The sequence below is a fragment of the Parambassis ranga genome, chromosome 15 (assembly GCF_900634625.1).
Source record: "Parambassis ranga chromosome 15, fParRan2.1, whole genome shotgun sequence".
In the NCBI taxonomy this organism is placed as follows: domain Eukaryota; kingdom Metazoa; phylum Chordata; class Actinopteri; family Ambassidae; genus Parambassis; species Parambassis ranga.
Genome location: NC_041035.1, coordinates 2,018,603 through 2,087,534, shown reverse-complemented (window position 1 = coordinate 2,087,534; position 68,932 = coordinate 2,018,603). Strand labels below are relative to the sequence as shown.

At 41.1% G+C, this 68,932-nt stretch overlaps 2 protein-coding genes across 5 annotated transcripts; one reads left to right on the top strand and one right to left on the bottom strand.

The window, feature by feature from the left end:
• The first annotated feature begins 17,454 nt into the window (after positions 1-17,454).
• On the top strand, positions 17,455-45,663 carry vrk2 (VRK serine/threonine kinase 2). Of its 4 annotated transcripts, none has more exons than XM_028422760.1 (14): positions 17,455-17,683; positions 18,097-18,231; positions 18,552-18,607; positions 20,285-20,354; positions 21,173-21,260; positions 22,273-22,381; positions 22,563-22,655; positions 22,834-22,966; positions 29,010-29,130; positions 29,539-29,597; positions 30,449-30,621; positions 33,485-33,628; positions 34,684-34,866; positions 45,499-45,663. In XM_028422760.1, the coding sequence occupies exons 2-14, from the start codon at positions 18,102-18,104 to the stop codon at positions 45,508-45,510; spliced, it is 1,371 nt and encodes a 456-aa protein (XP_028278561.1). In that variant the 5' UTR covers positions 17,455-17,683; positions 18,097-18,101; the 3' UTR covers positions 45,511-45,663. The 4 variants fall into 4 exon arrangements, with proteins under 4 accessions (XP_028278561.1, XP_028278560.1, XP_028278558.1 ...); XM_028422759.1 differs by lacking the exon at positions 45,499-45,663 and adding an exon at positions 35,049-36,445 and having other exon boundaries at positions 17,455-17,635; XM_028422757.1 differs by lacking the exon at positions 45,499-45,663 and adding an exon at positions 35,049-36,445.
• Positions 35,378-56,836, bottom strand: fancl (FA complementation group L). Its single transcript, XM_028422761.1, has 14 exons — positions 56,535-56,836; positions 55,994-56,052; positions 55,856-55,916; positions 55,326-55,382; positions 54,936-55,033; positions 48,463-48,559; positions 45,805-45,873; positions 40,767-40,917; positions 40,525-40,608; positions 39,186-39,231; positions 38,072-38,153; positions 37,208-37,324; positions 35,830-35,901; positions 35,378-35,508 (listed from the first exon to the last, which is right to left on the bottom strand). The coding sequence occupies exons 1-14, from the start codon at positions 56,619-56,621 to the stop codon at positions 35,473-35,475; spliced, it is 1,116 nt and encodes a 371-aa protein (XP_028278562.1). The 5' UTR covers positions 56,622-56,836; the 3' UTR covers positions 35,378-35,472.
• Positions 56,837-68,932: the final 12,096 nt, after the last annotated feature.

Genomic DNA, 68,932 nt, shown 5'->3' with positions numbered 1-68,932 from the left:
TCCTGAATCATGATCTTGTAGAAGCACCTGTTCACCTACGTTTGTCGTCTTGCTGTGTGAGCCGCTTTCTCTTGGGAAAACACCCACTGGTTTAATTCAGAATTTATTGTTTATCAATGATAACACACTATCCAAGCTCAGATTTAGCAGGCCCAAGCCATGATACTACCACCACCATGCTTCACAGATTGGATAAGGTTATTCTGTGGGAATCCAGTGTTATCACTTCTCATTTCAACTAAATATTCCCACTCTGGTCTCATCTGTCCACTACACACAGTGTTCTTTTTGGAGAGCAGTGTCAGGCTTAAAAGGTTGTTTGGTATTCTCCTGATTCATGAACATTAACATTAGGCCTTTAGCAGCTTAGAGGTAAACCTGGGGTCCTTAGTTAACCTCATGGGCTACATGGCTTGCTTTCAGAGTGATCCTTGTTAGCCAACCACTCCTGAAGAAGGAACTTACAGTTCCCACATTTATCTTTCTGTAAAGTTTGCACAAGCCAAACTTTTGTAACCTTTTCCAGCCTGATGAGCAACAACAACTCTTTCTAAGATCCTTACAAATCTCCTTTAATGATACCATGACTGCACTTCCTCATACACATGTTGTGAAGACCAGACTTAAGATACATTATTGTTTATTTATAAGTAAAACAGGGCACTCACTCATCTTCAAATTGACTGCTAACCCTTGAGGTTCACATACTTTTGTCACTCACATATATGTAATATTGGATGGATAACTGTCCTGAATAAATGACAAAATATGATATATCTCAGAAGTTGTGGTAGAATGTGCTGATCATTTCGGTCATATTCATGCAGTAAAGGGTTAACAAACTTTCAAGCTCCACTGTGTATCTGCTCTCTATCAATGTCTAACCATATTTATTACTCTTACAGTTAAACTAGATACCTTTAAGAGTATTTTGTAAATTGGTTTAAATCACCCTTCATTCATTTTGCTCCCCAAGTCATTCTTCTTCCTGTGTGCATACTGTGCTCACTTCAATCTGGTTCTGGTGTCACCATGTTGAGCATGACTATTTAACTGTAAAGATTTGGTATTCATGCAGCGTGCTGCAGGATGGCAGCACACTCATAAAAGCTCAGCCTGAGTCCATCACCAAACAAACGGGAGCTGCGTGTTTTCCTGATTTATTAGAGCAGCCCTCCCTTCTTGTTCTCCTTCTCCTCCTCCTCTTAATCTTTCATTATTGTCTTTTCCCCTCTCTCTCTCTCTCTCTCTCTCTCTCCCGCCTCGCATGTTACAATGTGAGGGCATCCACTCTCCTGCTGCTGTCATTGTGATTGTGCGGGCATTGTGCGGTAGTGCAAACATGACAAGCCGAGTGTGTCACATGACGTCCTTAATGACAATCTGTCTGTGATCTCACATTTCTCCCCTTAGCTTCTCCTGTTGATGAAGCATGATGCTTTTCCTATTGTTGCCCTTAATGGAGGCTTAACGTCTCCACTCACAGATCAATAAGACTTTATGAATTATTTGCTCCGCGGCTGTTTTGATTTATTTATTTATTTTTTCTTGTGTGTGTGTGTGAGGAGGGAGTCTACAGTTTCTCATTAGCATGCTGTCTTTATTAGCTAGGGCCACCAAGTGTTGTGTACTTCTGTGTGTCCTTGTGTGAACATGAAGCGCATGCTTTAAGGTGTGGTGTGTGTGTGTGTCTGTGTGTAAGATGTGGTGTAATTAATCTGCTGGCCCTCAGCTCTGATTAAGCTCAGATTCTTCCACACAGCTGAACACTCTCCACCTCCCGTCCTTTTGGCTTCTGCTCATCAACGCCGCGCGAAAAAAAACACACAGTCTAATGTGATGATTTATGTTTTTGTGTGTCAGGAAAAAAATACAAAAGAATCACAAAAGGAAACACAAAAGATGCGTGTCGGTGTTATATCAGACTATTTTTCCAGTTGATTTTAAGACTTCATTCAGAAAATGGTCCTTTTTCTTGTGACTTCAATGCCGCGAATTATGAAAATCTCGTCAGAAAAATGAATTATAATTGATTTTTCTTTGCATATATATATGAAATTGTGTATACAATCAGCGGCATAAAAGAAAGCCTATTTATTCACCTCTGCTGCTATGCATACTCAATAAAAAAACAGCAGAAATATAATTCCTCTATTTCATGGATGTTGCCCTTTAGGTGAAGTGAGAAGTCAATAAGAGCCATTGTACAGATCTAATAAAAAGCTGCTTTATGTGTGTGTGTGTGTGTGTTTAAGTGCACCACACATGAACACACACAGGCTCCTCTTCCCTCGGCGTAATCTGCAATAATTGTAGCCGTAATAATCTTGCAAACAGAGGAAAAGGTCAAGTCTGGGAGGTGAATATGGGACGTGTGTGTATGTGTGTGTGTATGTGTGTGTGTGTGAGTGTGTGTGTGATTGAGAAGTAGAGGGGAGAAAAACAAAGATGAGAAGAATAAAAGGAAAATGGAAACAGAAAAGAAGTAAACGTACGTTGCCGCCTTTCACCACTAGTCCCTGCTGTTGCATCAAGGATGAGTGATGGTCTCCCGTCATTGGATTGGACGGCGCACACTTTTTCTTCCCTTATCCTGCTTTTATTCCCGCCTTTCCTCAGAGCCCCAAGGTCTCTCAGGTGGTGCTGGATTCCTGTCTAACTATACGTAGACAAGCTTGCGTTGCTGACAGACGTATTGTTCCATCGCAGGAATGGGAAAACAGCACAGCGTGATTTTCCAATAAGCACCATTTCCTATGGAGAACAAAGGTGACAGTACGTTTAATGTGCAGTGTTACATAATGTTTACAGTGCGCTCGGTATGTTCTCATTGAGGCACTGATGAGAAGGGATGGAGTGGTTGGATAAAATCTTATTTCCATCATGACTCAGTGATACACACTAATACAGAAAAAAACAATACCAAACATGCAGGTGTGTGTGTGTGCGTGTGTGACTCATTATTTTGCTCACCTGAAATTTGCATATATTAGCAGTTAAAATAGCCGGATCCCATAATGTAGCTGTAAATGAAAATTAAAAAATGACAATTTTAGTATTTGTTAATGTATTTGTAAAAAACTGAATTCATCATGTGCACAAAAATAATAAATTTTTTAATTGCTAATTATTTCAGTGCATCTTAATGTACTGTATCTTTTTGATGAAGTTGAAGTTGAAACTGCTTAAAGCTCAATATTAGTTTTAGATGTTTGCAAACATACAAACTGCCTTGAAATGATTTGATCGTTGTTTTCAAAAACACACAATGTATCTTTGTGGCCACTTTTATAGCAAAATGTAGCTTAAACACAAAGCAAAGACAAATCTGTCGTTTCCTAGCTTATGCTTTCAAATTATTTCCTGATGTTTTGTAATTTGCATAATCATTTACCAATGAATCTACAACTGCTGTATGTTACACCGTGATTGGGATTATGCAGCATTTACAGATACAAATATAGATGTATTCATTCTTATTATTGCTGCTTACATCTTCAGTATACTGTTATGAAAAAGTGTCAGGCTGCTGCTCAACAATTATGTTTTGCCATATGGCCAAAAAACAACCCGTATGACCTATAACTTATCAATATAGCTTATAAATATATCATACCGTACTAAAATCGTCCCAGTACAAATGCATTCTTTTTTGTGTCTCTTGCAACACCAGTGGAAACAGACACTAGCAGGAAAACAAAAACAACTGGGAGAGCTGTGTACTTTTATAGTTTTATTCTCGTGTTTCTTAAGATGAGTCAAAATTTGTCTCATTAGAAATGTTTTGACGAATTCTCAAGTAGTGTTGTTGTCTTCTCAGACGCTGACAGTGCTCTGAGACTCGGCACTCTTTCCATTGTGTCAAGTTATTTCCCCACAGAGCTACAGATAAATGGGTCATCACAGATTAGCAGCAGGGATAGATTCTTTAAGTCTCCAGATATGAATGCTGACAGGGGTGAATATTCAGAAATACATTTTTTTAAAACTGCACACAGTGTTCAGTGGCTGCTGCCAAAAACAATGTTATATATATATATATATATATATATATATATATATATATATATATATATATATATATATATTTTGGAAGGACAGGGTGATCTCTCTCTTTATGGGCTGCTCCACCATTAAATCCAAGTCATTTAGTGAAGCTGGAGTCTGTCATGCAGATAGCATTGTCTCCCTGCTGAACTAACAGCATTTGGATGTCACTGACGCATGATGCAATCCATTTTCACCCTGATTATTATTTGGAGCTGAGATCAGAGGAGGGGAGGGGGAAGAAGAGAAGTTTGGATCACCTGTACTTGCATGAATAATAGTTGAAAACCTTTGGCTGGAATGTAGAGGCTGCGGGATCGTTCTACCTGTTTGGAGCTGAAGCATGTGCTGACAGATGATTAGGGCTGGTTAATACACTCTTCTCTGAGGGGGCTTGTCTCATAAACTGGACACAAACAGAATCCCTTTTCATAGAGATTATCTCAAACTGACACATTGCAGATGTGTGTCCTCATATTTGGTAATTTGTATTCTCTGATGATCTTTTCATGATTCAAAAATATAAGAAAATACCCATAACACACTGGTTTTTTTATGAAGATTATTCCTTATTTAGGATGGCTGGGTTCACCTGGTAAAAAGCATCTGGGGCAGAAATCAACTGGGGTACCCCCAATCTACCAAGTCCACTTAAGGTCCTGCATGGGCTTTTAAAGGCAAATTTATGATCAAGCATTACAAATTAGCTTTGGCATACATACTTGTCCATATAAGCATATATAATACATAAATATACTTCAGGGGGTCTTTATGTGGACAAAATAAATGTTTTTTTTGTTGATGTTATTGAAGGGGCTTATGAGAAAAAAAATTAAATCCATATGTTTCTACTGCCTCACAGCAAAAAGGTTCCTGGTTCGATTCGAACGGGGCCTTTCTGTGTCTGAGTGGGTTCTCTCTGGGTACCTTGGCTTCCTCCCACATCCTAAAGACCTGCTGAGGTTAACTGGTCACTCTAAATTGGCCGTAGGTGTGCTTGTGTGTGTGAATGTTTGTTTGTCTGTGTGTTTCCCTGTGATGGACTGGTGACCTGTCCAGGGTGCACCCCTCTCACCCGAAGTTAGCTGGGATAGGCTCCAGCCCCCCGTGACCCTGCACTGCAGAATGAAGCGGGTTAATAGATGATGGATGGATGTTTCTACAGGATCTAGAGATGTTATGAGCCAAAACCTGTTTCCTATTATTACATTTTCTCTGACTCCTGCCCTGCCTACTGCGGATTACCCAACCCACAGTAGCAATTTCTTCGCCCACCGCCCCAAAAGCATGCAACAAGTGCTTAGTTCCTGTGGTCTTAATACACCTAATGCAACTTCAGCATTTTTTTCACTAATAAATTGTAAAATGCAGTGTAGATAAATGAAAGAATAATATGCAATTAGAGACCGAACAATTGGATTCCAAGCTTTACTTTTTGTATACATTTATAAGCAAACATCCATGAATGAAATCTTACACGCTCTTCAATTAGTATTAAGATGTGGGAAAATTAGCTTTTGCTGTATTCAATTATAAAACTATAGAACTTCCACGTTGTGAGTCTGTTTTTGGACTGTAAATGAGGACAACTTCATTACCGCTGTGAACCTTTCACCTGTCATGCGCCTATCATGTACACTATTGCGCCTGCACACACACGCGCACACACACGCACACACACACACACACACACTCTATTAAGACCAAATACAAAAGCCTCTTCTCACACTGTCATGTGACTCAACTTCCAAACCAGAATCAGACAAAGTAAACTTCTGTAGCTGGGATGGAAAAGAAAAAGGAAAAGTCATGCAAGGCAAATATCACACTGCGCTGATTCACCATGTGACCAAACACCGAGCCCAAGTTGAGACTAATGAAGTCTTTAATTTGGTTATAGTTTATTAATGTCAGAGACACTCCGCCATTAATCATATTATAACGCCCCTGAGTGTGCATGCACTTGCACTAATGTGTGTATAAAGTCTGGTTTGTGTGTGTCTCTTTGCCAACGTTTCAGCATATGCCTGTGTTTGCATGGACCCTTGCATATATATGTATGTGTGTGTGTGTGAGAGAGAGAGAAAGGGAGAGACAGAGAGAGAGAGAGAAAAGTGTGCAGCTCTTCACCAGCAATAATATCGCATACATTTTAAAGGACCGTCATTATCGCCGTGGGTTACCCCGCGGCCCCCCATCACAAACCCCACAAAACATTTTCATTCCATACTCATTAATATGCAAACTTATTCAAATGAGATTGTAATTAAGCATCTACTGAGTGGGAACCCTTTTCATGATAATTTATGATAAACTCCTCGCCACCTTTGATTGAGATTGATTTTTGGCGCAGGCAAGCCGACCTGAATACAAAGCTACACCTGAGAGACCTGGAGGGAGAATAACACTTTTAAAACAGCAAACTTATTTCATGGCTGATTGTGCCACAATCATCTTGGAAGAGTAACAAAGATCTATTTGAATAATGCATTCCCACTGTGCACAGCTCAAAAAAGAAAAAAGAAGAAAAAAAATTGGACATATCTGTTCTTGGCATCAAGGTGACAAAGTAATATGAGTGAATGTGTGTGTGTGTTTGTATTTTTAATGGGAGGTAAACCAAGCGGTTTAAGCATTGTTTTATTGGATGAAACAGAAGCTGAAACATTACAGAAATATTTGTATTGGTCTGTTGTTTTTGTTATGAAATTTTGATCCTTATACTTATAGGACATTACTTTTTATTATTACATATGTATGACCGAGTATGTATAGCACAAATGTAAAATGCTAAATTAGTCATAATGTTCTTATAAAGTGGGGGCAATCAAGATCTATAATAACAAGATCCTATGCTTCCCATAATGCTCTTCAGGTGGCAGATTTGTTAGCATATTTTAAACTCAGTATGCAGAAGGTACCTGCAGTATTAAACTGCTCGATGCGAGGACAGATATATGTTTTTTTTAATAGCAAGTCTAACATGTAATATCAGCTGACAAACTGAAGAAGAGAACATTTACCGAGCGAGGACTGATGCCTGGCATTTACAGACTATCCAAGGTTCCGTTATGTCTATTTGTTGGTTTGCAATGTCAGTCTTGGTTCTATCGATATCATATCTAATGTACTGCATCCGATAATGTATTTTTTTTTAAAGAGACAGTCCAGTGTGGTGTATTACACTGATCAGCAAAGTTTATGAATAACATGCTGGCCATGCTAAGCCTTACTACGCATTTCACACTTCACGTCACTTTAGTTTCTACTGACTTGCATCAACACACTGTCGTGGTGGTAGAAGGGGACTATGGGGTTAATGTTATGACTGTGTGTTCTAAGACAAACCAAGATTTTTTTTTTTTTTACCAAGCCCCTGACTGTATTTTGCATGTCTTTCCAGTATGCCTCACCCCAGAAGTGAAACTATGAGTAAAGACGAACTTCAGCTGCAAGTTACAATGAAACACTTAATGGTGTTTAAAGTAGAGACTTGGAAATCTCGCGGGATCAGGCGGGAGTAACATTGCCTCGGGCGGGAACAGGCGGGCATGCATAAAGGTACCGGGTCCCGTCCGGTCTATGGTCCCGTCTCGCTAGGACTAGGCTGTTGTAGCCTAGTGACAGAGTGGACATGGAGGACGGTGAGGACCCAGTAGCTGTGGTCCAAGCTGCTCACTGTGTGTTACACTGATCAGCAGAGGGAGCGCTGTGTGATCAATAAAAGCTTTATTCTATTCTTCATATCTAATCGTTTTACATTTTAAAACCTAAATCCTGCAGTGTTTTACACAGGCCAAAAAATATTTATAAATTATATATTCATTACAGAATATTTCTCTTCATGTCCTCCGGTAATTGCCTAACTTTTCATGTCTCAGGACCCGACGGAACTCCGCGGGCGGTCAGGTTGGGATAGGCTTCGGGGTCGGGTCAGGAGCGGTCAGAGAGGCTTCGGGAGCGGGCGGCAGCGGGATTGAAAATTCAGTCTCGGGCAGGTCTCTAGTTTAAAGCAACTGTCATGAACACCAGAGTCCTTTGGGACTATAGCAATCCATGATCGGTGATACAGTATATAGTGATAGATGTGATATATGTGGCATTGGTTTATACATTACCTATGTTTACCTTTGTCTATAAACAGTGTGTAACGGCATCAAATAACGTGGATAGCTCTAATTGTGTCGTTTCTACACAGGAAGTGTCATTAAGAGTGCTGTGTACACTATTTACTGATATGTGGGGTGTACATCGTACATTTTTTGGGAAACTGTATACATGCAGGTATTTTTTCATGCTTCAGAATTTAGCTTTTTGATACATACTGTACAAGCTACATTTTGTCCAAATTAATATGTAACACCATGTAAATGGGAGTTTCTTTTTTAGAGTTGCCTGTGCCTGTGACATGAAAACTACATTTAACAGCAGCAACACATTGCACACGCTTTTCTGATTATTCCAGATCCTTTTTTCAGAAATACCCCAATATGTTCTCATGTGGCCGTAAATGATAGCAACTCCTCCTCCGCTTCAAACATGTTGGACTTCTCCTTTTTTAACACAAAAACTGCCATTTCTGCCATTGTTCAGCAGTAAAAGGTCTTTAAAAAACTTAATCTGCACTGCAGGGGAGAGTCAGGAGTTCTGCACACACGTTTCTTGTAAAGTATGAAAAGTCCCAGATCAGAACTGACCAGAAAATTAGTCCTAGCCCAGAATAAATCACACTCCTTTCTCAGAACAGCATGCGACCCACATCAGGATCCCTGCCCATCGTTTGGAAAACATTGGTTTGGATGCAGATGGTAATTGCCTTGGTAATTAACACTCTGCGGGTACCGGTGGGGGTATGAAGAGAAGGAAGGCATTGTTGTTTGAGGAACAACATCAAAGACAAAAGGTAGTCTCCAGCAAATGATAGTTGTGTAATTGCCCCTGCAGTACCTGCAAGCTGTATGACCGTACTCTCTGAGCTAGTTAGGAACCCCAGGTGAGGAAACAGCGGGGCCGGATCTCTGCATCCCCTGTAGTCCACACACTCACACACACACACACACCTGCTTAAATTGGATAGAAACTTTGGGATCAACATCAGAGATTCTTTTGTATTTTCAAAAGTATATTGTTTATTGGGGTCAGAATGATTTAGGGGTGGGACTTGGGATGAAACAAAAGAAAAAGCAAAGCAATGATTGTTTGTGCAACTACAAACTCTAGTTAGCATAGAGAATAAATCAATACATTCTCATCTGCCAGGAGTGCTCCTTTGTTGTTGTTTATTATTTTATTCTTTCCTCTAAAGACAGGTTTATGTTGGACGCTTAGCAGAGGTAAAGTGGGTGAGCCTTGTTAGAGTGGATGGCTTGCAGGCCAGCATCCACTCTCCTGAGTGTGTGTGTGTGTGAAGCAGCTTCAGGTGTTCGCAGAAACTTAAATCATGCTAAACATTTTGTGCTCATGCAGATGATCTCAAATGACTTCATACATTCCTACAAACTCCGAGAAGGAAAAAAAGTGTTTTCTGTGTTATTTGGCTGCATACTTTGCATACAAGTTGCATGTTTAAATGCCTTTAGGAGCTTAACTCAATTTTTTAAGTAGGGTAGAAGAGCTGTTCTGTGCCAGCAGAAGACCATTGTTTCATTGTTCTGTCAAAGGTAACCTGCTGCATGTGCAGCTGTGAAAATGTCAAAGGCTGAAAACATTTGTTAGCATCAAGGGTTACTGAGGATGTTTATTTATGTGCTTCAGAAAATAAAAGTTCAATCTATGTGGCAAGCTTCTGGGTTAAGAAATGAAGCCACAAACTGCAGTTCTTTAATTTGACACTTGAGGCTGACAGCGGAATCAAAACTTTACAGCAGAAATAAACATGTTTATATCCATGTTTACTAAAAATATTTTAGTCTCAGCAGCCAAACGCCATTTAACTTCACTTTAATACCTTTAACCTGCTTAGCAATAGTTCTTGGGTAAGGTAATATCCCACTTTTTTGGCCTTTTGGTTCTCTCGCAGCACAGATTTAATTTTTTTTTTACTTTCCTCCACTACAGCTAGTCGAGATGTCTGACAAATGTGTGTTTGATCCAACATCACAAAAATTAAACAAAATACTTTGATTTATGGCAGGTAAGGTGCCATGCATGCCATTTAATTTTTAAAATTAGAATGCTAACAAACTAGTATGGTGGCCACTTTAATTTCTCTACCATAATTGATTTGCACAGTGTTGGAGTTATGTTTGATGTGTGTAAATATGACTTATATGTGCTTTTAGTAGAGTTACTCCTGTTTAATTTCATATGCAATATGATTATTTGTTTACATTGTTAGTGCAGTGTTGTACGTTTTTTTATTGTTGGCTAGTTACAAAAGAGCCATAAAAGGGTTAAACAAATGTGTTTCTATTGTGCCATAGTTATCGCAGTGCATGCCTGTAATACACCTCGGTAAAAGACTGTATATAGGACACAAGTGTACGTTACAATATTAGCCCATATACAGACACAGGTACAGTACATTGTGTGTCTTGTGTTACTAGGTTAAGAACTGAAATCTATTACACTTTACACTAACCTGCTTTGTGCTGAATAATTTCTGAATCATCTTCTAAGACCCCCCCTTAGGAGCAATTAGAACATGAATGATGACACATTGTTAAAATTACTTAAAGACAAAATTAGCATTGCTGGGTTGTTGTTCGCTGCTTGATTTATGGCTCTTACAATCCCAAAGGACCAATAAAGGATAATCTTAATAAGCTGCTTGAAAAATCCAGCACGAGAAATATGAAGTTTTGCGTTACATGCACTCCTCGGAAGTGATAAAATATATATATATATATACACACACACACACACACACACACACATATATATATATATATATATATATATATATATGTATATATTATATCACTATATATTTTATCACTTCTGAGGAGTGCATGTAATGCAAAACCTCAGTAACCTATAGTGAAAACACCTGATGTTTATATATATATATATATATATATATATATATATATATATATATATATATATACATACATATATATATATATATATATATATATATGTGTGTGTGTATATATATATATATATATATATATATATATATATATATATATATTTTATCACTTCCGAGGAGGAAACATCAGGGGTTTTCACTATAGGTTACTGAAGTTGCTTAAACAAGTAAAGAAGAGCCACTAATGATCTATGTAAGAAGCTAAATAATTTATCAGTGTTTTATGATGTAGCATTATATTAACAGAGCTCTGTATTGATTCTGAGCTAGCGTCTGTCAGTATATGCAATGAAGACATTTTTTATGGGACAGAATGTCTTCATTCTGACATTCCTTTTAATGTTATAGTCTCATATTTAGAGATACACAGGAAAAAAATGATGAGAAAAGATGATGTGTCCAGCTATGTACTGTATGTACATTCAAACAGAGGAGGACGGTGCCCTTTCTTGGTCTTTATGGCTGTAGTATTAAATAGAAGTCAGAGAACAGCAGAAGAATTTTCCTCCTTGAAGACGGAGGCTACAAAGTGAATACTGATGTGATGTGTGACTGCTTTGTGAATTCACAGGTAAACCAGAGCACATGAAATGTTGGACAAAAAAAAAGAATATGCATGGTCATGCCATGGTTTCAAAAAGTCCAAGTCCCAGTAGAGAGACCAATGTGTTTCAGACTTTCTTGCATATTTCTCTCTTTCCATTTGTCTGTCATTCCCTCCTGGTTAACACTGGACTTGGTATTGCCTTAGCCAAGGCCATCTGTGTGTGTGTGTGTGTGTGTGTGTGTGTGTATCCAACCATTAAGCGTCAGAGAACTTTGTATCAGGCATGCTGCCTTTTAAGATATCCAACAAAAGCGGCTGGACCATAGCTCTGACCTTCCATGTATCCAATAAGACAGCTGACTTTTGTTCAGCTTTCTTCTTTCACTTTTTCTGCATGTGTACGGGGGAAAAGCAGAGATATTTGACAGAAGAGCTGCCAGAGGTATTCTATAGATAATTGTCTGAAGACATAATTGATATTTGATCAGACCTTGAATACAGAACAAGTCTGCCAATAAAAGTATAGATTTTTTCTTGGTTATGTAAAAAGAAGAAACAAGAACCCAGTGGTAAATGTTAATGTTAGCAGTATAGTAACATGCTGGAATGTCCATCTTTTTTTTGGTGCCCTCTTGAGTGAAAAACTTCATGTAAACTCTATGTAGCATGTTTAACATTGTCCATCTTAGTTTTATGTGTGTGTATGGTCGGTGGGAATGACGGAAAGAAGCAATTGGTTGACAGTTATTTTCTATCGTGTGGCATGAATTGTCTACCGAAATGCTGAGCGTTATTGTAAAGTTTTCTCCTGTCAAACAAAACACTTAGAAACCGGTTCACCCGAAGGACAAGACTCCCAGGAACAAACACAGCAATGTGATATATGCAGTCCAGTGCAGTGAGGAATGCTCTGATCTGTACATTGGAGAAACCAAACAGCTGTTCACCTTTACCTCAAAGAGAAAGGACACTCCTTTGAGGACAACAATGTCCACACCTTAAAAAGAGAAAGAGGAGTCAAGGAAGTATATATGTTAAGCTGGAAAAAGCTTCTATTAACAGAGGTGGTGGTCTCAGACATCATCTTTCTGCCACTTAAAATGCAGCTTCCATCCATTCACAGCAAGTTTCACTCCAACTCACATGTGTCCAGTAAGAACAAAGGGTCGTTAACCTGTCCCACCACCACAGCTTCCCTGCAATCATCTTTAGCCAGTCATCAGACAGACCTGAGCTTCAACAGACAGTCAGATCGAAGAACACAGGTAACTAATGGGACGTTTAGAGGTGATGAAGCTGCTTAGAGGGGCACAAGCGTCTTCAAGGAAACTGTACAAGTCCAGATGGCTCGCTTCAATGAAATGACCTGAATGACAGAAAATCTTCATCAACATCTCACTGCACTGCTTTTTCAAACACAGTCTCATGGCTTGAGGCCTAGTAACATGTGACTGACTGACCAGACTGATCTGTGCTGACCTGGGTTCATTGATTGGCTGATCTGACAGATCAACATCAGTCCAGCTGTCCACCTCAGGATGTGACGATATGATGCACTATTGCAAAATTGATTCATACTGGTTGTTTATGACAAGCCTCTACTAACTGACTGCAATTCAACATTTTTAATTGATCTTCATATGTAAATGCCAGTACTGAAAAAACAAGTAATTTAGAAAAAGATCTTTACTGTATATTCCAGCCTGTGCTTTGCCCTGCTAAGGGATACGTGCTTAAACAGCTGAATTCCAGAAGCAGGAAGCTGCCGAGTGGACTCAGATTAACAAAAATGAACATTTACAGCATCACAATGTAAATCCACACGTGCACCTTTGTTTCACCGAGGCACTGCCTGCTCGGTGTTCTTCACTGTTAGCATGAAAGAAAGCAAATTACAGTTAAACAGTTACCGTACATGTCTCCAATTTCCACTTGCTGGGCCACATCAAGAAACGTAAGAACTAAATGATGTTTGGTTTGGGGTTTTACATTTCAATTTAGCCTCAGGCCTGGAAGCCATTAAGGCCTAATCTGAATCCTGGTCAGTGCTTGCTCCCTGGAGCAGAAAGTACGGTTTTATTAGCATCAAATCATACAGCATTGAGAATGCACGCACTCACACACAGCCCACGCCCAATAATGGCGAAACAGCATCTCATTACTGGCCATTAGATTTGTATTACGTTCATTTGAACTGGCAATACATCTCATATTCATAAGGGGAACAAAGTCACAACATGAAATAGTGACACAGCTGCATGATGGGAGCTGAGAGACAAGGCCAGGAACAAATGATTCATAAAATGAAACAGTTTGAAAATGTCGTTTATGATACGAGGGCAGGATGTCCATAATTACTGACAAAATGTAACGCCCACTAATGTGCTGACAGGTATGACTACTGTAGGTAATTAAGCTCATAAATACATCAGTGAGTTCTGTCCAATTTTATTGGAGCCAAAATGTAAATTTATGTGAGTATGAGTGAGAAAGAGGAACTAGAAGAAAGGGCAAAGAGAGTAAAACCTCCTCCATCTCTTTGGCACCACATCCATACTGAGTATCTCTTACTGATGGACACACCACATTAACTGGCTCATTATCAGCCTCCCACCATATGGACTCAGGCCGGGGTGGGTCAAAACCGCGGCCACCCTGATCCGCGTCCCCCCCTTACCTAATTAGGACAATTATGCCATCTCCATCACGAGGGCCAGTTACACAAAATGGTGCCGTGCCCTCGCCAAGATTGGTGTCACCGAGTCCAAACTATGAGGAGGCAGCTAGAGGGAACCGAGGTGTCGTTCAACGGGTGGCGCCGAGCCCACAGAGCAATTACACCGGGTGAGAGGTGGCGAGGGAGTCGGACGGAGAGAAAAGAGAGAGGAAAGAGAGTGCAGGAAGTAGAGGGTAAGTGAAAAGAGGGAGGACAAGAGAGGGAACAAGGTGAGGGTGAAAGCCTGGAGAGGTTATAGTATCAATGAAGTTAGCATGGGGGAATTTCGGATCGATTGATGCTTTGGATAAGGACAAAGACTTTGTTCAGTCGTTTAACCTCTGCATGCCCTACTGTTAACAGTCTCTTTCTGTGGAGGACTGCTCAGCATTTTTATCAAACTAGGCTGCAGTACAGGTTGCCAGGTGGTATTTACACCTGTTAACTTGCAATTTGTTTATAGATTCATTTTTTGCACAATGACATACCAACCACGGAGTTTTGGCATTTAAGCCTTATACAATGTCTTCTTTTTCACAGGAAAGTTGTGAACGCACGGTCTATATTGCATTTACTTTCTAAAAAAATGTACATTCACAATGCTAACTACCAAACTTCACTTGCATTCCAATCTAAATGTGTTTAAGCAGACAAAGTATAAATTGCAGTTCCTCTAATGGCCACTTGAGGCTGGCTCCAACAGTGTGTCAGTGCACATACACCAGCTTTGTATTAGCACCTTCCTGCCATATAATACGTTTCTTTGTGCAAGGTTCATAGGATGAGGCAGTACTGGCAGTAGAGCATAGCATAGCATAGCAAGCTTCCTCTCACCTTTTATGGGTTTTTTTCATGAAGATGGCATGAATCAGGCGGCCCAGGTGGTGGTGCAGTGGTCAGCACAGTTGCCTGGTTCTGTGTAGAGGTTGCATGGGTTTTCTCCTGGTACTCCAGGCTCCTCCTGCCATATACCAAAGACATGCATGTTAGGTTAATTGCTGACTCTAAACTGGCATAGGTTTGAGTGTGAATGTGTATGTCTGTCTATGTTAACCCTGTGACCCCGCCTCTCACATAGATAGCTTGGATAAGAAAAGACAAAGAAGAACAACAGGTTAACTGGTCATTGTGTATGAATAAAGGCAGATTGTACCTCTAAAAACAAAAAAACAAGTTCAAATGAGAAACAAATGGGACACAGGTTTAAATCTGTCCTTAAGGACACCCTGCAAGGCCGAACTATCCACAAGATGAAAAAGGAACTGATGATGCACACATTTGTAAAAAGCTGTTTGGGAAGGACTTGGCAATTAAAAGCATTCCTTAGCCCATTTGATATAAGCTCTGTTAATAGCAGGTGTTCAGAAACACCATAGGCTCGATGGTGCAATAATTAGGACGCATTCATTATAAGTGTTGTTTCATTGATCTTCAGACAAACAGCACACATGACTTAGAGCTGATCTTCAATCCAAAGCAGACCCACCTCCCCCCTCCCTCCTCAAGTTTTCCCTCCAACTACCTGATGTTCAACCAGTGATGTTTTATTTTCCTTTCATACCAGAATCCTTGAGACTTAAATTAGGCCCTGAGGGTGCCGGTAGATCGATAGGCTCACTGCAGGTGCAAGCTGACAGGAACAACACGAGTAGGCATTTGCCTCTTCTTTCATTGGAATAAAACACGCTTGATTGAGAGCGATGAGTGGAGAGAAACGTGTGAGTTCGTGTCCACCACCGCCGGTTTCCAGCATTGCATTTTGTTCTGCAGCCTGTGTTCATTAGCCGCCCGCGGTATTGACCATGTTGTACAGAAAAACGGAGATCAAGCTGGGTTACAACAGGGACGCTCGGATTCCTGAAAACAAACTGTTATTGATTTGTGTAAGTAAGTTGAATAAGCAGTATACAAGAGGCTGCCTTTGAAGGCCCAATCCCATGTCGGGATCCAGTACCACCTCTGCTTCCATTTTTACTGCATGTTGTTGCTAACACCTGCTGCCCTTATTGACTGTTTAAAGTATTTATGCATAAGTGGAGTCCACTTAAAGTGTAACAAAGGGATACTAGACTATGTGTGAAAGTGAGATTTATAGATGAAACTCTAAGCCTCTGCCACACAGGGGACTGGCTACAGTTTTACCTATAAAATCAATAACAGAAGTGGTCAGAAATGTAGTCACAGCAGCAAATACAGTCTTCTTAAATAGCATTTTTATACAATATACAATAAAAGGTGCTGAAACTAGCACACCCAGGCCTTAAAATGTGAAGCTACCCCAGTGTAAATGAATGAATTAGGTGTATACAGTCTATTTAGACAGTGATGGCCTTAGGTGTAAATAGAATATATTATATCCATCAAAATACAGTTTGTTGGTGATTCAGTGGAATGTTTTAACTCATATCTAATATTTATATATTTGTTAAAAAAATCAATAATAAAAAATAAGCTGGGTCACTCACTGTTTTACCGTTACACCCAGTGTGAAGTCACTCATAGGATTAATCACCAATCAGTGTTTGATCTCCTATAGTAGTAAAACTGAATGACACGAAAAAGTGGATTAAGATGCACACAAGGCTTTCAGTCAGGATTAATTACAAAACTGTGAGCCAACTATGTGTTTTGCATCGCAGCTGCTTGATTGTCCAGTCCTCACATTATTAGCAACAGGTGTGATTGCTGATGATCAGTGGACACATTTAAACTGCTGTATTTAAGAACAGATACCTGTCATTGGAAATCTGTATGGTCCAAGTAGATTTAGTATTTACGGAAAATATAATTAAGTTATACATTTTAAATCATAAATTCATTTTTTAAATCACAGTAATTATACCATTTCTACAATAGTCAATATTTGATTAAAATGAAAAAGAATGCCATTATTACATGATATAGTTATAATAATAGTCATTTACATATAATATAATAGACATGAAGATGGAAATCTTCAGCTTGACATTCATAACAATGAAGGAGTTACGGTTCTGATTTGACAGCACTAGTCTCTGGTAGTTTATCCCCGCCTCCTTTGCTTCTCTATTGGCTGTCAAGAAAATATTCCTGGCATACAATTGGCTGTGCGCCGTAGCGGGAGGGACAACTTTCAGGAAGTGATAGTGTTTTGTTTTGCTTTTGTTTAGCACCGTGGACCGGTTTTGTGGAAAATTATAGAAGGACAGCTATACTTTATAAATCACGGCTATTTATCGATGTGTTTGCAAACAAAAAGCCCAACTGACGACGTACGTGTTAGTTCTTCGGAGTTCGCCGAATACTTTGCCGTGTGAGTTCTTGAATAAACTCTCTAGCAAAGTAAGCTTCTAGTTAGCTGGTAAGACGTTACTACAGTGTTACTACTCAAAGTGCGTCCGTTTAAAAGCTAGTAGCAGTCTATCAGTTAACAGCTTTTAACGTTTTTGTGTCACGCCTAACTTTTTTCAACTAGTTTCGTTTCTTGTAAGTAATTCGTCCAACTCGACTAACTATCTGTATTTATTTGCATTGTTGTGTAGCCAACAGCACATACTACACATTAACCTCAAGCCTAACAAAAACACTACACAGGTATTGTGTCACAGTTAATACAGTGGCACAGCAGCTGGCACATGTATCAGCTAGCCCAGCGTTGTCTCAGTTTCATTTTCATATTGGACTGAGTGTACTGACACGAGGACGTCGCTATATCTGTCTTGCATCTTTGCTTAGTGTATACAAATATTTTTCTATTTTTCTATTCACCCGTAGTACTAATGGCACCACCAAGAAAGAATACATTACCCAAACCACTACCTGACAGCTTCATCCTACAAGACACTGAGAAGAAGAAATGGAGACTGGGAAGAATCATCGGTCAGGGTGGCTTTGGACTGATCTATCTTGGTAATGAGCACATTGTGTCTGATGACAGGGACATATACACACACACACTCATTCAATCACTGTAAGTAAGCGCTTGCATGCAGACACATTTTGTGATGGGGACACTGCTTTAATTGATCTGTTTTCTCTTGGTTGTGAAAGTTGCTTCAACAGATCAGATTGCTACAAAGATGTCAGCTTATGTTGCAACAGTGCCTTACAGCACATAAAGAGTGTAGTTTTCCAGTCAGCTATAATTGTCAACATTTAGAAATGCATTAGGTTTTAGCACAGTATTCATGTTGTCTCATGTCCACTCTCTGTCCTCTGTCATCTTTAAGCCTCCCTGGATGTAGACAGACCGGTTGCAGCGGACACTGCTTTTGTCATAAAAGTGGTAAGTACATTTATGCTGCACACAGATGGCCTATCCATCTTCAGGGAAACATTAATGCTTTTTGAATATTTAATGCATTTACACTCTGATGTAAACAGAAATGATTTGCCAAAAATGCAGTAATAGATTGGTTGACATTGCAAATTTTTTTCAAATTCAAATTAGTTTATGTGATTTCTTTGACATATGTTTTTGTGAAAATGATAAGAGAACAAAAGATCTTTTTTATAGAAGCCATAAGGACAAAAAACTAAGGTGCAGACAACACACATCTTTTTGTTTACTTAAAGTGTCGAGAAGTTGCATATTCTGTAGACAGAAATGTGTTAAAATGATCTTATTTTTGCTGTTTCACATGTACTATTAGTCTGTGTGCCATACATAAATGCACCATGAATTTCAAATGAATTGTGACAAAGATCAAAGCTTGAAAAAGCCATTTTTTGACTAGAAAGTCACCATGTAATTGCTGATTCTAAGCTTTTATACTGTTATTTAAAATACTTTAGTGTCTACCTTGCCTCTGGAGTCCATTGGAGAGGTTTCTATGCCACTGTGTTAGGGTTTTCTGTATTTATTTCTTGTATGTGGAACAGTGGAAAGTTACTAAATACTAGACAACTACTTTTACTGCAGCACTGATTAGCGAGTTTATTGGAGGAGATGCTGTGTATGACCATTAAATGTTAAGTTAAGCAGAAGGAGGGTAACCTTTATGTCTTCGCCAGGCCACAGAAGGAAGAGATGTGATGATGGCTAGTAGATTTAAAGATACACTATTTATTAACAGCTTTTAAAAACTACACTGGTGTTAACCCAATGACCTTATTTTAGTCATCAAAAACTAAAAATGTATTTTAAAAATGTTGATTAAGGGATGAGATAATACATGTGAAACTCCTTGCATAGTTCTAGGGTTTAGAGCTTAATTGTGTTGCACTCTAGATGTGCCCCGATTCAAGGGCTGTATACCTTGAAGGACGCATTTGTAGATAGCATCACAGTGTGACAAGGCTGTGGTGTTTCAAAAACTTCAAATATGTCCTTTTTCCTGGTAACAAAGGACACATACTTTGTGGCCTGACACATCTGATGAGTCAGGGCCGAGCGACAGTGACTCAAACTGAACTCTAATGGCTGAACAGTAAACTTTTGACAATTAATATCAGTTTTAGGTTGCTAGGTGACAGGATTAGCACCCATGAATAGCTTCTGTATAGGGATGGAAATGATACCACAAAGCAGACTAGTGTTGGTATGGTCCCTCAAGCTTAAGTCTTAAGGTTTCTGTTTAAATACAAACACATAACTGTAAATCAAACTTAAAAGCAAAACTGCAGTTTTAGTATAGATTAATAAAACAAGATAAAAAGGTTTAATTATACCTAACTTGGATCAACAGAGTGACATGCATTTGGATGGTTTATTTGCCTGGGTAAAGAGTAAAAAAAAAACAAGGAAATGATGCCATGTTTCATTCAGGTATTTAAGAGAAAGAGCTTTAAAAAGGGACCAGATTGCCCAGGAAGTTGGATCTGGCCACGTGGAAAGATGGAATTTGTTGAAGCACTAATCTTTATCACAAGTTTATTTTGTGAATTAGACACAGACAGTTAGCTTTGAGCAGATTTAACCAGTTATAATGAAATGGTAAATACGGTGTGTTTGTACATGTAGGAGTACCAGGAGAATGGCCCCCTGTTCTCAGAGCTCAAGTTCTACCAGAGGGCAGCCAAACCAGAGAGCAGTGAGTACTACCACCCGTCCAGCGTGCCGGCAGCTCGCTGGAGCACGAGTGCATTTGACTGATGAAGTGGCTGCAGACGCAGGGGTTTTTGCTGCCTGCCGCACAGTAATTAATAATAAGCCAAAGCAAACATGCACCTCAGTGGCAGTTGGGCCCCCCTCTCCGTGCTTGTCTGAGCTCTCCAACGCCTTCGTTTGGAGAGGAGCAAGGGAGAGAAAGCCACTCACACGTAATGATGCGCGGGCCTCCGCTGAGCCCCTGACCACCTGCCAGCCTGGTTGAGAGCCAGTCAGGCCAGCCGCCATCAAGCCCTGAGCCAGGCCCACTGCTTTGTCTGGGGCCTCTGCATGTTTGTATTTGCAGTTGTGTTTGTAGTCACAATAGTTTTAGGCTGATGTTTGTTTTCACACAGTCTTTCACACTTTACAAGGACAAATCAGATTTCTGGATTGCCAACTTCTCATAGATTTAAGGTTTTTGTTCAGACTTCTCTGTGATGAAGGAGTAATCAGAGGGGAGGGGATGTAGGTCAAGGCAAGACAGTCATTTGAATAAAATAGTTGGGAGAAATAGCTTAAAAATTTTCTACTTCCCAGGCTTTCTCTTCAGACCAATTGTCAAGTAAGAGGTCCAAGGCACAAGGATATCTGCTTTGTCAATACAGCCATTGGGATTTAGAGTCTTTATTTAGTTGGTGGTTTGACTTCTTTAACCCATGTCTTTTCAGAGTCAAACACTCAATGTAAATACCTCATGAGTTTAATAATGGAAATATACACTGACACATTCACAAAATTCTTCTTCTGATCTTGTTTCAGTACAAAAATGGAAGAGAAAAAGGAAACTGGACTTCTTAGGCATTCCAACATACTGGGGATCAGGACTCGCCGAGCATAATGACCTCAGGTACTGATGCAGCCTTTTTTTTATAATATTTACTATTTATACAAAAAGTGTGTGTTTTTTTGTCATAGGTAGATTTACCTCCTTAAAGTTGGTTGAGGTATGTACAATAGGCAGAACTTCAAAATAAAAGGCCTTTGTGAAACAAGGCCAAGTAGGCTTTTCTTTGTGCAACCAGTAAAAAATATAAAGACATACAGATAGACCTGTGAATAAACACAAAAAAGGTTTCTTGTACTCTTCTCAGAGTGTATTTATCCCTTGATTTAGCCCTTGAAGCCCCTTCAAATCGACTACACAAAATACCTCCAGTACCCAAACAGATACATTCATAGTGCAGTAAAAATGCTATATATTTTTTTACTTTTACGGCATCCAATGTTTAAAATACCTTTAGACTTTATCATAGATATAATGTTATAAAACATTATATCTATGAATTATATCATGCATTGAAAAGTAAATATATTAATATATCTTTTACTTTTCAATGCATGAATCACAGATCACTTTTAAAGTCACTTTATTTAATAGTATATGCTTTGTTCTATTTATACTTAAGGAAAGCATTAAAACATGTCAGGATTAGAGTATATCAAAAACCTGTGTTTATAATGGGAGTCAATGGGTCCAAACTGGTCACAAGGTAAATAAGTGTAGATATACATGTAAATTTACATTGAGCCAAGTCGAGTTATAGGATAGTCGCCTTCTAGCCACAGCTATGTGGATCTTTAAAGGCTTAAAAGTTCTTCTGGGAGATTTTACAGCAAATATCTTTCTAGTCTGTTGACTCAAAGATGACCTATGAACTGTCGTTGCCTTTGAATGAAGGCAGAGTGGTTTCAGTCTTCTGCATTTACCTCTAGTATAAAATGTATTTTTAGCCATTACTCGAAATCTTAATGTCTTTTTAGGTCAGAATTTTCTTATTACTGCTCAGGCCAAAAAGCATTTTAGGAAATAAACTTTATGGCGTCAGAATGAGTGAAGGTCTCGTGTGATTCCCATTCAGGTACCGTTTCATGGCAATGGACCGACTGGGCAGTGACCTCCAGAAAGTCTGTGACAGCAGTGGAGGCCGACTGAAGAAGGCCACTGTACTTCAGCTAGGTCAAAGGCTGGTGAGTTTATTAGTGTGGAAATCTGGTGCTTCTTTTTCATTAAGTATTGCTTAAAGAAGCTGAGCACCAACTGCTCAGAGAGAAAGTACACCGTTACCACCTCCATCTTTAAATCATCATATTCACTTTCATTTTGTTACACTCTGCTCATGATGATCTTGTTTTGTGTGTCTGTCTCTAGTTGGATGTACTGGAGTATATTCATGAAAACGAGTATGTCCACGCAGACATCAAAGCTGCCAACCTTATGCTGGGTTACAGCAACCGAGAACAGGTTAGTCAAGTGTAGACCTGCTTTAATTATCCTGCATATGCAGTATTGATGTGTATGCTGCTTCTGTGTGCTAATTTATTAATTATGCCAATAGTGTGTTACTATGTGATTCTGTTCCGAGGTTTCTTAGGACACATTTACATCATGGTTTTGTATTTCCCATGTGTGTATGCTGCAGGTCTATCTGGCAGACTATGGGCTGTCCTACAGATACTGCCCTGATGGAGTTCACAAAGAATACAGGGAAAACCCCAAAAAGGGCCATAATGGAACCATTGAGTACACCAGCATTGATGCACACAAAGGACTCGGTAAGCCTTCAATTTCACACGCAGAGAAACACCTCTCTTTCTATGCAGTAACAAAGGGAGTCTTACTGATGACACATTGTGTGTTCCGTGTGTATTAGTATTTGTACTGTTTTTTTTCCTTAGCTGCACCTAGCTGGAGCAGTTGTAGCACATTAAATGTGAACTGAATATTTGGTGATATGGAATTTTTTTGACCTCAACATTACTGTGTAGAAACATACCGTACATGTTATATATTATGCCTGCTAGCACATACACTGAAACATTTCATTATCTGCTACTGTTATTAATATCAAACAACATCAAGACTGAAGAAATATGAAATGCCTATATCCCATGTACTGTACATGAAGACTTAGCATAGTATAATTCTTCTGTGTTTTCTTAGTATCCTTTACTAACAATGGGTCCTGAATCCTGCACTAGTTCTGTCATAGTAGCCGTTCTAAAGCTTTTAATAATTTCAAAGATTCATCAGCAGATTGAGGTTGCTAGTTTTCATGTAATTTCCTGTAATTTTCTTCCAGCACATTGTGATTTGTGCTTTCACAGCAGGGCCAAAGCCCTAGGAAGATTAAGCAAATTAGTCTGCTGATGTCTCAAAAGCCCGATGATCTGAAATTCACCCTGAATGTTGTCCTTCACAAACATGGACAGCAAAGCCTGGACTTGTTTATCTCGAGTAAAATCTCTCTGGCTGCTCCATCCCGGTTAGTGTTAGAAACTAATTAAAAGCCAACTAACATGTATACTGTTGCAGATTGTTAAGAAAATAATCAGTAGAATTCTGCTTGAAGCACTAGCATACTTGACTGATAATCACCATTATAACCCTACAACACTATATTCAGGTACAACTATGACCCTTGTACTTTTCTGTCCTGGTTCCTACTTTCGGTTTTGTAACTCTGAAACTTCCAAAGCTACAGATATGGGTTAGAAATGACAATTCGAAAGGCCAACAATTACTGACTATGGTGTCAGAAAAGGGGATTTCAGTGTGAGTAAAGGCAAAACTTAAACTCATATGTTTAAGCTTCTAATAAATACTGATATGACGAGGCTCAGAATTCTAAAGTTCACTCTCGCCATATTTAATCCAACTTCTTTTGCACCACATTTCTACCTAATGCAGATTTTTTATTATCTGCTGCATATTGATGTCAGGAAATGAACTTTTTATAATCATTACCTTCCATCATTTTTATTGTTTTCTTTTTAAAAAATTAAATGATTAATTATAACTTTGTCTTGCAACTATGACATAATTGGTCTTTCTTGGAAGTATCAATGTAATTTACTACTCATTTTTTACTAAATTATAATGAAAGTACATATGGAATTACCTCTAAAATAGAGAAGTGCTTTCATGTACAGTGTTGCATTTGAACAGATGTCTCTCTGCATTCCAGGACATTACACACAGTCAACTTGCACTAATTCACAGTTACCAACACATTGGAGTATTGTACAATAATGTATGCATTTCTGCATTTATAGGAAGAATTACCTTCTATAAACTCTTACTATAAACTGTTCTTTGCAGTGTTTGGTAGTCAATACATGTACAACAGTCTCTGGGCCACTCTGCCTCTCTCTTGGCTGATATTGGGAAAACATTAACTGGCAAATTGCCTACATGCTCCCTCTCTTCATTGACCATCGATTCTCCATCCACGGCCCCAGCTGAATTCCCCGGTACCGTCTCTGTTTAACAATTCCCTAATTAGCTGAAGTCATAACCTGAATCGTGTATTCATCCTCCCATTAATTAAGGGCTTTGATGTTTGGTTAGAGCGAGGCCCGAGCCACAGATAACCTCTATGAGCTCCACGTCGACCAACTCCACTGCGCATCAGTTCAATACTGTGAGTTAGCGCGGCTCAGACTGCCTAATCGCCATGGCAGAGTTTCTATCAAGCTGATCGATGAATGAAAGAGGGGCAGAAAGCGTCCTGTCAGCAATAACTATCAAATGGAAAACATGCCAATTTTAATAGTGTCTTGAAAGGGAGGTAGGGAGTAGTAGGTTTTTGTCGCTCTTCTACACAAAAAAACATATTGTAAATGTAACAAATCTTTGGATCTTTCCATGCAGTTAGGACACAAATAACTGAACCAAGCTACAGCAAGACACAGTGTGCATGTGTCTCATCTTTACCACCTGCATACATACACAGACAGAACAGGTATTAGTATCTTCCCTCTGCACATAGAGATTATGACCAAGAACCAGAACCTCATGTGCCCTTCACCGACCCGATGGCATCAATCCCAACAAAGATGCTGACAGGTTGCCATGGTGAGGTTTGGTGAGCACAGCTCGCAAGTGGCAGGCCTATGAACCCAGAGCTAAACGGTGTAATTACCGCCATTCGGTGGGCGGACAGCGGATAGAAGACCGTCTCAGAACGACAAGGCTGCGAAGCAGAAGGGTTAAGAGTGTGACACCACAGCACGCTTTAGGGAATCTGAATAACAATAGGAGATAATTAACAACAACACCATCGCTTCCTCACCTCCCTGTCTAAAGCATGTAAGAAACGTGTGTATTTCTGTGGGGGTTATGTATTCATGTAAATGTGCGTGTCCACACTTTCTGTGAGAGCTGTTTAAAGTGTGTGTGCATGTATGTGTACACACATACTGTGTTGTCCTGTGCCATTCCTTATGCCAGGGCAAAACACATACAGAATAACAGGCACGCAAAACCCTATTATGAGCTGTGATAACATGCCCAGTGCACACGCAGAGGGCAGCAACGCTTAATGTAGTTGTTGATCTTTTTAATTGTTAATCCATTATGGCGCTCTGGGAGTTGCAACGCTTTTTCCAGTGTCAGTATCGCATGTATTTTTCATCTTTATTCTCCTTCACTGGGCTCTCGGTAGCAATAAAGCACCATGTAATTATTTACAACAATAGGAACCCTCTGTAATGGTGACTTAATGCATGCTTTACACCCACAAGGGCAAACAGATCTAACTCTTATTGTCAGAGTTGTCGAGGTGAAGTGGGACAGACGATCACAGCTTCACATTAGGAAATAGTTGACACTTTCTGCTGATGTCAGTGGAGACTTGTACGTATCTTTTTAATTAGCAGCACAGTCATTAAAGAAATCAGACAGCACTGGTTTTACTTGTGATATGTCTGTGCTTTGCTCGCACTGAACAAGGATTAGGCAAATGCCCAACTTTACACCAGCTTATATAGTTTTTCAGAATTTAGGAAATGATTGGAACTACAGTTTTTGCCACTTCTGCAGCAGCTTCAGATGTAAGCCCTGGATGCTGCTGCTTAACCAAATATGCAAAGTGCAGATGCTGAAAATTTGACTTTTCTGGCCCACTTTCGTTCATTTTTGTCACCTCATTGCACTCTTTTTATGCAGTAGTCTAATGGAGAAGTAGCAACTGCAATTGCGTATCTCGCTGTACCCCAATATTTCATAGCAGTAGTGAACAGAAATGGAGATTATAACACCATTAATCTGGAAATTAGTTTCAATGTTTTGCTACTCTATATTGGCTAAAAACATGGCTCCAACACAAAAATGGCAGACGTCACATTTCATACTGTCAATTGTGTACACATGATCATACACATCTACATATTGGGAGTATAATTAACTGATTCACCTGACAGCACCACAAAGGCCTTAAAGCTTCCTTAACATCCTTTTTACTCTCAGACAAACACCTCTTAGATTCTTTCTGATCATCATCATTGATTGTTTAGCCTCCCTGCTGGGTCCAGACTGTTTAGTGGTCTTTGTAACCCTGAGAATTTTTTAATTCAGGTTCAACATTTGCTTTCTTTTACAGGTTTTCTTTAGTAATTAGCCTCCCATAGTTGCCACATTCAGCAGCCACATTAGGGCAATGATACATTTGAACATTTCATAAATTTGTCAAGGTGTAATCAGATTTTTGCCTTCCCATCCCATGTAATCTGGTTCTGTGTACCAGTGACCACGCTGTAGAGCAGACTGTTGGCTGGAGGGATCAATGCCAGCCGCTGCTCAGGGAGGAGATTTCTCTCCTCTGATGGAGTCAGTCGATAGGTAATTTCTCCTGAGATGTGTGGCTGCCGTTACTGTATTGAGCTGCTAAAACTCCCTGGGCTCGACCCCTTCAGATGGACTTGGTCGCTAAGTATTGATAGACCTCACACATTAATGTAGGCCCAAGTAGTCACACACACAGTCACAATAAGAGGCAAACAGACTCGCTCTTAAATAAGTGGTAGTACATGGGAAATCACGCTGGCATCATACATACTTTTCATGTCTTCGAATATTAAATTCCATTATATTAAATTCTCTTGTTCAAATCCCTGAAGTGTTGCTTTTGGTTATGAACTGTGGGAAAGCTTGTATCTCCAGACATTTACAGTCCAGACACAAAGCTGATTACAGCATGCTTAATAATTGAAGACCAAGGTGTATAGCAGGTTCGCTGTGCAGTTAAACACCACCACGAGAAATGTCATTCACTGTGAAAAGTCTGTCGCTTCTCTTTGGACACAATGGAGATGCCCAAACTCTGTTTTAAAAAAGCAAAAGAAAACAAGGTTACTCACCAAATTTACTACACTGAATTCCTTTAGCTCATGTAACATTGCTCCACTTATGAGTCAGTAAATGTATGTATAAAAGTGAAAAAGCCTGTAAAGACTTCCAAACCTGTCTATAAAGTAAGAAGATAGAAACGAGCGCTGGTATTTATTGTGCCATAAATGTAGACTTAACTTGTTGCTACTGCAACCAGGTGCATTTTATGTTTTTTGCAGGACTTTTCCAAGCATGGATGGTGGACATACACCAAACATACACCGAGAGTCTCTTGTATGATTGCAGCTGAAAGACTCTGTGTAGCCTGAAAAGCATGTTGAGCTTAGACCGGCAGTGCAGTTTTTTATTTATATTATGACATCATCTTTGATGGTGGTTTTGTATATATTTGTAAAGTCTCTCCTGTGCCTAAAAGATTGAGTTTAATTTCCACGATCCCATCATAGTGCAGTATTTATGAGGCGAGGTGGATGACTTATCCTTAATGAAGTCAATGCTATGCTAGCATCAGCAAGTTCACACTATTCTTTTATTTACTGTCGTAGTTTGGACCCAAACAACAGTGACATTACTTGCAGACATTTACCAACACTAAAGGTTTTCCTTGAGGTTTTGGCATTTCTCACCACAACGACAGTGACACTTGTGGATATACTGTGGCTGCAAATATAATATGGACTGCATGGTCCTTGAAGGATAAATCATGAAAAGTTTGTGTTGCCTTTTAGCACATGCTAACCATCACTACACATATAGTTAATATAAAAAAATGTGAGTGTTATGTTAGCAGGACTACAATAACACAAAAACTGTATCGTCCAAGTTGAGACATAAAAAAGTTTCTAACCAACCGTGTGCATCACCCTCAAACAAAAGTCACTATTGTTGAACATGTGGTAGTGATTTCTGCCTCGGACCCCATGTTAAGCGAGAGAGGAAGAAAAAGGAGTATTCTTGTGTCTAGATGACAAACACCACAGGTATTTGATGTTGTTAAACAAAGGTCTTTGTAGGAAATGACCAAAGAAGTCAGCAGGAGTACTCTGGAGTGTTTTCCATCACAGTGAGGGAGGAAGCACACATACACAGCTGGGAACACAAACTGTACCCTCCATTATTTGTATCATACCGTTCCACAGTGTGTGATCTCACAGTCAGTGTGTCTCTGCTGAATCCATGCAGACTGTAAATCAGAGGCAGGGATCTACTGGTTTTTTTTTTTACATCTTCATCAGTCTCGTTTCCATTAAATCAAACAATCACACAGTGTAGCAGGTAAATGAGTACCTGTGCTGCTTTGTAATTTCACTTTAAGTTGTCAAATAGTACCTTAAAAACATGGGAAGCCTACATGACCTGAAGCCTTAGATGGAGTCTGGAGCAATTCATAAGTAAAAGTAGGAACGTTAAAGATCAAGATTCTTGTGTTCCTGTGTTTAACCCCCTCTTACCTTTTTGTGTCTTAAGCTCCATCTAGACGAGGTGACCTCCAGATTCTGGGCTTCTGTCTTCTTCACTGGTTATGTGGGTCTCTGCCTTGGGACAGATTTCTCAAGAATCCAACACAGGTCCAGGAGGCCAAGGTCAGGTATGTTGTCACATATACCGTCTACAACATGAGACTTCATCAGGTACAACAGGCACAAATGTTCACTTGGACTTATATAGTGTTTCCATTTCCATTGTTGGTACATTTATGAATGAGAATTCACAGGCTGCTCCTGTAGTTGTTCAGCACGGCTTTAGTTTTTCGAAAAATTCCCTGGTAATACCGTTTATCAGGGTCAAAACTACCGTTTTCTACAATACACACTTGTTTCCTTTAATGTGCCAATTCTAATTTTATAAACTAATCATGTCTATGTATACAAAAAACAATATGCATGTGTTATCTGTTTTTAACCTGTCAGAAGTCTGCACTTTGTGTGTGACAGCTCACTCAGCCCGTTCTGCCCTTAAACTCACATCTCTTTGCGTCCTCTGTGTTTTATCTCAGACTGATGGATAATCTGCCAGACTCAGTCCAGCAGTGGTCTGTAAGCGGAGCCAGCACAGGTAAGCCAAGGCCACAGGGTGTCTTTGGGTTACAGGATATCATTTATGTGTACCAGCATCTCTGTAATCATGGGGCAAAATGATGTTTGAATTAAAAAACAGTATTTCAAGAATCATAGTTATCTCAAGGTTTCTTGCACTCATCAAGATTCCCTGGTTCATACATTAGTGAATACGTTTTATTTTATTTTTTTTACAGAAATGAATAAAAGGTAACATACCTGGTATGAGTTGGATCTTGTCCAGGCTTGCCCTAGCTCTCTCACGCACCCCCTTTAGGGCCACCTGAAGCTTTGGAATATCTTCATTTCAATTAAACAGCTGTCCCACTGACATACCTTTCAAAGTTTGTCGTGTTTTATCTCTCCTCTTTATGAGGAGAGGTCACACCTGTGTGATGTGGCTCAGTGTGTGATGTATGGTTGGGACGGGGTCCTTCCTCTGCTGACAAAGCCTGGCTGCCCGCCACTGATAAGAGCCAGGGTATGCATCAACCAAGTGTGTATGTGTGTGTGTGGGGGAGAGAGATACAAGTTCTACTGCAGTATGTGTCATACACGTCCGGCCAGTGTGTGTGATGCATTAAGGCTGACTGTGTATGACACGTCCACACATACTCACAATGCATACCCATAGCAGTTTGCCTAATCTCCCCTGTGGGAGATACATGGCCAGTCAGTGTATTATCTGGACTGTGAGACCTTCAGGTTCACCCTGCCTTTGCTGCTGCCGCATGCCCCACAGAAATGATGCAGTACCGCTGACACTACTGTCTAAAATAGTATGATTGTTAGTATTGCTTCTGCATTTTCTGCCAGATATGTGATCGTGAACTTGTTTCTCGTCTTCAGATGAGGTGGCTTCATACTTCCTTTATGTGAAAACTCTGGACTACCAAGATAAGCCCAACTACCAGCATCTTAAAGACCTGTTGGGCAGTGTTGTCAAGGGAAGACTTGACTTCTCCATGCCTCAAGGACCTGCAGGGCCATCAGCCACCAAGAATCCAAAAAGCATGGAAAAGGTGAGAACACAGGCAGATGTGAGGATCACTCTTCAGAAAGCAACCATCAGACAACTGACTCTGGAGAGTCACATAGTCTATACGGCAATTACAAAGCAACAATGTGCACTATAGCATCAGTACTGCAAATGCTGTGACACAGAAAAACTACCGTACTTTGAAATATATAAAAGTCCTGACAGCAATGATGGTGTCCAGTACTCAACACATGGTTTAACTGTAGCTGAGCTCACAGTCTGACCATAAGACTGCAGTTCCTTGAGTGGCCACTTGAGGCTGGTTTTTATGAGAAATTTTATCCTTAAAGTGTGGGCAGCAGTGGCTTCGACCACAGCTCCTCCCTTGTCTTTGTTGTGTGTCCTTGGGCAAGTCACCCACATTGCCTTAGGCCCCGTTCACACTGGAGAAAGTCATTCCAGCTAGAGTAGGATTGAGCCCAGACAGCCTTTAAGCTGGATGCGTTCAGACCTATTTTCAAATCTGGCTAGCACACACTTGTGTCCGCACTCAATCCGGCTTCATCCAGCGTGTTTGCTGTTCTCCAAACCACTAGGTGGCGCCTCGTAATATGGCTAATAATGTGGCTAGCCGGATTCGCTAGCGTTCACACCTGAGCCACATTTGAGCCAATCCTGCTGGCTTGAAATCAAACTGGATTCAGCCGGATTGGAGGTGTTCACACTCGGAAAAAAACACATCTGGATTGATCTGGATGCGGCCAAATCCTGCTTAAGCCACATTTTTTCCCCAGTGTGAACGGGGCCTTACTGGTGTATGCATGTGTATGAATTTGTGGTGGTCGGAGAGACCATAGGTGCACCTTGGCAGCCACGTCTCTGTCACTTCCCCTGGGGAGCTGTGGCTACATCTGTAGGTTGCCACTGTGTGAATGAATAATGCATCTCAATGTAAAGTGTCTTCGAGTGTCCTAAAAGCGCTATATAAGTTTGATGTATTATTATAAAGACTGTGAATAGACATTGACTAGTTCTGCCTGTCATCTTGGCAGTGTCTGACTCCACCTTACTGTAAAGCTGAGGGGGCTGTGAGATCAGACAGGGTCAGGACAGGAAGCCAGACCAGACACCCACAAATCACTTATATCAAGCTGTAAATATGTTTCTCTCTGCTGTACAATTCAGTTTTATTTAGAGGTCTATGGGATTTGACTCACTTGTGGAGTGAGTCAAATCCCAGGAAGGAAGGAACTGCAAGATTTGGCCTTGAGGTTGCTGTTATGAATATATATATATATGAATATATAAGTAATTAATACCATGCAACTACCTTGCTTTAGGGACACTGCTACTGGGAGAAAAGACCTGTGGACAGCAGAAATCTATTATGTAACTGTTACGGTTGTACTGATTATATTTACCAATGTTGAGTGTCATGTATCAGACCGTCTTTATTTCTGAAAATTCTATTTTTATGGACATTTCTAAACATGAAACTCTAGAGCAGTGTAAACAAGATAAAACTGACAGTGACAGCAACCAAGATCACCTCTAAACACTTACCCCTGCACTGATCAGACCAACATGCAGAAAAAGCTTTTCCCATTAGCTCAGTTAAGGTGCTATACTTTGGTCTCATGACAGAAGGAAACCCCCTGCATTTGTTACCATAGCAACATCAGGCCTCTGTACGCAGACAGCAGCAGACATGCTGCCGTGCAAATAAGATAAATAACATGAGCTGTTCAGTTTGTTTAATAAAGGAACAAGGTGTAGACCTGTTCTATAGGAAAGGTTTTCTTAAATGGCTTCTGTTATGATCTGGTGCTATATAGAAATTAAAAAGAAATTGACTTGACCTGATATAATGATGGAAACACTGACCTGATTCTTAAATATGTTGAATGTTGAATAAATAGGCTGGGTATTTTGTGCTCATCTGGTATTTAAAACCATCTGGTGTTAAAAGTAGAAAAAACCTCAACAATGTAAACCGAACCAAACCGAAAACCATGACCTCAGAACCGTGATACGAACCGAACCGTGGATTTAGTGAACTGTTTCACCCCTAATAGCTACATACAGTTACATGATAGAGTACAGGGATTTCCCCCAATCAATCAGACAATCCAAAGTAACCAGAACAGCTCTTCAGAAACCTACGGGTGACGTCAAGGACACTTCGTCCAAAGTATTAAGACTATGGGATCTTCCTGTAGTTGTAATATGGGAAAACAGACGCCATCTTTAAGGAATGTTGCAAACTACACTTTACTTTTAGTACTTTAGCATTGACCAGAATGTTTCCTGCTCCGTCTGCTGAGTCTCTTAACCTCTGAGTGCAGAAGCGTGACAGCAGTAAAGGGGAGGTTTAACCTTCCCATCACAATGAGCATGTTTCACAGAGGTGGTCAGGTCCAATGTTGGTGGAGAACCCTGATTCTCCTCCAATTCACCAGAATCACTTCTTGACCTCAGGTCCCCAGCAAGCGCCCCCTCAATGGCCCAATTTGAAGGAGTTGATGACACACACTTTACACAGCACAGGGTGTCTCCAATTATGCTCCTGATTTTCTCTCCTCTCCTTGTGTCATTTAATTTCCATGCTAAAGTGCTGGCCAGTTTGATCCCTAGTTAAACAGAAGTGGCCATTTACAGGCGATTTAGTGAGGAGAGTAAATGTCAGCTGAGATACAGGCCACTGAATGGGCATGTTCGCAGAATCGTCTGCCACTACTGTTGCATAAATATACGATTATTTTATGGGTGATTATAGTTTAGTAGAAAGGCAAAATTTTATTTATGGAAGACTGGAGTTAAAACGTATTTACATGAAAAAAATCTTTAAGGGAGCGGGGCACATACAGAGCAGAGACAAGCTAAAACCCATGATTAACCCGTTACAGAAAGCAGCACGAGCCAGAGGGCCCCCCAGCGCAAAGCCTCTGCCTGCAGAGCAGGACGATGAAGAACATGAAGAGGTGAAGTCCAAACCAGTGCCGGCTCCCTACATAAGAAGACCACCCATCACCAAACCTCAGTCGCAACCGGTAAGGGCTCAAACAACTTAGGTTCTTTTAATTGCAGCTAAAACACACAATCCAACCTGTCCCAAGCTTCACTCTGTACCAGCCATTGTTAGATGTGTTTCACATCAACACAACTCTGCAAACACAACTTTATGTCCACACTTTGAAACTTTAACTGTCAAGTTTGCTAGGCGACATGAGCAGCCTTCATTGTCTATGTCTTCAAGGATACAGCCCCTGAATTGAGACACGGCTATAGTCTAACATGTTCGACAAATTAAACAGCCGCTCTTAGGTTAACAACCCCAGTGAAGTACTGTAGAAAAATGAATTCTAAACTTGATTTATAAGAGAAAAAAAGACATCTACTGTTTGCACCATGTGGACATTTAGTCATTTCTGCTTGGAAGTTCCATAGCCACAAAAATTGGCTGTGACATCACAAAAAGGAGCGCAGCCAGGGTAGGTCAAGGTTAATATATATAATATATAAATGTGGATCCTCACAGCAGTTCTGACACTGAAGTAGAAAATAATGATTCTTCATATGGCAGACTTCTACCTTACAAGCCCGCTAAGGCATCCATGAGATGAGGAACGCATAAGAATAAGGACAAATAACTGCTATATAAAAATAAATTAAGTTCAGTCTACTACAACAATGAACTGACATTTTAGAGAGAAGATTCATAGAAAAATCAGGTTTTTGTTCTCTCTCTCTCTTACTTTACTGGGTAGTTACTGGACTTTATTGAGTTTAGTTCTGTGAAGAAAAAATCAGCATGTATATGTGTACATATTAGAAATGTTAAATAAATCAAAAATAGTTTTTATCCAAATTGGCAATCCTTACTTTGTGCCTTAATAAGTGGATACAATCATCAGCTTCAAACACCAAGTATGTATCTGAGGCTTGGTAGATTTTGCTCGGAATTTCCAGTAACATGGGTCAGACAGTACTGATGATTATTAAAAAGCTCCTAAATGCAAATACAATTGATGAAATGAACCCACAGCAGTCACGGTGGTGCTACAGGTGAAAGAGGGAAAGATGTATTTTTTCTTTTTGCTGACAGAAAGATGACGTTCTGCCTGCTGTCAGAAGATCACTAAGGCCAAGGTCTGCACACCGTTATAAAGAAGTTGACAGTGAAGACGAGGAAGAGGAAGAGGAGGAGGAGGATGATGTCAGGCCAAAACCCATTCCTGCATGCTATCTCAGAGGCCCTCCTATCGGCCCAGGAGCTCAACCCAAACAGGTGTGAGGCCAAAACACTAGCAGCCCTTTTGTGCGATTGTTTTTAATTTGCGCTGTTAAACCTTTTGATTGTAGCATATACTAACTAGACAAGCTTTACTGGTGCAATTGGGGCTCTACAAGTATGCACAGAAAAACACCTAAATATATTATTTTACATAGAAGAATACACATGCATTACAGAAAGCTAAGTCCAGAGCGAGCTACAGAAACACAGACGACATGGAGGAGACATCGGCGAGACAACAACGACTCAGCCTGCACAGGAGAGAACACAAACGGGTGAACGGTGATACGAAGTGCCGAACACAGAGAGAAAGATGGGATAAGAAGCCGCTCCATCACAGAGCAGCCTACAGCCAGTTCTTTCCAGTTCACAGTGACAGTTTTGGTGAATCGGAAAGGTCTGTTCTTAAAAGTCCAAAACCAGAAGCTGGTTCCTCATTCAGAAACCGACTGGTGTCCTTCTCTGTCTTTTTGGCCATTTCCCTCTCACTTGCTGCTGTTCTTGGCCTTTGCCGAAGCACATCTGGACAGTAGTGACTTCGGAGCACTTCTTTAGCTTCCCAGAGTATAGATTAAGCCACCGGCTACACAAAGCCTTTCCTCAGGACTTCTGGGCTGCCATTTTCACAGTAATAGGCTGAAATAAAAAGGAAGACTGTTATATGTTATACCAAGGATGGCTCTGTAAAAAAATGAAGTGGGCCATCATTTCTAAAGGAAAATCACATCACATGCACAAATAAAGCCATCTTTGAGTCTGAACCGAGGTGTATTCTCTGCCATCTAGTATCATACTTCCTCCTTTATCACACAATAAGAAGCTCCAGTCAAAGTGTGTGAATGCTGCTCAGAGAGAAGGCAGCGTGTTATATGGAGATGTGCTAATGAAGTACGCTGAATATCTATTGAGTGTTATTCTGAAGGCAGCTGTCAGCGGCGTTGTGACGTGCGGACGTACCTTACTGCAGTAAGGACACTCTCCAAAAACAATGCTGAAGCTCTGCCTGCTGGAGGGCAGCGCTCGCAGCCACTGAAAGGAGAAAAAGAAAAAGACAACTTCAATAAATGTTTTGCCGTCGATGTACACTTCTCACTGCAGTCCGTACTTTCATCAGACACCTTGAAGCATTTAGAGGCTTTAAGTGGAACTTTCTAACATCCTCCTCCTCTTCCAGGCTTTAAAAAAAGAGACCTCAGAGAATATAAAACAAAGTAATCCGTCCTCTGGCAGCACCAGTCCACCTCAACAATCCCTCTGTACCACTGAATGCCTCACATCTGCGCTCTGACTCAGCCAAGGGATCACGCTCACTGTCACTTATCTGAGCAGGCCAGCTGTTACTAACCTGAAACATTAAGGGCCACACTGAAAAAGACATGCGACCGTCTTATCAGGAGCAGCTCTGATTCATATAAACACTGGCTGAAAATAGAACGTAAAATGTGCACACTTTTTATTCAAGTCTGATCAATACATTCTTTGCACGAATCCAAACTGTGTCTAGTGATTTACTGAATAGGGATGCAAAATAAAAACCTGAGGAACATCTAGCTAGTTCAAGCTAGTGAGATTATTTCTGTGTGTGCCTATATTTATTTCTACATGCATATAAGGAGAAAAATCTGTCTTCTCTAATAGTATATAGTAACATTTTGATCCATTTTTTGAGTCACCAACCATGTTTAATAGACTTATATATGGGTGCTGCAGTAATGAGCAGCGAGGGGAGATGTAGTATCGATGTCCCACTTCCTGTTGGGGCCAAATGTGGGCACATGCTGTCTAGTGTAGAGTTTGTTTTCTTAGGTCCAGGTCCAGGCAGGAGGCCAGACTGTGGTTTTGTGCTAATACTTAAGATGTAAAATGTAAGTTTGTTTCTATACAATGCAAATATTTGTTGTTTTTTTTTTACACTGATGCGTACTCAAGTGACATCATTTGAGGACATTTTTCCACATATTTGCTGTGGTCTCTCTCTGTGTGGACACTTTGAAACAATATTAATAGTGTTCCATGGTGACCAGCTATTAATAGTTTTTAATAGTCACATTTGAGAGGAGGCTCCTTTAAAGGGAATATTTGTAGACCAGTGGTGTTACAACGTTGCAACAAGGTTATCAATCAAAGAGAAAACTTTCAACGTCAGTTGTAGGTTGCTAGGCAACAAAATCAGCATGCTATGATGAACAAGAAGTCTTCATCCCATCTAACAACCTTTAGTCTGCTACACACCTCTGTAGACCACATCCTGTAAAGGATGCAGCTCCTGCATTGGGACACAGTTCCGCTGTGTGTTTGTGTATGTGTGTGTATGTGTGCACGTGTGTTTCCATACTTCATAGAGACAGGCTTGGTGGAAGGGCTGTCCACAGCGAGGGTCATTGCACACCTGGTCAGGGATGGCAGCATCAAGGCGATAGGAGTAACAGATGCCGCACTCAATGTTGAAACTCTACACACAGAGAAAATGAATGCAGATCATCTGTAACACACTACGGCCACAGATGCTGAATATTCAACCACTTGGATAAACCGCCCCCTAGTAAAAACTACAAATATCCCCCTTTCTCTCTCTCAGTCCCACCATAACACCTTCAACACTTTCTCTCTGCTCTCGTTTGCATTTTGGTGTAATGAGAAGCTCCTGTTTTTTCTGAAGCTATCCATTAAGAGAGAGGATGGCAGGTAAAAAAAGAAAGAAAAAAAAATCAACATCTGGTCAACTCAACTTTTTTGCACTCCTCTGAATGTTAATGAAGCTGAGGCATTAATCACCGTGGCGACAGCGGATAAACACGACGCCCTTTCAACCCATCCGCAGAGAGGGGAGGGGAACGACCGAGCGTTTAAAAAAAAAAAAGAAAAATGCTTTTGCGTGATTAAAGCGGTTTGATAGTGCAGAAAATTCTGCCATCTTTGTTATTCTAATGATCTTATCTGTAAACAACCCAATTAAAGGAGAGCTTGTGCCTACCTCTTAGAAAAACAAAACACTTGGAAGGAGAAATATGGAAATAGACAGAAAATAGGCAGTGGTGTACATCCGCCCCCTTATGACTCCAAGCTCAAGACAGGCACACAAACTGAAGAATGCATGCATAGATGTAAACACACACACACACACACACAGCTCCTTGAGGTAATGGTGATAGGAACGGACATGTTTGAAATGGAAAGGGGGGCAAACTGTGTGACATACAGATTTTTCGTGGGTGGCAGGTGACGGGAATTCGATCTCCAAAACATCCTGGAGGTTGTGCAAGACGCTGGAGTCCGGGTTCCTGCCAGCAGACCACAGACAGCTCCTTCACACACTAATTAACCACATGCAAATGAGCCTGCAAAGACACTGGGGGATGATTAGGACTTTCACCATTGGTATATTAAAAAAAAACAGAAAAAAGAAAAGACTGAACTGTGATGGAGGGAGAATTTTCTGAGATGTGTGTCATGCAGGGAGGCAAATGTTAAAACCTGTGGTGAAATTTAAAACCTGTACTCCATTTCAAAATAAAGAATAATCATGTTTCTTTCCCCTGAGATAATCAGATGGCCCTGAGAGTGACTGAACCCGCTAATGCTGCTGGATCTCAGTCTGAATATAGATTTGTTATATACAGATTTACATGGATTTTGGACTACCTTATATTTCCCTGTGATTTGTAGTGCTGTCCATCCATCTGAATTACTGTGATGTGACATGTCAGATATTTGGAGATCATTTGAGTTGCTAGGTGTTAGCCTGGCAAGCCATTGTAATCTTTTTCTATTCAAAGACATACAACCAGTCAGTCAAATGAAGCACGTGACGTCAGACTAGCTAGATGTAACAGCATGTTAATGAAAATTCTCAGAGCAAAAGATTTACTCAGGTCATGATTTCTGACTGAGTGACACTCAATCTAGGTCTATGTAGGCCACAGGACAATGTCAGTTTGAGTTTGGGGTGAATTTACCCTTTAAAAAAGCTTCCTGTGCACACTAATATCAACATCACAAATGTATGTGTATTGTTTAGTGCTGGGGACACACTGTACTGTACATGCTGCACCACATTGTTCCACAGAACCATGTAGACTGGCAGTGTGACCACCTGTCCAGCAAAAAGTGACCTCAACCAATCAAATGAATGAGATGCTGAGGATTCTGAAAGCTAGTAAGTAGCAGTTAGCATGTCTTCGTAATGTACATTAAATGCAACCCTTGTCCCAATCGGATGCTGTTAAATGAAAAAGACGAATAATAACAGCAAAATCTGCTTATTATTTGTCACCCAGATCAATGTACGAGTGTGTTGCTGTAGAGAACCTCACCACAAGTGCATATTGGCGTTCAGCTTATTCCTCAGCGGAGTCACCACTGCAACAGCACAACAAAAGGAATTATTTAGATGTAAATTGTAACACCAGTAACAGGCTTAGATTTGATTTAAAGTCACATTTCAAGCACCTGCAGATACACAGTCCTTGTTCAGAAAATTAGGCTGCCTTTAAAAAAAGTATTCTGCATACCTTCAAACGCTGTCTCTTATTTGACAACAGCCGGGTTCACCGCAGACAGCGGCATCACCGCTGTCAGATATGAACCATCATTGCTTCCTCTGTTCCACAGGGGAGCTTTGTCTCCGTGCAGCACTCATCACTTTCACTATTTGTTATTCCTACATGCAAAAAGCAATATTTCTGCGCGACCCCCTGTATTTGAGGGTCGCCGCCTGCCTCCCGTCTTGGTGGCTGAAGTGTGCATGTGTTTAATATCTTCGAGTTGCATTGCTAGGCAACAGGCTAGGAGTTGCGTGACCTTGGGTTTACAGAAACAATGGCCGACAATTGACGGGGACTTAAATAGAAAGCTGACGCCCGAGCTCGCCGGCTGGCTTTGGCATAGGAGCGCCGAGAATGAAAACGTGCCATTCTGGAAGCAAGTCCTCTGACATGACAACAGTCAACACAAGCAGGCGAGACATGTGGAGTGGTATTCCTTTTTTCATTCGCGCCTGATGGCTTCTCACTGATCTGATCTGAATAATGGTGGCACAGGTAGAATTGGTGCTTTATTGCCTGGGCTGATCCTCAGCTGGCAGACTGGGAAAACAGGCACGATACATACAGTGATGCAGGCCTTATAAGCAGGCTCTTGTCGCTCCCAATCATAAAATGATTAGTCCGGATTAGGATTAATGTTATTTGGTGACACCGCTAGATTTTTTTTTTTTCAGTCTCTCTGACACATAGGCTTCTATTTTAATCACTTCCTGTTCCTGTCACCCATATCACAGAGTAATTGGGGGGATACATACCTTTAACTATATATCTACCTTGTGTGATTATTCTGTACAGGTGTTACCAAAAGTGGAAAAAAATCTCAGCTTGACTCCTCAGCTTTTGGGGTGTGTCATTGTTACTCGTCGACAAGCAGCCTTGCACTCATACATGCTTCGTCCTATCTATTTACCTGCGTCACAGAGAACCTTTCAGTGCAGCTGGACAGTTAAAAACAGTATGACCTGGCCATGTTTGTATCTTTGTTAGTTGAGCTTTGTATACAGTGACCTGAACACTGTAAATGAGGCAAAGCTGTCTCATGCTCTAATGCAGTGTGTCGGTGCAGATCCACTTTGGAGTGTTGCCATGTCTCTGGGGTCCTACTCACCGTGTTCCGCTCCCAGCAGGCAGCACTCCGGCAGCATCTTTGGGTGTCTTGGATCCACCTCCACTTTGATGGATACATTGTTACCTGCACACATACACACAGGGTTACACTCTGTATCATATGAACTAATGAATGATTGAAGATGAATAATCAATGTGAACCTATAGATATTGGTCAGTGCATTTAGTGCGCTATGAAGTTGTGACGATTTAAATTAGCTGTGTTGAGGTGTCATGTAGTACCCATGGCGATCCGCCTCATGGTGTCGCCCCGGCTGGGCTTTTCCGGCTCCAGGATCCAGGTCTTACTGTCAATCTCATCCATGACATCCCAGAACTCTGTGAGGGACTCCAAAACCAGCAGGAACTGTGTGTGCAGCTGCTCCAGTGTGCTCTGCAAACCAGACCAGAAGCACTAGAGGGGTCAGTTTTAGTCTGGGACCGCTTTGTTTTTTATTTGTATATCACCTTTTAACAATCAAAACTGTCTGTATGTACTTTACAGAAACATCGAGTCTGACCCCCAAGCAAGCAGACAGTGGCATAGAAAGAGGAAGAAACCTTGAGCAGGACCTGGCTCACATAGGAGAACCTTCCTGCTGATAGGCCAGGTGAAGGAGGAGGTAGACAGGAAGAGGGATGAAAGACAGAGAGAAACATGCAGCAAACATCATACATACAGAGGACAAACAGGTTGTTTTAACTAATGCTGAAAAACTATGCTGATATGTTGTTCAACTTAATTACACTACATAGAAAATGACAGGTGTTGTTGAAGGTCAGCATGCTAATCTGGGGGGAGAGAGACAACACAACGAGGTAGACTGGTCACACAGTAGGTGACATAAAATACTGGATCATGAATATGGGTTAACCTGATGAGAAGAGAGGAGACAAGTTTGGGGAATAGAGGTGGGGTGGGGAAACTTCTACTGTGCATGTACTGTTACACATTTCATTTGTAGATACAGTGAAATATTAAGGGAATGCTTTGGATTTTTTGTACTTGAATTTTCTCAACCTAGACTTTGAAAGAATAGTTATGGTGTCATGTCTGTCCTGTGAGACGAGTTATTATTTTGGATAGATCTAAAGTTGGAAACTTTGTTGGATAATCTGCAGAAAGCAAATCCTTTAGCATAGTATTCTGGACACTTAGCATCACAATGAGGTTTATTCATGTCCACACAGACCTGGGCTCAGCCACCATGTCTACTGATTTGAGGCTGGCCTTTCCCAGTTTTGGAGAAGTTTCCTAGGGTAGCAGAGAAGTAAGGCACACTGTTAATTTCTCTCATGCACATAGTTATTCTTATACTAACTAATCAAGCGGAATCTGTCATCACACGTCTTCTCTTAAAGCTCTGGCTTTGACAGCTCTTACAGACAGCTTTGGCTGTCTTATATTAATTGTAGTTTTGGGATAGGTACGGCCACAATCAGCTACTCAGACAAAGATTTTACTTTTTATGGATGCATACAGAGAACGATTCTATAACTTTGACAGAACATTACACACTAAAGGAGTTTAGGTTTTGCTTTTTTTAAGCACATGTGTACTTGATGGCTTGACTATAGGGCCACAAATAACTAATGGGCGGGTACACAGATGTCCCTGCAGAGGCTGGCGCTGAACCCATGATGACGACATTTACGTCAGACAGACCCTCCATAGCCACAGATGCAGACATTGCAGGATAATCAGTCTCATATCATCTCACACCACTTCTTGTTGGTGTTAATGTTTTGTCAAACATTTAAAATCCAACTTATAATGTGATAATGGGAGACTTTAATCCCCAAAGGAACGTGTGGATAAAAATGGACTAAACAAAGTGTTAATCCGGGCTACAATTAGACATAAGCTGATTATGTGGTTGATTCTATTTGATAATCGCTTATTTAGTGCATTTTAAGTATATGCTTTTACAGGACATATTTCTCCATCTAATAACTGTGACATTAAAACACAGATTGATCAATAACTAGTTCCCAGTTTAAGTGAATAAATTTGTAAGATGTATAGAAAGCCTCGTTGATTTATGTAAATACCACAGTAAACTCTGCAATTGTTAGTTTTAAACTTCCATTTGAGAAAACTGGAGTGAACTAGAAGTGCAGATAGCAAATGACCAGTAAAAACTGTAACAAGCGCGCACGCACACACACATACAGAGAAAAGAAAGGGAGGCTGATAGAGGTGTGGGAGAGTAATACAGATGGAATGAGAGGGAAAAAATTAGGGGAAAAAATGAACCAAAAATTATGGGTCATTGTGCCAGCACAGTGCACACAATTAAGCATCGTCCAGGTGCTGAGAGCCTCAGCAATTACAGCCCAATTAATGCCAGTGGTATGATTACAGTTAGAGCTCAGGATAACTACGCTAGGCCCAGTTCAGAAAGGAGGAGGGGGGGGGGAGAAGAAGAAGAGCTGGTAATTGAATTCCTGCCGTATCTGAGAGAGGAACACAAGTGAGAGTGGAAGACTTAGGGAAAGTGTGAAAGAGACTGAATCTGGCCACCTCAATCAGTCCTCTTTATCTATTTATGATATTTCTGACTGACCTCCATTTAGCTACAAAAAGAAAAAGAACCCACTCGGAGGATGCTGTTAAACTTTGTTAGATTAATTGTTCTCTCTCTCATCCTACAATGTGGGATTTACATATTAAAGGTGCACAGTGATTACTGGTATGGAGGGAATCAATGACTGTGTGGTGCAGTGTTCTTGTTTTTTTGACCAGATAAAGAGGTGGACCCCTGATGGTTTTCCTGTGGCCAATACTGATCTTTACAAATCAAACATATGCGACGCCATTTTTTAACTAACAACTACACAACTACACATTATAGCCTGTCTCTCTAATCTGCACTGCAGTGCAGCCAAAATGCATATTAAAAGGTTGTAGAAATTAAATATTCAATACATACTGCAGGTAAACCAAAACCTATGGCGAGGTGCAATCACTCTTTCCCCTATTGAGAGGATATGACAGTAAATCATTTGAAAGTATTGAAAACACATAATATAGACATACAACACTAGGCGGCCTGTGTGTGCCCGTCTGTAAATCAGCAGTTAACTAATGTAAAATGTTAAAAAACTTGGCAACACTGGCCTGATGAAGTAATCATCCGAGCAATTTTCAAATCCAACTCTTCTTCAATCTTGTAGTGTGATGCTGCCTGAGATTAAAAATAGAATTTGGAAAACAAAATGGAGAATTCACCGCAACTGTTTGTATAGTTACTGAACACTGCAGGAATATTAATAAAGTGCATTAATAGTTAAAATATGACATTTAGTGCCCACATACTTTTTTTAAAAACTGCTGTATGTCTTCCTAAACATGTAAAAAATGCATCACAGGCTGCCTGAACCAATGAAAACCACAACATCTGTATATACAATATCCTACAACAGCAACCCAAAGTAGAAGTACAATAGAAATACTATAGAGTCATGACATCACGAGTGTAGTCTGACACAGCCCTCATTTATTCGCCCTGAATCTTCCATCAACTCTTAATGCTTGCACTTTCTGGTTGGTTAAAATTACTATTGTGTAGCCAGCCAGCACAAAGAACCAAAACTACACACAGACACACACACTGAGGTTTATTTCTCCTATTCTAGTTCCACACAAATGCACAGAGTGGCACATCTTGGCCTTGCAACAGAGCAGGCAATAATTACTCATTCAAATGAACATGTCAGGACTGCCGACAGACAGGCCCTTCCCCCTGCCACACACACACACACACCTCACACATCAGACAAAAACACACTTGGCACAGATGCAAACACATACACACACATGCACTCGCACACACAGACACGTATACACACACACTTCATGTTGCAGTGTGGGAGAGATCCATCAACGGCCCAGCAGGCAGACAGGCTCCATACGGTAGCGCTGTTCTAAGCTGGTCCTCACTGTACGCCTGCCATGTATCAGCTCAGCAACACACACACACACAGACACACACACCCAAGCATCTCTCTCCTCGAATTCTCTTTCTCGCTGTTCTCTCAACACACACACATTTGTCACTCCCCAAACATGTCCTCACTCTCAAGGTTTAAAAATCATATTGGTCCTCACAAAGGTAGTCAATAACACACCAGGGAAACGGTTCACTGCTTGTTTATGATGGACAAAGTGACTGTAAAAAAAAAATTCAACACATTTGTGTGTCTGTGTGTGTGTGTGAGACCGAGTAAGTGACACACAGACTCAGAGGCAGTGACAGAGATAAAAAGCAGCGGCGCAGTGAAATAAGGAAGACGGCAAACAACAATAACGAGGAGGCAAAGAGATACAAAGAGCCCACAGCTGGTTTTACATCAAAGCACTTTTATGCCAATTATAGTGGACTAAATTTGAGGGGCTGAAAGAAAATGTCTTAATAGAGCAGGTGGAGACATGTTTTGTCAAATTATGCAATAGTTAGGAGAGAATGAGTCAAGTGCATTTGTGCAGCCCTTAAAAGACCTTAAAACATCACTTAAAACTCTAACAATGCAAAAATTCAAATGCATCTGCAACATAAATAATGCAATCCATATTGGATTATCGAACGATGTTCCAGCTGGAAGACCGTGATGACGTATCTGTGCTTGGATATTGGGCTACTTTCTAATGACTTCAGGATTCCACTACTTTTGCTATATTGCCTGTCATTTTTTGCTCTCCACAATTGTGGCACTCGAATACTGCACAGTCGGGATTTTGTTTAGCTTTAACGCGTGGGATGTTAAACGTGCCATACATTGTGTTTTTATATTAAAGGTTTAATTACAGTGGCTGAATATAATATACTGGGAGTTGCTTTGTGTTTATTTTTTAATCCCATCCAGTTACTCTGTAATGGGATGCCTAAAATGTCACACAATGAAATCTGTGTCATGTTTAATCTAATGGTACTGTTAAATCTTGGTATGTTACACTGACTGGTCACTTTCTTAGGTCAACCTGTAGACGACCTGCTGAAGTCAAAGTGAGCAGTTTACTGTTGATGCAAGAGGTCGACGGAGAACGGTCAGACTGATTGGAGCTAGTAGAAAGGCAACAGGTCGGCAGAATATCATCTCTGAACGCAGAACAACCTTGAAGCAGGTTGTGTACGGCAGAAACATAAAGTAATAAAGTGGCCAGTGATTAAGATCTGTTTTCATATGAAATTTACAGCCATAAACTAATGACATGAAACAATTTAAGTGTGAAACTCCAGAGGAGGGTTAAACTGGGTAAAGGTATAATATCTATACACACCTGAGGTGTCCAGGTTAAGAGCAGCGGGACTGGCAGGTCAGCTGAGCAATCAGGAGTCTCTGCAGGGTGCTGTGGGTCAAAAAATGGGGTTGTTTTAATTTATTGTTAAAATATTTGTGTTATTTCAAACTACAAAATAAATTGTTTTCATTGAACACAACATTCAACATTCAATCAACACACAAGACTGTGAAGACTTTTCATTGACCATTCATGGCTTAGCAACGGTAGCTTAGGGATTGTGAGCTTTGGTATACCACATAATGAAGCAGTCTGCATGTGTTGTAGTAAGCCAATGTTGTGCATTTAGTTTATAAATGTATTGTAACATATGTGATTCCACCTCCTTAATCTTAAGCAACCAGTCTTTCCTCTTGTATTCAAGAATTCACAGTAAACCCTGCCATCAGTGCCAGCCAGCTTCAAAGTGTCGTTAAAACCTCATTAAGTCCTCACTAAGGAGCTTTGGTCAGTACATAACAGCCATACGTCCTCTCTCTGTTCACCTTCAACATCACACTACCCTCCTTTTTCACTACCCTGCATTCCAAGCCTCTATGCGTCTGTGCCAGTGCCTGCCTCCTCCCTGGCTGTGCCTGGTGAGGGATGACCTGGCGCTGGATCTGGTGGAAGCAGCTGGAGCGCAGGGAGGACTCTGAGCTATTTTTTACTCTAGTGCCAGAGGGTGAGGAGGGGCCAGGTGGGCACAGAGTGGGGTCCCAGCACCTTCCCTTGTCCCCAGTGGATGTCATCTGGGCTTAGGTAAGCACCAGCTCACCTCACCACACCATCCAACCACCCACTGTGCCCAGAATATGAAAACTAACTCTGACTAAAAAGAGGCAAATATTGCAGTGAAACATGAATGTTGAACTCAATGTAACTTTCAATTATGCATTTTGTTTTGTTTACCAAAACTAATCTAATTATTAAGACTTTATGAACAAAACCTACTAAGTAATAGAAACTAATACATAACAATAACCCAAGCTGTTTTTCAACCTTTTTTTGCTGCAGCCTAATTTCCTACACCTATAGAAAGCCTGCCGATCAGCCAAGTACTCGCTGAAATCTTGTCATGTGACTGCTGGTAACCATTAAGTTGATCATGGCTTTTTAGTTGAGCTAAAGAGGAGGCAGATTTTTTTAACATTTGTAATATTTAGACTAATGATATTTTTTCTGGCACATGCTCAGTCAGCACATGTGAACTGACTCCAGTTTCAGGCTGCATGTGTAGCAGTCTTTTTTTTTTTTTTTTTAGATACTGTATTAATCCCAGAGGGAAATTCGTTACGGCTGCTGCACAAGCAGTGTCATACAATGACTAGCAAGGACTACCAAGAACACACAACAGTACAGTGACTAGGGAGGAGTTGGGATTGAACCACCAACCTTCCGGTTATTGGACAACCCTGCTATCCCACTGCGCCACTGTTGCCCACTGTTGCCCCTTGCATACACCCTTTCCTGGTACAGTAAGTCATTACCTCATTTGGTGCCACATAAAGTAGCAAACAATATTTTTGTTGCTCTATTATAACTTGAGCGTGATGGGATTGTCATGTCTGCAAATAGCTTTGTGAGACCACCGTTATAACTGGTAACAGCGCCCCTTTAGCTGATAATAATTAAATAATTCAATCCTTTTATAGAAACTGTGCCTTATCAATTATTCATTAAAAAAAAGTTGTGGAAAAATATTTTTTTCCTCACATTTCAGAACCAGACTGTTCCTTTCTCACCTGGCCATTCTCATTGTATGTGTACAACACTATAAACAGGCAGCCCAAGGAGTCCAGGAGTTTGAGGCCTGTGTTTATAGGACTCTTGGAGGTAAATGCACTTTTTAGAATGAGACATAGTAGGTATATGTCCATACAAGAACAAATTAAGCAATGAAATCAAATCAAACATATTTTTGAGTGGAAGAGGACTAAAGGTGAACAGCACAGTATTGCACTGCAATTTTTGTTATTTTGTATTTTATTGAAGCCATCATATAGTACATTGAGTGTATTGCAGGGATTTACATGCAACTTTAAAATGATTACACTTTGAAATTGAATGTTTATTCAAGTAGATCATCATCTGCAATTCAATACAAAAATAACCAAAATCCTGGGACAAAATGTCATTCAACATAATCTGTCGCCTCTCTTTTTTTCCATATGGAGAAATGCAAACATTTTAGGTGCCCTGTAATACACTGCCATTCCACCGTTACCTTTGTTCCGGTAAAGGTTTTGTGTACTCTCAACAGCGGCGAGTGGAGACAGTGGCTATGCAGACGAGTGTGGGTGTACTGGTTTTCTCTATGCATAGAGGAAGGCTTTCCATCATGCTGAGGTCTACGTGGAGATGTTTTATCTGTGCTACATCTCAGTCACAGCGGGTTATCATGTCTCTCCACACCCTCTCCAGTTTGACCCAGATTTAGGGGCACAGATGTAAATCACTGATTTGCTATCAACAAATTGAACATCCCCGTGTGCGTTTGGTGAAGTCAGCCTGTTTGGATATGGATTGGCTGTGGGTCAACATCAAGTTGTGGAGTATTTCATCTGATGATGAATAATATCTGTGAAAATTATCCAGTCCTTAGAGCAAACTATGTGTGCACTGCTGTGTGTTTGTGCAGTGTAGAGTGTGTCGTACCTTAGACTTCAGCTGAACAGTAAGAGTGTGCTGCCTTGCGGAGGAGTCCACCGCTTTCAGTCTCAGCGTTCGGAACTCCATGTCTATAAAAAGCAGCCTGCAGATGGACACACACACAATACACACACAATAAATCAGCACAGAGAAGGCTACACAACACTGTAAAAAGACAGCAGCCATCATCCATCATTAATCACAGCTGCGGAGAGCAATATTAAGACATCAACTCTACCTTTAGATTTATCACTCTGGGTACAAACACGGTGACATTACACCAGACTAAGTCCATTCATGCCCAAATTCAGCAGGATGTAAATACAGGCCACTGTCTTCTAGGTTCTCACTTGCTTTATTATCTAATGAGAGCCCTTACAGAAGAATGTAACACATCCATTGAGCCTCATCCTGAAGGTGAGAGTTTTTTTTTGTTTGAGAAATTTCCTGCTGACTCGACTGACTAGAGAAACAGCCTGGATCTTTTCTACATTATAAACCTCTAAGCAAGTAACACAACAATAACAATCACCAGAATCTGCAGTATACTTCTAACGGCCACTTGACGCTGGCCCCCACTGCTATGAAGTGTTGAAATGGTTGTGTAGGTTCTCCCATCATGAGGCCAAAGTACAGTAAACATGACTGAAAGTAAAGACAAACCAGTTGTGACTAGGGCTGCAACAAACAAGTATTTTGATACTCGCGAGCGTGTGTGTGTGTGTGTGTGTGTGTGTGTAAACGGCTCACCCGCGTTTCGAACCTGGGGCCTCTTGCACCCAAAACGCTGATCCTCCCGCTACGCCATGAGAGAATCATCCCCGATGACGTCACTAACGAGTCATCGAGTACTAAATTAGTTGCTGATGCATTTTGCCTTCAAGTATTACTCAAGTACTCGAGTAATCGTTGCAGCCCTAGTTGTGACACAATCTGACATGACTTGGATAAACTCAACTGCACAAATATTTTTTGTTATTGTAGAAGTAAAGGGGTAACTTTACCAATTTTGAAGCAGGTTTTATAGTGAAGTGTGTGTAAATGATATCCCTCCATGCAGCCTGCTCCCAGATTTCCTCATTAATTCACATGCGGAAGTGTGCTGGGTGATATAAAATGCATCATCAGGTGGAATCTATGGCTACTGCTCAAAACCAGAAACTGTACTGTACTATAGCCGTCATGGACTTCAAAGTTTAATGGCAGACTTCAATAGCTCCTCATAGGAGTAGAATACAGTGCAGAGACATTGGGTGTCAGCAAGGGAGGAACACAGTACAGAGCTGCCTGGTACTAGGCAGGCACAGCTGGTGCAGCAGCCAATTTCTCTTGGATGACAATTATGTGTTAGTGATAGTTGGGTGTTTAAAAAGCAACATGACTGTATTAAAATTAACTTTTTTATGTCCTGTCTGTTATCACATACACTTTACAAATATGTTAATCATTAAAATTGAATTATTGCCATTAAACCTTATTTTAATGCCTCTTTTAACAAACTAAGAGGGTAAGGAGGGCAATGTCTTATGGGTGTTAAGGTTTTACTACTTCTCAACAACTCTCTGTCTCCCTCCGATTGCTGAAAAAGTGCTGCTCTAGTGAGACAGAGAGGATGATAGGCCAGGAGGACAGCAACCAGAACGCTGCTGTGACACAGACAGCTACAGCTGAAGGAACAGGTGAGGTGGAAACAGATTAGTGTAGAAGTTTAAAAAATAACAGATGGGGAAATTAATGTCTATTCTTCTGTTCGTGGTAGAGGAGACATCCTGAAGAATGAATAAACATAGTGGTTAAGCATGCCTCACTTTAAGGGATGGTTATACCACAGGCCTAATAAGCCTAGTTGCCAACACACTCCGTGGGAAAACACTGTTTGTTCATCCCAAAAATTAACCCCAAATATCCACTCAAGTGAATATCATAATAGCCTTGTCTAGATCTTAAACCATAGCCTAAAATGGTAATACCAGTGTGGTTACAGCATTGGGATTCAAGCTCTCTAAAAAATGCTGTGTTTCTGGATAACCTAAGGCTGAGCTCACAGTTTCAAGCTTGAGTCAACTTGTAAATCAGACTCTGTCCTTCCTGAGCTAATTATAACCTATTGAGGCTAAGGACACAACACTGATCAGGCTGCAGCATTCACAAAAACCTGCTGTCAGATTTATAGCCCCTTCTGCTGCTCCACACTTAAGCAGTCAGTTCCTCCCCCTCGCCAGTCCATCTCCGGTCTACTGAGACTGAAGACAAAAGACTGATCTGAGACAAAGGTTTTGAGCAGTCCTCCAGATTTACAGTACATTACGACGGACGCTCTGTGCTGAGCCTGACAAGGCTGTATATCAGCGAAGGATTTATGGAGTGTGTTAGTGAGGAGTGATGTGTGCAGTGTGCATGGGAATTGACACACACACTTAGGAAAGTGATGGAATGATGGGAGATGGTGTCCGATGTGCCTGACTCATAAAAGTGTCTGCACGCTCACGCACTTGCAATCAAAGGCTGGAGAAGGGCAACGGTGCTTTAATGTCATATGCACACCAACTTCTACAAATTCACACAAACAATGTTATAATCAGGCTGATTCATCACATGCTGCTACTCGCTGACAGCAGGCTAAAACAATCTAGCAGCAGTGCAGAACTTCCTGAACAGATAATACCTGGGTCACTGTGTATCCTCAGGTGCACATTTACACAGAGAACGGGAACATAAAATACCCACTGCTGTTAACGGCAATAAATATACAACTGGTCAAGCAAACCCAGACACTTATGCAAGGAAAGAAAGTGGCAAGTGTCCAAATGAAGAAAAGGAGTAAGAATAAGAGAAAGGAATCCTGGTTTGCTCATTAGGAATATATGTGGCTGTGGTTGAGTAAATCACATATTTCCAAAATCAAACACTACACAATTCATACAGGACTATATACAGGCTGTATAAAAACTAAAACTCTTACTTTGGTGTGTGAATGCTTGTCATGTCATGACATGACATGTCATGCATAGCTGCTGAAAAGATGGAAAGACTTTATTGTATGGCTGTACTGGCTGTTGAATACTTTCTGATTGGTAAATTGCAGAAACAGTATTACGGGACTAAGCAAGATACTTTGCTATAATTGCCATCTCTCTTAGGGCATTATTGTTACAAACGTTTGTTGTGCAGAACAACAAAAAGGTCTGACAGCTGTCCTGGTGGAGCTGCTTCCTGCTACATTACTGCAAATGTGAAATACTTTGTAAATATGTAAATACATTTACAATTAGAATGACCTTTCACTGCAATCAAAAGAAATATAAAAGATGAAATTACCGCATGTAGAGGCAGTTGGAAGTTAGATAAGAAACAAAAGTACAGCAAGTCTGGCATAGCCGACAATTTCCAAGTGGATATTAAAGTTGTAAAACAATATATGGGCATAATGGAAAGAATCATAAAAGATAATGTTCAGTTATATTTCATAAAGCAGGTATAATGTAGAACACACCCCCGTTTAACTCTGTAGTAAGAGATGACAGATGAGACCCAAACCTATCATAAGGTTGGTTCTCTACAAAGAGCATGAGTGGGGAAAAAGTCACCAGTGCATTGCTAACACACACACTCACACGCTCATATTTCCATCTCCTCTCCTCTGGGGTCTCATGCCAAGGATGGCAGGGACTAGCTGCCGCCCCTACTTGGCCATGATGGAAACAGCGTGACAGTCAGATGTCCTGCTGGGAAGACTGATGAGAGCATCCCATTTGCAACTCCACAGCCAAGTGAGCCGCTTCCAGACTGCGCACATTTGTGTGTGTGTGCACACGTCTTAGATTTTTTTGTGTGTGTTGACAAAGTGATTCATGAATGGTGAGATCAACGCATATGTAGAGCTTGTGTGTGCTGCGTCGGAAACACGTGTGCGAAATGCTGGCATAAAGTAGAGGAGCTAGAGGACAGTGTAAGTCACGTGCACACAAATGCGTGTGCACAATAATTTTATAAAGTGTAGAGAACTCTAGAACCATTAGCCTGCTTTACAGTTTTAACTGTGCTAACCAGGACATTCTCATTATTTACTGGATGTACACAAGACTGCAGAACTCCCAATACCATTTGTGATTGCATTTATATCACAGGATGTAGGAGTCATTTGTTAACTGGCCTAATAATGTAACAAAAACAAAGATGGAAGAAAGAAAATCTATGTAGGGATCTGTGGAATCCCTCAGCTCTGGGCCTGGTTGGCCCAACAGAGCCCTGCTGTCGGAGAGCTGTTATAACCGGCCTCAGAAGAGCAGCAACACAGTGTGACGGGGTGATAACGCTGGGATAAGAAGAGATGGCGCTCAGCACCAAGAGATTGTGAACATGGAGTGCCAGCTGTGCCCGTAATGAGCCCTGGAGCTGCCAGGGCCACATTTTTTTTGGGCCACAGACTGATGGCAGCTGACCTACTTGACCTCATTTTCCATTAATTAACACATGGTTTGCCATCTCCAGCCAATTAAGCTGACCACACTCTCGGATGCAGAAATGGAGACACACGGAGAGAGAGAAAGACTCACTTTACCTGGCCCAATCAGCAGACAGAATTACAGCTGAAAGCCCCTGGTGGCTATTAGCACGGCCCATACCAATTAAGACGCTAAGCGAATCTCGAGTGCTTTGGAGATTGAGGCCCACTGTGTATAATGCCTTCTAACCGTAACACGACACTGAAATGATGTTGGTCCCATTTCCAGCATAAAGCATACCTTCACCCCTCCTTCTCCTATTAAAACCTGAGAGTCTTCAATTAGAGCCATTTGCATTTTGCTAATATCATAATTGTAGCCGTGGTCATTAATAGGAAAGTGGAAAATGAGTGTAGTAGTCAAGGCTTAATCCGAGCTGGGGGAGAATAGATATCTTCCTACCACCGCCACCCCTCCCTACTTCCAGCTCTCTCTCTCTCCTGACGAGTGCAGACGACGGTATTAGCCGGGCCTGTCAGCGCACGTGGGCTGAGCGTTATTAAATGTGACCTGGATTTAACTATAACTCAATAACTAAAAATAAGGAAGCCATTAAGAGCCATTTGTTAATGTGGAGCTGTGTTGTTACAGGCTCTCCAATCCGTTTAGGCTGCAGGAGAGGGGGAAAAAAACAGGGACAGCTCCATATAGCCATGTCAAGATCTGGTGCTTTCTACCTATAGAAGTGTTTTACCTCTGGGGAGGTTGAAAAAAAAAATTAATGACATTAAGATTTCAGTAATAACTTTTCCTTGTCTTGTTTATTTTTGGTTTTGAAGGTGCACAGTAGAAGCTCCTATATAAAAAAAAAAAACTAAGAGCTGATATGTTGATCACAATGCAAGAAGATCCATCAGCGGCAAATTGCTTCCACGGTATCCTGGGACCATGTAAGTGGGGAATGGAACCATGTTACCATGTTGTTCATAAAGAGAAATTAAGTGTTTGATTATCAGTCGATCTTCTCTGTAAGCTAATTTAAACAACTATTTACACACTGATTCTGTGGTATTGCAGCTTATTGTTTTAACGGTGAACATAATCTTCTTTAAGATGATCAATCTCACAATTTTGTGGTGTTCATCAAGTGAAAAGCTGCTTTTTTTTCCACTGCTTGGACCGCGTTTGTTACCAGGCCAGGACTAAAGCATGAGAAGGTAAACATGCTTGATATTTAGGATGCTTGTAACACCTCTAGCTATGTATAGAGCCTAAAATGTCAGTGTGCCATCCACCTGAGTTCTGCTGAGTTTTTTTAAGGATTACAACAAAGTAAAATTAATTTGATTAGTTAGCAGTTTCACACAACGTGTGCTCTCCCTTCTTCCAGCTGGGGAGTGAGGGGATAAATAGGTCACGTCTGAACATAAGTGTACATGATTAATGAACACGCAGTCCTGTAACTTAAAGGAGCACTTTGCAGATTTGAACCTGATCGCAATATTTGAATAAGGGTTAGATGTTTTTCCTCTGTATCTTCGTGCAAAATTAATCTTAAAGGAAGTTTAAAAACATAAAATAATATATTTTTTGTGGATCATGTATGTGTTCAAAATGCAAAGCTAAGACAAATTAAATGAGCCAGGAAATTAATCTTACTTTTGCCTCTGCGATTGATCTTTCATTAGCAACAAGCTAAGAAAGCTATAAACCCAGTGCATTGTGTGTGTTAAAGTCGTTCTACATTTTTGTAGTAAGTCAATACTCCAGCCCCTTTCTCTATTATTTCTGGTACAGGAGAGCCCCAACTTCCAAAATGTTCTTGTTATTGAAATATATTATCACATTAAAATCAGCAGACAGGACCCTAAACTACAGACCACAGAGCTAAAAACCACCTGCCAAAGCTCCAAAAAGAGCTAAAAAATGTGCTGGCCACTGCCAACTTTCCCATCACTTCAAGGCTTAGTGACTAATGCTCTTTTAAAACCTGGTTTCAGACCATGTGTTTAGTGCTTCTAGTGGCCCACTTACTTGTCCCACCCAAGTGTCTCCATCTCAGAGATGAGCTGAGAGTAATACTGTGGAGGCGGAATGGAGCGACACTCAGGACGGCTCTTCAGACCCACTTCCTGGAACAACACACAGAGCGCCGCTGCTTATTTTAAACCCAAATTACAATGCACATCATACCACGACTTCACCCTAACCGTCCAACAATATAAACAAAGTGAGCAGGGGTATACAAATGTGATGTTATTGTTTTGGTGGCAAACACACAGGGTTTCATTAATCTTAACAATATATACATTTGTGCCTCACAATCAAGGCTATATAGTGCCCCAAGGTCCCCATTGACTTTCCATTCATAAAGCAGCAACGTCAAAGTGATCGTGCTAACCACTGTGTCACTCTCCTCCTTACCAAGACTGTCTTCAGCTCCAGAATGAAACTGACAAGATCAGCCGACTGCTGCAGCCTCTGTGAAAAGTCAAACAAGAGAGAAAAGACATCCCTGAATGGAAGGATAATGAAGTGACAGTGTCTATTTTTTTCCTCTAGCCAGCCATTCAAATCAAACACAGTGTTTGTGATTAATGGGGGCTGCCACCAGCTTTAATAATTAATGATAGCTTAAAGGCTGTGAAAATAATGAACTTTGCAGCCCGGGGTGAAATATCAATCTCATCCAAATAACCCTGAGGGGCCACATAACAAATAGGGACATTTTCCAGGCCATGTTAATTAAACAGTGAAAAATATTTTTCTCTGCTTCTGAGTGAGGCAAGTCTGATGGGTGACAGAGAGTGCAGGAACGAAGCCAGCCAACGGTACAGGCAACACAACGATGTGACAAAAACACATGAAACTCACAGCAAATGATGCAATATCAATCAAATATGGCAGACACAAGACATAAGTAAACATCATGATGCGAACAAGTACACGCTTACCTGTTTCACTATGAGCTCATATCCACGCAACAGGTGTCTTAACTGCCAAGAGCAGTACAGCCTGAAAGGACACATTTAAGACGAGTAAGTGAACATGCTAATATCCTAGTATGATGTTTATAGAAAGGGGAGGTATACTTGGCCTGCTTCAGCTGCTGATCAGGTGGTAGGAGTATTCTCATTCTGTAGTCCCTATCCTGGAAAAACCCAACATGACTTTATTAATCTAAACAGCAAAATATTACCACCAAACTGATGCAAGTTTAAAATGTGCAGACTTAAGCCCTGAATAACATCTGTATCTGAACATGATGTTCTACTAAAAAGGAAAATTACACATTTCTTGGCGTGTTTGTTAAAAGTGCATGAAAGTTTAGATAGTGGTTAAATTAACATTATCAACTGTTTCATTCGGTATAAACAACATAGTAACTTTCAAAGTAAAATAAAGCCTCATACAGTTGCTTCTAATGTGATTCTGACAATACTGTAAACAGGTATATAAATCAGCGGTAACCGTTGGAGCCGAATTCACCACTAATTCATACTTATTTCGTAAATGTCAACAGTAAGAGTTATCACATTGATAAACGTGTCCATAGCGCCAAATCTTTAACTTCATCGTTTTTTCAATGCAGTTTGGACACTTGGACAAACGCCCCGTACTTTGCTAACAAACCTGAACAGTGATGAATCCATCATAGACGCTTTTGTCCTTGTTGAGGGGGAACAGCAGCGGGTTGTCTTTCACTAGTGAGCTCTCCATAAACCTGACACGTCGTCGTCCCACTCTCAGGGTCAGTACTGCGGGCTAACGTTAGCGAGCCTAGCAGGGGACACGCGGTGAAACCACGACCGTATCTCGACGACTAAAGAGCTGAACGTAAGTATTGCAGCTGATGCCGTAAAGCGAAGAAGAAGTCACTGTGAAGTCACTTAAAGTTAAGCTATCGTGGAAAATAAAGAAACTACTTCCGATTACCCGCCATTAAAACCAAAACAATGACGTCACGCAGATGCCTTCCCTGACATGCAATAAATGTCGGAAATCAGAGCGATATATTGTGAAACGTTTAACTGTCAGCGTGTTGTGTAAACTTTAAACCAAAGTTTATATTTGGTTTGTGTTTCTCTCGTTAGCTTTACAGATTGATAAAGTTTAAAGAATAGTTTTGTTAAATTAGAATAATGTAAATTCATTTTTATTACAGTCTTAAACTCTTTAAGGCCTACCTCTAGGCCTACTGTAAGAAAAAAACAGTTGACAGAATATCTGTAAGTATAAACGAGTATAATCAAGTATAAAGTGAGTTATATCCTCTTTTTGAACCTAATTTTTTAGATGGTTTTGTAAAATACTGCAGAGCTGCAACAATTAGTACTCGTGTGATATTCAAGGGCAAAATGCATCAACAACTTATTTAGTATTCGATGACGTCATGCAAGTGTAACACATTTGCAGCAGAGAATGATTCTGTGGCTCGTGGTGTAGCGGATGATCGGTGTTTTGGGTGCAAGAGGCCCTGGATTTGAAACCCGGGTGAGCTGTTTGTAGGTCGGTGTGGAGTAAGTGTTTAGATTTGTCGGTAATGTGTTTCGGGCACACTTTCAAAGCACAAGGTGGCTCCAGGTGGTCGTGGATGAAGCAATCACAGATCAGTGGTCTAAAGTAGTTGTCCACTATTGAAATGGGAATCTATGCAGCCGTACTTATGCGAAAATTATGTCATTTATTACTCGAATAATCGCAAAAATAATCGGTGACTATACGATCATCAAAATAGCCGTTTGTTGCAGCCCTAATACTGTTGCTCCTCTGTGTGTGCATAAAATTATCAGGTTAAAGAGGGGTTGTTTGTGTTAACAGCTGCCTGCTGTGGCTAGAATCGAGGTCAATGAGAGCGGTAAGAGAGAACCAGAATCAAGAAAAATCGCCACAAGTGGGATCTTGACTTGAAGTGAAGCGACAGCCTCCTGGGCTGAGAAATGAAACCATTGAGAAAGTGATGTCATATTGCACTCAGATGTTTGTACAGTAGCCCAGAAAGTACAAACTGAAACACAAACTGGTTCTCTTAAACACTATTTGTTTGCAGTCTCCAACCTCACAGCTAGATGTCACTATATCTTACACAATGGTCCTTTAAAGCGGGGAGAAAGTTGAATAGACATTTTCTTCTTCAAGCTTATTGTTGTTCCTAACCTAAATCCCCTGGTGTCCTCCCTTTTACCGGTGTGCATAAAATTGCCTCAACATATGGCAAATGGAACTCTGGAGATATAGCAAATTCCTATTCTAATCCAATCAAAATACGATTACTACAAAAGCACTCTGCAACAATGCACACTTGTCCTTCAGTTTCCTTTTGAGCCCATATTGAGTCACGGAGCTGTGAGCGGAGAATAGGAATGTGTGATTATACTGTATGGAGCTGGTGAGGGGAGTGTGTCAAAGCGTGCATGCCACACAATGTGCCTGGAGAGATTGATGTTTTTGTCATCCACCTGCTTCAAAGCTGTAAAAAGCCGGCTGATGCAAATAGAGAAACCTAGCCAGGCAGGCTCACAAACAAAAGAGGGAGAACCTCACTGCTCCTCTTTGCACATCTGTTTTTTCGGAGGAATATCTGAGGTTTCTGTTGTGACGCACACTGGGCTCAAATGAACACTGATTCTGAGTCCTGGGAATGGGAGTGGGTAAGTGTTGAATGCCCTATTTTGTTGTTCTTTTAGGGAAATGGGAACAATTTAAGGCTCTTTTTTTAAATATGATGCATTGACACAGTGGCAGTGGGAGAGAGGAGCAGCAGCAGCACTTTTCCCTCCCTCTTTCTCTTTCTCTTTGGCTCACACTCTCCCTCTTGTCACAGAGAGTAAATCTGCAGGCGTGCAAGCACGGCCGGCTTTTAATGGCATTCCGGTTGCAAACAGGGCGTCAAAATGTAGCATCAGAGGATAGCAGAGGGGCAGATGCATATAGGCGGTGAGCTCTCTGTCGTCTTCTGTCTCTGTCTGCTTCTCTCTCTCTCTCACTCTCTGTCTGTCTCTCTGACCACTCTCCCTTCCGCTGCCTCCAGCGCCTGGGCTCCGTCTGGGAGAGGAATGATCTATGGTGCTTTGTTTATCACTGGCCATGGTCACTTCTCTGGAACGCAATTGGCTGGAACTACACCGTGTGGGTCCTGCACCCTGCGTCTCTCTCTCTCTCTCTCTCTCTCTCTCTCCCTCTCCCTCTCATACTTTCTCTCTTTGAAGCAAGACATGAGCAGGGGTGCCTTGTCCGAAGTGCCTTTTTATCTCTCGTTCTCTGTGTTTTTTTCCTTTCTTACCCTTTGTGGCGTTTTGCATGTATCTGAATGATAATAGGACATATTGTTCCCTGGACTGCTGATTATTGATTGAATGGCTTGACAGCAAAATGTGTTGACTACATTCAGGAATTTGTGCATGCCCAGTTGTAGATTAGCTTGTGTTTTGTCTCTTTTTTTGAGCACCATTTTGAATATGTCCTTTTTTGTATGTTTGATCTGAATAGCATGATTTCTATGCACAGTAGGTGTTTGCATAATCCTAACATGATTTTCCAATTAATATTATCCTATATTTTAAAGCTTCAGATTTTCACACAAAAATTCACATTTGTAAAACTGGCACTGCTTATTTCAGCTGCTGCATTTCAGTGCAGTTGAAGCCACACACGCACTAGACGATTAGACAACATTTTCCTATGCTGATTCTCCCTTTTTTCCTTTTTTTTAATACACCACCACCTGTGTGTGAAAATTGACTGAAGCAACCACCAGCTCGGTTTTCTCACCCAAGTATCCGTTAGGAGTGTTTGTGTTTATGTGTGTGTGTGTGTGTGTGTGTGCAGATAAGTGGGAGTGTGAAGTATTAGCCCATGGATTACAGGCCTCACAGATAGGCTTGTATCCAGACTGCTGTCTGACATGAGTTGATGGGATTACAGGAGGCGGGGTGTCTGTCCTAACACCCCACCACCACCAACATACCACCCGCCTTCAGTGGGGAGAGGAAGGTGGAACTTCGGAGGGGGGTCACAGTACATTTATTTTTAGGCTGTGAAGAACTTCATGTGCAAAACTGTAGCCTTTAGTTTAGTTCTCTCACTCAGAATTTCCTCGTTGCAGATAATGAACTGACAGGTACTTGATGAATTGTGTCAGTTGTTTAGTCAGCCATAGTGAAACTGTCGAATAGTTTCAGCCTTGCAAACATGAAGTTTTGTTGCTTTTTGTGTCCTAAATTTCGGCTAATTACAAATGGTGGTCATAGACAGAACAAGACATTTGAAGAATTCTTGTCTGGCTTAGCTGAATGTTTCATTTTACTGTAAACTGCAGATGATTACAAAAATAAAAACCTCTGTTATTATCTAATATTTTAGGAAAGTGCCTAATTTATGTGCATTGTGGTGCTGCAGGTAGATCCATTAAAGTAGTATTGGAGTTTGCTGAGGAAAAAAGCATTAGGTGTGTGTGTGTGTATGTGTGTGTTCCAACATCTTATTTTAATCCCTAATCACCACATCCCTCCTGGCCACACACAAGCTCGACGTACATTCAGAGAAATCAGCAATACCATCCAGATAAATTCTCAATCCAAGGCAGGCGACAAAACCAAAGACGCAAAGACGCAGACGCAACGCAAGTCCACTCGAGCTGATTAGTGTGTGAAGTGTGCTTGTTAGGCATACTGTGAAGTGTGCTTGTTATATATCCAGCCCTCACGCTTGATTACCGCTGGCGCTTTACTACCGACGGGCTGTGTACAGAGACACTGCTGGGATCTGATGTGTCCGGTGACTAATGGAAATATTAGCTGTTCCTGTTTTGAAAACAGGTGTATTAGAAGATACTGAAATATTTCACAGGACAGCACACATTAGTCAGATTCTCTGACAGTCTGAAATTGTCCTTCAGTGATCCAAAAAAAAAAGAAAAAGAAAAATCTTCCTCATCTTTTTTTCCACATATCTTTTGTACTTGGCAAAACCTAAGTCGCGCCGATTGAACATCTTATTCCATGTGCTCTATTATTGGACATGCTCTTCCATAATGCATACATTTAAACAGTAATTGTGCACTTGAATATTAATACTGGTCTACAATGTGAGAATGTTTTTTGGGATGAGGGGGGAGTTGGAGGGTGAAACAGCCTGCTGTGACGCTCCATCTGGCCTGTGCAGTATTGGAATGGACCATCCTCCTTTAACCATGCCGGCCCAGAATAAAGCCTCACTTTAAAGGATCAATTCTTTTATTATTGAAGTCGGTCTCGGTAGTGCAGGCTAATACATTCCACATTGATCCCCCCCACTCCCCACCCAGACCCACACCATCACCCCCACCCTTCCACCCACACCACCACCACCACTACCTTTCCCCCTCGAAAAAAAAAACTCTTTTTGTTGCCATTCCTTCCAGTGAGGCTCGCATTTGAAAAGACATGTTCGGCAGAATAAAGATTTTTTTTACAAAGTGACTGGAGGACAAATAAGCCCATAAACTGGGGTATTCACATTTTAGTGGGAAGGAAAGGCAGGGGAGAATAAGGAGTCGCAGTTGCCAGCAGGCGTTTTGAATATCATTACCAGCTTTGCAGGGAGAAATTGAAATCATAAGCATAAGGAAAGTACCTGGTAATTAAAACTGTCTGGCTGCGCCAAGGCTTTGATACCTGCTCAAGAAAGTATATGCCAGTGGATGTGTAGGTATTGTGGCTGCACGCATTTCAGTTAGGTCTGACTTAAAGCAGAGTGTGTTTTGCACTGTTTCCCCCACCTCTTCTGACGGCTCTGTAGATGACAGTGTGTGCGCGCTGTGTCTCTTATTACTATGCACATTTCTCCCACTGTACCTGTTTAGTCTCCAGGTGATTTTTTTTGAGTGCTTACACTGTTTTAATGCATTAATCACGTCTGAAATCCTATATGCATCAGAGCTGTTTTTGATTCGTATTGGAATCCTATTGTGAACACATGCTTCCATCATGTTTGTAACCGAACGTGTCTTCAGTTTGTGGAGCCACAAACAGCTTGACGCGTCTGTATCAAAATCAAAACCCCGAAGCATGCGTGCCAGACACTTATTGAACAAATTTGCACCAGTGAAGCCAGCAGTTGAGGACATTAATGATCTGGACCCACTGGGGTCTGGTGCTCAGCGCCCACAGGCTATCCGTTCGATCCCCAGTCAATAGCTTTTTATTAAAATTGTTTGCGAGGCAACACAGATCCATATTGTTTTGCCTCGGACATGGGCGCCAGTGTGAAATATGTGGGACATATTTATATATATTTTTTCCAGATGAATGCGGAAAATGATTGGCTGATATGCATGAGAAAAAAAACAGTAAGGGCCGTGCTTTGGAATTATTGGAATATCCATTTCAGCATTGATTTTCATAAGAGATGCATTTGTGATTATCTTATTTTCTCTTCCCTCAACAGGGTTGAATTACATATCATATTATCCCTGGTATTAAGGCAAAATTAATAACACAAGTAATTATAATACTTATGTCTAATGATATGCTGCGAGGGGCCCTATTGATTCAGTCGAGATGCATCTAGAGGGAAATGGCTTGGAGCTTTGCCTGGCGACAGGCGCTGCCAGTGCGCACCGTTCTGCGTGGAGTGACAAAATAAGATCAACAGCGGAGGCTAGAAATCCACAGCCATGCCGTCACTTTGTACTTCATATCCAATCTGTGGCCCATGATGGAGCTTTGTTATACGTTTACACCTGTTTCTTTTTTTTATAACGTAGCCTGTCATGCCACTCAGCCCAGAGACTGATTAACAGACAACTTTTCAGCAGAATCCTGATTCATTAAGATATTTTCAGGACTTTTTAAAATACTGCAAATTATCTCACATGTTCTCACATGCTGTGTTTGTTTCGCTTTAATGCACATCACTGTTTATAGCCATAGAAAAATGTACATATAATGTTATCACCAAACAAAAAGCTTAAAGTCATCCACAGTTTTCCACAGTTTTTCCAAAATTCAGAAGTCTAGAGAACACCTTCATGGTTTTGCCTTTAATATTATTGCATTTCCCTAATTCTAAGTAGTTTTGAAGACTGATTATTGACACTTTTTACATATCTGTTACTGCCTTCTCTGACAGGGCTGAGCATTTAATTTGCCTACATAGAGCAAAAAGCAGGTGGGAGGATACGTGTGTAAAGATAGGTACAGTAAGCAAACTTTGGCCTTGTTGATTTCCAAATCTGTCTAAAGACAAGCTAACCAATTAAAAATAAAATAAATCAATGCTAATCTGGCTTGTGTATGATACACATTGTGGGTTCTTTAAGACCCTGTTGTGTCGGCAATGGCTTGGAATTCATTGATCTTGCCATCATGACATCAGATGAAGATAAGACACACTTGGGCTAAAATCATTTTAAGCATTGCTCATATTGGTTTTAAAGAGAAAGACAGTTATCTTTATTTGTTATTATTATTATTGATCATCAGTCAGCCTTAGATTTAACACTGGACTGGACTTGGCAGAGCGTTTGAGGTGAGAGGACAGTGGACTGCAGTTACAGAGGCTCACCAAAAGAGGGCAACATGATGTCAGAATTGTCCCCCCCCACCATCACCCACCCAGCCATCCACCCACCTCCCCTCCACCCCTCACCACCTTTACTTCTGTCTCTCTTCCATAGCCAGTGAACAGGGAAGGGGTGTGTGTTTGGGGGTGGGGGGATTTAGGTGCTGGGTTAAACGTGTAAGTAACAATAATTTACATTTACGCCTGGAACGACTTCCCTCCGCGCCGTCACTCTGCAGTTCAAAGCTCTCCTCCACTCTTCCCGGCAACAGAAGCTGGCCGCCTTGTCAAACGCAGACAGAGTAGATGAAGTTCTTCACAGTCAAGGTGTCATTATGGAAGACCTTGCCTGGGTGCAGCAGCTCTTCAAAAAACAAAAAAGGGGTGGGGGGGTTGATGGGGTATAGAAGGGGAGGAAATTAAAAATGCCACTCTCCCTTCTTTTCACTCTCTAGACCCCTAATCGTGGTTCAGGGGCCTCAGCCAAGGACGTCTATGCACTGAACAGCCTTGTGATCCTAGGCTGATTCTGACTTTTTTATATAAATATATTTTCATTTGTCAGATTTGCATTCTGTCGCTCACTTAGGTTTCCCAACCGCTCCCCTCCGCCCTCGATAAGGTGGAGCACAGTGGCCGAGGTTTATTTAAAAAGGCACAAAAGAGCAGTAATAGATCACACGCTAACTGACACCTTTTGCCATCCCTTGTTTTTTGGGCTGTAAAAATCCCACAGCCCATTTGTTCTATGATGTGACAGCATTGATGATAGGATGACAGATGTCTTACCATCCCACCCCCTCGGTGCCAAGAACCACCGCCGCTACCCACCCAGCCTTCTCCTCCTCACCCTCCAGTTTGCCCCCGTTCGACTGCAGAGCACAGCTGCATTGCTCCAGTGTGGTGGAGCACCCCCTCCCTACCTCCACCCTCACCCCCTCCTCTTGGAAGCCTTCCCTCCTCTCCTCCCCTCTAGAGTAGAGAGTGATAGGCCTCTTTGGCACAGCGCTGCCTCTTTGTTCCCTGCCAGGTTGGCTGCAGGAGGCAGGGTCAGCTGCAATTCCGGCTGTGACCAGTAGAGGACGACGTGCCCTGCATGGGGGCACAGGTCCTGCAGGAGCTCACACTGCTTCTCTTTAAAAGCAGCTTCTATATCTCACAGCAGAATTAGTTAGCAGTTATTAATAGGAAAAATGTCTAATTAGCTGTATTATAATTGGTTTTACATGCAGTAGCAATGTATTGGTAACAACTGAGATACATAATGCTGTAGTACTGCCTGTAAAATTAAATTACATCTGATGTGATGAAGTAATCTGGTTAAGAATAAACTAAATTATTGAATATTTACTTCACCTTTAAAGCAAATAGAAGGTAATTAAGCCTTACTCTTAGTTTGTGTCTTAAAGGTCACAGTTTGACCCCCCACAACAGCCACCAGTCTGTCAAGGTGTTGCATTGTTATTGATAATCTGTGTACATCTAAGTATAGCATCATTTGCAAATCAGGGCACGACTTTTAGCAGTACTTTAAGTAGAACATAGTGGCTTAGATGCCTGGTTCCCAAACTGTAGTCTGAGACCCTCATGGGGGGCGTCACAGCGTTTATTGACACGACTGGCATGATGCACAGTTACAAAACAACGCGGTAAACACGAGATTATAGCTAATGCTAATTTGCGCTTTCTGTCCCTGCTTGGGCCTTTTTACTACAGCACACATTACATGTATGATGACTCAGTTCTATTCTTAATAACTACATTAATGTGTGACAGTTTTGCTTCAAACACTCATTTACTCACTTGCCTATACAGACTAATCACCTCATTTAAAAGAAGTGCAGTTTTGGTTTATATTTATCTTTTTTACAGAAAATATATAACTAGTGTGAACCAAATGAAAAAGGATTTTCTAGCGATATGAAAGTTTGTCTGTGTGCATGCTGGAACCTTATGGAGGACCTTGACCTGGTGCTGTGGCCTGCTAGGTGGGGCTCAGCCTTACTTGCATCTAAATAACAGCTGAGGAGATCCTCTTTAGTCCTGGCTGCATGCAGTGATATCAATGACACGTTTTTGTTTTGAAAAATGATCAGTTTTAGACAGAAGGACTTTTTTCAGTTATAAGTGTTTTTGGGAATGAATATGTGCCGGGTTCATTAATCTGTGCAGCTTTACACAGATCATGTCATCCTGAAGGCCACGGAACACGCAGCTCGTCCGCTCATCCATCACTCTTGATTCTGTGATATTTCAATTTGTAGCTCGTGAAAATAAAAAAAAGCCTCTCATGCAAAACTGTGCCATCATGACTCTCTTCTGACCTCGCAGACTGTCACACACCACGCTTGCCTCTCTCTAACGCCATCTTCCTTTCCTGCAATATTCCTAATCCCACGCACAGCAGCAACAGCAGGTGCGCTTACAGCAGACTCTATGTTAAACAAACGTTCCTTTATCGTACAAACGCTCGAAACAAACAAACTCATTAGAAATACACATCCTGCTCCCTTTTTGTTCTTTGTGATATTTTATCTAGGCTAATGTGGTATAGATATTCAGACTTCTGCTGAAGTCGTCATTTCACTCCACGCTGTGTATGCGTCTGTGTGTGTGTGTGTGTGTGTGTGCACATTTATTATTATTGCCTTTTTTCCCTTCTTGCCAGGTTTTTGTAGAACATTTAGCTAATTGATTATCACATGCCTTGGCCTTATCAGTAAACCGTTATTTTGTAAATGAATATTCAGGAGAGATTTCTCCTCTCTTTGCCTTTGTAGTACATTATTTGTGGACAAAATATGCAAACATAGAGAAAGGCAGCTTGCTTTTCTGCCTCGCTGCCTAATTACATTTTGCGCTTGCACCTATACAGAGACATGGCGTGTATTTATAGCAGAGGAGAATGAATTCACACACTCCCCCGGCTGCAATCGTATGCCAGGCATCTGCTTATGAAGTGGCTCTCTTTCTCCGGGATGGTTCTCCCCCCATCACCACCACCATCCCTTCCCACCATGTTTCTACAAGAGGTAGCTTGAGAAAAAGAGAAAGGAAAAGAGAGAAAGGAGCTTAATCGTTTCTGTCTGTTACACACACACACACACATTTCACTGCCTGGCTCATCCTCTGTGTGATCAATTTGACTTGTTTATGTTTATGCATGTCGTTCTTGTCGCCGTCGCCATCTTTGTGAGGAGTCCTTGTCTGCGGAAGGGGGAGGAGGGTTGGGAAAGGGGGGTGGGGGGTGTAGATGGATGGATGGATGGCAGAAACGGAGGAGAGGGAGAAAAAAAGGAGGGAAGGATGGACTGACAGGTGGAGAAGGTGGGATGGAGGGATCAAAGAGTGAGGGGTCTGACTGACAGAGGATGGAGAGCTGGGAGGTTTATCTGCGACATCCCTTGTCATCATGTATGTAGATGCCTTTTGAAGTTTGCAGCGTGTTCCTGCGACGGGTAATGCACCGTGCACACGCTCCCTAGAAAAAAAAAAGAGAGTGAGAGCACCTTACTGCGCCCAGTTAGGCTGCAGTGGCTAATCGTGCTTGGCAGAACATACTCTGCTTTAATTTTAGCCATAATGACGATGAGTGCGGCGAAATGATACTTTAAAGAGCAGAGGAGAGTGGAGGCAAAAAAAAGAAGAGGGGAATGAAAAGAGTGAGGAAAGGACGAAGAGAGAGAGAGAAGCTGTGAAGGTGATTAGTTGTACTGGCGGATCTTGGCGGTGGAGGAGGTTGGAACACTAATCCTTGCTTTGGTTGGAGACATTTTCGCGCAGTAGGTCCCTTCTTTCCGCCCCCTCTCAATTTTAAGCCCCGTGTCAAGCTCAAGCCCTTCTTTTCCAGCGCTCACTTGCTCTCATTTCCTCTGCCTTCTGGCAAGCCCTGCTATTTATAAGAAAAATCATTTTTCTTTTTCTCTCCCTCTCTCTCTCTCTCCCTCTCTCTTTCTCCTTTAATTCTTTCCTGGCGTGTTTGATTTTCTGCCCTGCTTTAGAGAAGGTGCCCAGATGAGTGGCAGCCAGCCAGGGCTCGTCTTATACTCCGCTCTTCCTCCCTCCCTCTCTCCACTCCTCCTCTTCCTCAAGCTTCCCTTAGCATGCGGGCTTTTAACGCTGTAAACACACACATATGAAATTTACATTGAGAAGCAGCAGCAGCAGAGAGCAGCCCAAGCTCACGTTCTCAAAGCGGCCCTGCCGTTTTTTTGCATAACCAGTTGTGAATTGGCCCTCTGCCCAGACAATAAGCCATAGATTTTACAGTATGACATCATTTATCCAGTGCATTATTTGATTGTTTTGGCTGGTTTCTAATTTGATGGATCCCTCTGTTGTCTCTTAAAATCATCAGCATCACTTCTTCTGTGTAATCTGTTGAGGAGAATATATGTATTTAGCACAGCACTCCTGCTGCTGCTGCCGCTTCTTAGCTTTTACTACAGCTGCTTCGCTTGTATTGAGCAGCGTTAATCAAGACAAAATAGCATATATTGTAGCTTTGGCCTGCCTCGCCGCGTATAAAGAAAACTGCACTTTTCACATTTACATTCATGCCAAACACTCCAGGGCCTGTCAATGCTCGGGGCCAGATATCATCCAAACTGCCATTGATTTGTTTGTCCTTTGGCCCTTTTCCATGGTTTGGGAAATGAATCATGGCTTCTTCTTCTTCTTTTTTTTTTTCTTGTTGTTGTTGTTGTTCGTCTTGGCATCATCTGTTTAATCCATACACTCCTCGTTTTCCATAAATAACAGGGCAGAACTCGGCTTGGACCGGCTCGTAACACCGAGTGCTTTTGTTTCTCAAAAAGGATGACAGCACAGCGCTCGAGGTGCTTCACACACACACAGAGCGTTAACCACTCTTTTTAGAGGTAGATTAAATTTAGAAGGAGGCTACAAGTTAAAATTTCATGATGTATGCTCGGCAATAATGGAGGAATACATCGGGAATCGTGGAAGCAACAGTTTAAAAGGGTCACGTTACGCAGGATGTCTTATTGTATTTCTAACCTCTCTGCTCCCTTATGTTTTGATTCTCTTTCTCCTGCAAAAGTGGGCAAAATGAATTTCCCTGACCATGCATGGCCCAAACAGCATGGGGTCAAATTCCAACGTTCATTACGCCACCGTTTTATTTCACTATAAAATACGTGCAACTGGATAACGAGAGCTTGGGGAATCCAAGTATAGATTTTTATTTCATGATCCTGTTGAAGGAAGAAGAAGAAGAAAATAATTAACGGAGAATAAACAGCCACCTGGTCAGATGGATGGTTGCAATAGGAGCTTAGGTAGCTGTGCTTTTCCTCATGTGAGGGGGTGAGATGTACCATCATATGAACATATGGAGTTCATCTGATGCTGGAGGTCGTCTTTAAAGGATCTATGTGTCTTTTTTGTTTTGTGTGTACGTGCTCACATGTAAATGCACACGCACACATATGCAGATAATTAACATACAGTACATGTGAACGTCTGAA

What these genes read in the sequence shown, in the direction of transcription:
- fancl (XM_028422761.1), bottom strand. Translation starts at nt 56,621, where the DNA reads ATGGAGAGCTCACTAGTGAAAGACAACCCGCTGCTGTTCCCCCTCAAC. An exon ending in TGGAGCTGAAGACAGTCTTG is followed by an intron (nt 55,034 to 55,325) that starts GTAAGGAGGAGA and finishes GTGTTGTTCCAG; the next exon opens with GAAGTGGGTCTGAAGAGCCG. An exon ending in AGTGTCCTTACTGCAGTAAG is followed by an intron (nt 35,509 to 35,829) that starts GTACGTCCGCAC and finishes TTTTTATTTCAG; the next exon opens with CCTATTACTGTGAAAATGGC.
- vrk2 (XM_028422759.1), top strand. Translation starts at nt 18,102, where the DNA reads ATGGCACCACCAAGAAAGAATACATTACCCAAACCACTACCTGACAGC. An exon ending in GTCCAGGAGGCCAAGGTCAG is followed by an intron (nt 29,131 to 29,538) that starts GTATGTTGTCAC and finishes GTTTTATCTCAG; the next exon opens with ACTGATGGATAATCTGCCAG. An exon ending in TGTAAGCGGAGCCAGCACAG is followed by an intron (nt 29,598 to 30,448) that starts GTAAGCCAAGGC and finishes TCTCGTCTTCAG; the next exon opens with ATGAGGTGGCTTCATACTTC.